General features: G+C 38.4%; 1 protein-coding gene across 2 annotated transcripts; it reads right to left on the bottom strand.

Moving 5' to 3' along the window:
* Positions 1 to 19,806: 19,806 nt before the first annotated feature.
* HNMT (histamine N-methyltransferase) lies at positions 19,807 to 60,197 on the bottom strand. 2 transcript variants are annotated; one of them, XM_065931463.1, is made up of 7 exons: positions 60,061 to 60,197; positions 59,799 to 59,945; positions 51,265 to 51,317; positions 34,914 to 35,021; positions 33,353 to 33,483; positions 28,525 to 28,618; positions 19,807 to 21,051 (listed from the first exon to the last, which is right to left on the bottom strand). In XM_065931463.1, exons 2-7 carry the CDS (start codon positions 59,933 to 59,935, stop codon positions 20,696 to 20,698), a joined length of 879 nt encoding a protein of 292 aa, XP_065787535.1. In that variant the 5' UTR covers positions 59,936 to 59,945; positions 60,061 to 60,197; the 3' UTR covers positions 19,807 to 20,695. The 2 variants fall into 2 exon arrangements, with proteins under 2 accessions (XP_065787535.1, XP_065787534.1); XM_065931462.1 differs by lacking the exon at positions 60,061 to 60,197 and having other exon boundaries at positions 59,799 to 60,015.
* Between the last annotated feature and the right edge of the window lie 11,892 nt (positions 60,198 to 72,089).

Genomic DNA, 72,089 nt, shown 5'->3' with positions numbered 1-72,089 from the left:
TGAACAGGATAGACTCAGATAGGTAGGAGATGTGGGGAGAGATTGAAGGAGTTCTCTTTGGATGACCTGTGCTTTTCTCAGCAAATGTTTTGAAGCTGAGAAGGATGAACCAAGTCATCAACTAACAAAAGAGGATGGGGGAAGAGGTATTGGAGGTTTCAAGTACACAATAGTCCACTGGTAGAGTGGGAGAGAAACGGATATGGAAATATAATTTCCAGTTAGTACTAAGGACACATTTGAGATGAGTGGTCATGAATTGAAAGTGAAGCCATTTATCGTAGTTTTATGCTTTTCTTTAATCATGTTGAGATGCACAGTTGCAGGCATGGAGTCGACAGTTGGATTTGATTAAGGGCTGTGTTTTTGCCTATAATGAAGCTGAAGGGGGTAAAGAAGCCACTGATATATGCAAAGGAGGGGGTATAATTATTGGTCACAGAACTTGGCTCAATGAGAAAGGGAGTGAATCCAAGTGAATCAGGAAAAATTAATCATTGCTATCATTGATAGATTTTAGGTCCTGAGTGGACTCAAACGTAGGTTTGGAGGGATGGTACTGGAAGGAGTGGGATGGAAAGATAGGTGGTTATCAGAGAGTGTGATGCTGGGAACATAGAATATGGAAGGGACACAGTTCAGATAATGACAAGATCTATGGTATATTCATGAGAACAGAAGGCTGAGGAATACAGAGGAGTGGATCCTGGGAAGAGAAGAACTCAGGGACTAAGAAGCTGGGGTACTAGAAGGATCGTATTGGACTAGAAGAGCATTGATATCCCCAAGAAGCAGGAGTGGTGCAAAAGAAAGTGATAAAGAACCAGGATCAAAAGTTTTCCAAAATTCAGAAGTGGCATGAGTATGAATTGGTGATCACTACAAGGAGTGGTGTGTGGAAACACCTGATCATCTCAGATTCAAGGTGATTTTGTGGAGAAGGAAGAGAAAATACAAAGGAAGGAGCAATGAGGGATAAAAAGATGCTCATTCCTCCTACAAACTCGGTGCAATAGACTGAAGAAGAGCGAACAGCTACCATCTGAAAGGGATATGGGGGAAAGAGGTACTCTCAAGAAAGAGTCAGGGATCTTCAGTTACAATAGACCGGGCATTCGATAAGTCGCAGTGGAAAAGTTTAGGAACTGGGGAGATTCCCCGGTGGCTCAGTGGTAAAGAATCCACCTGTAGTGCAGGAGACCCAGGACACGCGGGTCTGATTACTGAATTGGGAAGATACCCTGTGGGAGGAAATGGCAACCCACTCCAGTATTTTTGCCTGGGGAATCCCATGGACAGAGGAGCTGAGTGGGCTACAGTCCAAAGAGTTGCAAAGACTTGGATGCGACTGAGCACAAGCACAGTTAGAAGATATGCTCAGAAAATGATTTCATGGGATTTCACATATGGAATATAGAGAATGATGAATTCTATATGATCTGTGTAATGGTGGAGACCAGGACTTCTGGACTGGCTTTCTTTTGTTGAAACTTTGAGTTTCTTTCACTACTAATAGCTTTGTCTAATTATGGAGGGAGTAATTTTTTCTCAGGGGGCAAGACGCACAGGCCTGAGTACATATGTACTGGGCTGTGTTTAAGCAATAATCTTTCTGCACTGTGATGCACTGTGCCTAAGACATAATGTATGGAAATTGTGTGGAAAGCAGAGTTTGGCTCAGGATAGCAAGATCTCTACAGATTAAAAGAAATTTGCATGAAAGTGGGATGAAGGGCTTATTAGAGTGTAAAACAACATATCTGAAATCAAACCTGTCTTATTGTTATGGGAATACTCTTTCCACTCTCCCATCAAGGACAACATGTCAAGCCCTGGTATCAATAGATTTCAAGGGTTAGTTGAATTCTTCCATGAGTGACAGATATTTTGCAAGTTACAAAAGCAGAATTTTAACTGATTTTTTCACAAATTGGACTTAGTTCCTGTCTCTTTCAATTTCATTTCCACCTAAGGATGGGAACATGAAAAGGGCTTCTCTGGCAGCCCAGACAGTGAAGAATCTGTCTGCAGTGCAGGAGACCTGGGTTCGATCCCTAGGTCAGGTAGATCCCCTGGAGAAGGGAATGGCAACCCTCTCCAGTATTCTTGCCTGGAGAATCCCATGGACAGAGGAGCCTGGTGAGCTACAGTCCAAAGGGTTGCAAAGAGTTGGGCGCAACTGAGTAACTAACAAGGGTGGCACAAATAATTTATTTGTTCAAATTCAGACAAATAATGGATCATTTAGCTGTTTGGAGGAAAATGGCAAATTCACAAAGTCTTTCTCTACCCATCCCTCTCTGTGAGTTTGGAGGTAGGGAGAGTTTGACTTTCCCTCTCAGGGAGAATCAGCACTGATATTGATCTGCATAGTGAGAGTCAAGTAGGCAAAACAGTCCTGCAGCTTCTGTCAGCAATGTTTCCTGACCGCTGGCATCCGCTGTTTTCTCAGGGCCCTCCAGCCCCTCTCCCCAAGCAGCCCTCTCTGGGTGCATCTTCTCAGTATCTATAAAACATCTGATGAAGACCAGTGGCTATTTCTTGACCCTTGCTCACCTTGAAAGGTGAAGTGGATAGGGATGGCGGAGTGGATAGGGATCTTAGAAATGCTTTTCTGTGCCACTATGGGGCTTTTGAGAACATCCTGGAGTGTGGTGTCTTCCATTTCCCTCGCCTCCTCTTAACAGGTTGAACCATGCTGTGCCAGAAGTGAGTTTTACTTTCAATAGATGCCTATGGTTATAGAAAGATTGCTCTATGAGGACTGCAGTCTCCCCTGCTTTGACCCAGGATGAAAGACCCAGATACACTGTACTCTCAGATCTCCATATTTAAAAAGGATCTTTTGTGTTACTTTACATATTTGACATTGAGTTGGGCTTATGTGTTTCTTTTCCATCCCCCAATAACAAGCATTCTCTCAAGTCTAACATTCCTGTTTTTCTGATAACCATAGTTGTCATTCTGAATTCAAACCATCTTTAGCTGATGAAGACATGGGAATTTGTTTGAGCAGAGAGGAAATCACTATTTACTGAAGTCATATGCTTTATCCTTGGAGTAAGATATATGCTATCTTTATTCTTTGGTTCCCATGATGAGAAAACTCTGGTGATATCATTGGATCTGATACATAGTAGCTTTTTACATTCTCCTGAAATATATATTTTTTATTTGTTTATTTTTATTTTATTTTTATTTTTTTATTAAAAAATATATATTTTAATAAGATGCTTGAGTTGATAAATGAAATAATGTGCTTGGCAATTGGTGAATTTTTTGCAAGAAAGGTGCTATGGTAATGGGAATAATTGTTTTAAATTCTTGAGTATGGGAAAGAGAGAATGAGCAGATGGTTCATCATGCTTTCATTGGCTTCCAGGTTGGTTCCAAATGGCAAACTATTGCCTGGGCAAATATTTGGAATCAAAATGACCCTACTCCATTTGTTCAGAATATTTCAGTACTCTGTGTACCATGCAAGTCATGTTTACCATTATAAAAAGGACATAAAACTTGCTAGTAAAAAAAATGTGATTTATTAGAGCACTAGGATGGCATTTGAAAGAACAGAGATCTATCACCAGATGGCAAGGATGCTAACAGAGGAAAGGAAGAGCCTGAGCACATGGTGAAATTTGAAGTTAAGATGGCAGAATATTTTATCTAGGTATGGGCAAACTCTATGTGCTTCATTGTTACAGAGATCAAAAGTATTGTCAAGTGAAAAGTATGTCTTGAACCATGGATTTTGTTCTAAATAAGTCAAACAGAAGTGAAGTGAAGTGAAAGTCGCTTAGTCATGTCCGACTCTTTGTGACCCCATGGACTATACAGTCTATGGAATTCTCCAGGCCAGAATACTGGAGTGGGTAGCCATTCCCTTCTCCAGGGGATCTTCCCAACCCAGGGATCAAACCCAGGCCTCCCACATTGCAGGTGGATTCTTTACCAGCTGAGCCACAAGGGAAGCCCAAGAACACTGGAGTGGGTAGCCTATCCCTTCTCCAGCGGATCTTCCTGACCCAGGAATCGAACAGGGGTCTCCTGCATTGCAGAATGATTCTTTACCAGCTGAGCCACAAGGGAAGCCCAAGTCAAACAGAATATTGTGTAAATTTGATAGAACCAATAATGTTTGAGTAAGCAACATTTATTTAATTTCTTGCCTGTAGTTAAATATGAAATCACTGTATTTTTGGAAGAGCTCTTGAGAATAAAAAGGGCAGAATGATACAGGAATGAAAGCATCAGTCAAATTACTTGGAGAAAGAAAGAGGGAGAAAAAAAGGGAGGGAGAAAAGAAAGAAAAAGAGAGGGGAAGGAAGGGAGGGAAGAGGGAGGAAAAATAAAGCATAGTACATAATAACATAAACTAAGTTTTGGCTTGTGGGAGCTGGCTCTCTCAATGCTCAACTTTATTTCTTGAGATTAATTTAAAAAATAGCAATTGGGGAGAATAGAGTGTGGCACAGCCTGTATATAGTGTGGCATAGATACACTGTGCCACTTAATAGCTGTATGATAGTAGGCAAATCTTAACCTATTTTAGGTTCTACAGCTTGCCAAAGTATCCGTTTCTCCCTCTATAAAATGGAAATAGTAAAACCTTCATGATTTGCAGGAACACAGTGAGATACATAGATTGCTTAGCATACTACCTGTGACATGAACTTAGGATTTTTGCATCCAGTCCTTCTTAGTGAAGATGCTATGCAGAGATTGCCCGAATATCCCCTGAACTATTTGCCTTTTATTTCAAAGACATTTGGGAATAAATTCAGTAAAAGAGCCCATTTGCTCTGCTTTTTTCCACTCAATGATTGAATAAAACTGAAGGTTCAATGTGCCATTGAAAGAGACCAGAAGGACCTAACATTAGAGTTTCCCTGAAATAAAAAACAGATTTATTCCTTCTGGCTACAGTTTAGTTGCTCCTCACTCCCTCTAAGCATTTGGTACATTCTGGTAACAAGTGGGCAAGCAGAAATTAATCCATCCAACCCTAAGTTAATGGTCATTCTTGAAACAGGCATCTATTATTCTCCTCTTTTTTTTATGACTTATTCCAGAAAAGGCGTTTGTGCTAGGTGATGGGGTGGGAGCCGAGTCGCTAAACAAAAGAAGGAAAAAAAAAAAAAAAGCGATGTAATGCTTCAAGATCCTGCACAAAACTGTCCTGCCTCTGAAATTTCTTTCATTCTCTAGTAAGAGTTAATTGTGTCACATTCCCCCAAGTAGTTTCTACAGCTCAGTCTTGCATTTCTGGCTCACTTTATCTTGTGCTATATTTTTCTTAATTGTCAGTTCACCTGAGCAGTTAGTAACTGCTGCCATAGACAGACTGAGCTTCTTCACCAGCACTTTCCCATCAAACCTAACTTTTGGTCTTGTGTACAAGTGTCCAAAGTTAGCCCCTGTCAGTCATTCCCCCTGTGCAGAACCCCAAGACTTGAGTTTCTTGGTTATAGTGATCACAGCCATAGAAATGCATGCTCTTAATTTGGGACCTGGGAGATTTTTTCGGGTAACTGTAATTATCTAATTCCCCAGTTTAAAGTAAGAAAGATCAAAGTTGATGGAACCGGTTGCCCTTGTAATGCAAAAAGCCCCTTTTGGCCCTGCAGGCTTCCAACTCCTTGGCTGAGAAATACTACAGACTGGTGAATCTCGCCTCCAAGCCAAAGGCATATCTATTTACACAGTTGTAGCTATTTCTGTTTCAATATTACATTTGCTTTTCCTGTGATCCTTTCCCTTCTCAGTAATGTTTTCTCACTGCACCATGTAAATTCTTTGACTTTTCAGGTTATTTTATGAAAAGGGTAGAAATGGGAGGCTCTTGTACAGAAGGAAAAATCACTTGGCATATGTCATTACCCTGAATGCCTGACATTGAGTTTAGCTGTTACTCTCCCCAAAATTAAATAATGTCTTTTTAAAGCACAAAATTGTGACGGTTATAAACTCTGATTTTAAATACTTAGGTATCTGGGCCAGATCTAAACCTATTTTTTTTTTTTGGTGGAAAATGATTATGTCTCACAGGTCCCTTCAAAACTGTTGTACACACGCCAGCAGACTTCTGTTCTTTTTGATTGGAAAATGCAAATCATACTTAAGAATTGTTCCAAAAAGTGTCTTGAGCTGAATCCTTAGATGCAGAGTTGCAGCTCACCGCAGATTCTGATAGTTGAGTTACAACTCACTGAAAATCAGGGTTTTAAAATGGAAGCACAGACAAACCTTCAAGCCAGGGCAGCACAAATGGCGCCTTGATAATTTATAATCTACAGGCAGCTCTTGGGTTTATTATCACAATGACAAATGCACTGTCATTGTTAATAGGATATTTCCCAGCAAGGACTTCTTGTTATGCAAGCCAGGTTCGGTATGTCATGCAGCATGATAGCAATAAAGTCTACAAGAATTTGTAATGAACTTCAATTACTAATAGATTATGGTTAATGGGAAATATGTGCAGTAAAGATATGGGTTTTTATATGCGCCTTCTGGTATTCTACAAGGCAATGATTTATGCAACAATTTATGTTAACATTTCCTACTATGAAAAGGCCCCATTTGGTAGAAAGCCTCTTCATCCATAACAAATATTTAAGATAATTTTGCACATAATATAAATGAAGGTATAAAATTAGATATTAATCTATTTAATTTTAGTTTTTTTTTTTAATTGAAAATGGAGACTTTTTCTCTCCTGAGTAGCACTGTTGGTTAAAAATTCTTGCTGTAAAACAGAAGCATGAGATATATTGATGTCTTTGAGTTAAATGTAACATTTTTGCATGTTAATTTGTTTTTTAACTTCCTGCTGTAATTAGGGACCCACTTAAGATTTGATTTATTTCTGGTGTCTTGCTTATGTAAGTATTATTTTAAATTAGGAAAATCCACAAGTATACATGTTAAATTAACATGAATTTGTAATCCACATGATGATTCTACTTTCCACAGAGATTGATAGCTGTAATATGTGGAAGTGCAGATATAAATGATTTATGTTCGTGCATAAATGGGCAGGTTGGAGGCTGGCATACACACACAGACACACATACACACACATATGGTTTATATACATATATACACTTTGACAAAAATTGACAAAATTGAACAATGCTTACCACAGCTTAGCCAAGTATAGACCAAAAAAAAAAAAAAATCAATACAATTAAATTAAAAAAAATGAAACAATTCACTAAAGGATTTTGAGCTAAATGATAGTGTATTTAAATATGAAACAGAGCAGATACAATCTTGGGAAATTACTGAAAGCATTTTTGCATCTATCAAATATGTGTATGAACGTGTTAATGGCCAAGATGTTTTATAGAAAGCTTGAGTTTTAAACTTAGAAAAAAATATTTTTAATGCTCTTTCTTTTAATTCCTGAATTCATTTTTTTTTTCCCGAGACTGATATGGTATCTTACAAATGGCAGGTGTAGACTAATGAACACATGTGTACTCACTACTGTCCTTATTTGAATAACCTTTGAAACATGGCTTTTCTCCCTGATCAACAATAGTGCTAAGAATGTGGAGAGGCCTTAGTATCTCAGAGTTATGCTCTTGAACTTTGGAGCAGAGACCCAGTTCTGCTATGCCTTTGATTGTATTCAAGTCCATTTCAACTTATCAAACCTCATTGTCTCCCTCTATAAAATGAGAACAGTTTGTTTTTAAAAAATGCCTTTTTATTCTTAAAATTAAATGAAACTGCATGTCAAAAATTTTATATAGTGCCTGACACATAATCAGTGCTCACTTCATTTTGTATGTTGTTATTTGCAACATTTAGAGGATACTGGTCCAGGTGTATCAGTGAATGATGTAAGATTTCTATAATTATTACCATTGTGCTAAGTCGCTTCAGTCATGTCTTACTCCCTGCGACCCTATGAACCATAGCCTGCCAGGCTCCTCTGTTCATGGGATTCTCCAGGCGAGAATACTGGAGTGGGTTGCCATGCCCTCCTCCAGAGGATCTTCCCAACCCAGGGATCGAACCTGCGTCTCTTAAGTCTCCTGCATTGGCATGTTCTTTACTACTAGTGCCACCTAGATAGTCCAGTTTTTACAACTGGACTAATTACAATAGTCCAATTATTATTACGTATTTTTATTACCAATGTTCCATACAAACTTCCATATCTTGTAGGCTTTGAGGCTCTGATGGGCCAGACAGTCACCTGGCTGGTTCATAAAAAGACAGATTCCTGGGCCTCACACATGGTTCAGATCTAGGGTGGAACCAAGAATTTCACATGTATAATAAGCCTCCCAGGTGATTCTTCTGCCCACTGAAATTTTAAAAGTAGGGAGTGAGTATGATTGACAGAATTTATTGATGTTGCTATCTCTGTAACTTGTTGAAATGAACTAAATATCAATACTGTGATGAATAACTAAGTTATCTGCTAGGTCAATATTTGATATCATGAAGATTAAGTATCTAGAATTCAGGTAATTGATAAAATAGGTACAGTTATCTTGATATTTTGACTCTACTTGGGGGGAAAAATGATTTTTTTTTTTTTTTTTGCAAAAATAGCCTCCTAGACCTAATCTGTGTTGCATTTTTCAAAGGTTTTTTTTTTCTTATATCCTCAATATGTCTTTGGAGTGCCTTATAGATTAAAAAAGATTCTGAAAAGGATGGGAAGGACTTGGTTAAGATAGGGCATGGAGTCAGTCACTGTTATTTCAAATAAGTTAGCCTTGTATGTAGGAGGCAGAGAGTTATTTCTGTCTCATAATAGTCTGAAGGTAAGCAGTCCACTCCCTAATGTAGTAACTCTGCTCCATCAGGTCCAGGGACCCAGCTCCTGTTGCTCTGCACTTCCTAGGGCATTGCTACTCTTGTCTGCGTAGTCTGAAGGAGCTCACTATCACATCCACATTCCAGTCATCCAGAAGCAAAAAAAAAAAAACCAGCAGATGAAGATAACATGCATCTTCCTTTGTCAGCATATACCACAACGTCACTTCTCACATCCCATTGGCTTTAACTCATTCATCTGACTATATGTGACACAAAGGGAGTGTGGGAAATATAGTCTTCCTCTAAGAAGCCATGCACCTAATTTAATATTAGATATTATATTATCACAGAAGAAGGAAGAATTGCTGTTAGGAAACAATATCTGCCATATTACATTCAACTCTGTGCCAACTGGAACTGGACTGGCCTTATGATTTGCCATTTCAAGTTTTCTTGTGTTATAGATACTAAGTGAAAATATGTGTACACAAGATCAAAATAAAAAACCAGTCCTCTGCCCAAGAAGGCAGGCCACAGCCACATAGGAGCTGCTTTTGAAAATAATAAAATGTTGGATCAAAGTTGGTCAAGTCAAAAAAGTATTCTCTTTCTACCAGAGCCACCAGATAAGATCAGTCCTCAGGAGATAGAATGAAAATTCAAAGCTAGGAGGTAATTCCTATAAGGAAGCTTAAAGAGTCAGGGGAGAAAGGAATCAAGGGAGAATCGAAGAAGATCACCATTAGAGGCAGTCAAGCTATGAAGTCTAAGAAAATGATCTCTGGAGTTTTATCTGTATGGGTTGGCATTAGCTGTGATAATGTGGGGTAAGTTATATAAGCAACTTTATAAAATTTCATTATTTGAGAAATTGTGATAAAAATAATAACTATTCCATAAGCTCATTACAAGGATTAGATTAAATAATGTAACATAACACCTAACACATAATCTCTCAGTAAATATTAACTATTATTAATGTGTAATCCTCAAAATTCTTTAAGGTCTGTTTTATTTAGCAAAGACTCTTTCTCCGTGATCAACTCTTTTTCAAGCTGGAAATCTATAAACTAGAGAAACCAAAGAAAACACAGTGAATCAGCTAAGCCTGGAAGCCAATATTTACTCCACCATTCCTAGGACCCACAGATGGCAAACCCATGGGTTGCCAACCTTGTCCAGACAAATCATTCCCATGAGGTGTCTTCTGAAGCATCAAGCCCTAGCTAATTTCCTTGTGCCTTTTTCTCATTATCTTTTATAAACTGAGAAAGAAGTCCAAACTCTTCTCCCAATCACACCTAGAGAAATAAAAGAAACACCTAATAAAAATCAATAATAAACAAAACACAAAGACTGTTACACTTCTCCCATTAAAAATTATTGTGGGGTAGATGAAGTCTGCACTTGGGAAATGTGCGGAATGGTAGCAGTCTCTTGGAAAAATAAGCCAAGGTTGCCATGTGCTCGTGCTGATAATAAGTAGCATGGTACAACTGCCTCTTCTACAAAACCCTAGGATTTATGTCCAGTCCGCCTGCATCAGAGACTAGAGAATTAACTCATGAAACCCATCCATCAACACGTAGAAAAAGGAATCACAGTATCGAAATGAAATTAGCATAAAATTAGTTAGCTGTAGGACATAAATAGAGGTGCTGACATTTTCCGGCATCTTCTGTATTAAGTGTCTTTGGAGAACTCACCAAGCTTGGACTGTGGTTGATAGCCTCTGTGATTTATTTCAACATTTCCTACCATAGGCAGATTATTTGCAAAGTCCTTCAGGTATCATTAAGACAAATCAGGAAACATGGATAATTCTACAGGAGAAGAATATGATCACGGGAAGACACTGCTCATATCAAATATCCACAACATGTCATTGCAGCCTCTAGAACAGTGCATCACTCTGTTTATTAAACCATTGCTACAGAGAGTGCAGCAATCTGACATGGAGCCCTAATGAATTTTTGTCACATTTGGAAATTGTGACTCTTCTTGCCCAGGGAGCCTCTTAAATCAACCTCCCTTTTACTGCAGTTGCTTTTTCAGTGTATATCACATTGAGAAATGGATTACACAATCCATAGCTTTAACTCCCCTGCATTAGTTGATCGCACACTATGAATGCATATTGCACAGTGTATGAATCACAGGGAATCTAGGATATAGGTGACAGATTATTTAAACATGAAACAAATGGGTGACGCCTGGGACCTGAGGAATTTTGTTTTTGTTCTTTAGTTGCTAAGTTGTGTCTGATTCTTTTGCAACCCAATGGACTGTAGCCTGCCAGGCCCTTCTGTCCATTGGATTCTCCAAGCAAGAATACTGGAGTGGAGGTTAGCATTTCCTGCTCCAGGGGATCTTCCTTACCCAGGGATCAAACCCATGTCTCCTGAATTGGCAGGCAGATTCTTTACCACTGAGCCACCAGGGAAGCCCCCTGGTAGGAATAGAGAAAAAAAATCAAAAGTTGAAGCAAATGGATGAGAGAACCCAGGCATTTGGGAATGGATTAAAACTAACTTATTAGTGAAGCATAGCATTTAGAAAGAGTGCTAATTCACCATTCAAGGAAGTGATTTTTTTTTTTAATACTTCCCTTTCACCATCCTGTTTCTTCTTTTCTGCAATGAGATCCAATTCAGTTTGCAGATGGACATTTGGACAAAGGCAATATAGTCTGATGAGTCTTACTCTGTAAAATAATCTGCACCTATGATGACCAGAGCTTCCCTGGTAGCTCAGTCAGCAAAAAATCTCATTCAATGTGCGGCTTCAATCCCTGGTTTGGGAAGATCTCGTGCTGCGGTTCATGGGGTTGCAAAGAGTTGGTCATGACTGAGTGACTGAACTGAACTAAACCTGGAGAAGGAAATGGCAACCCACTCTAGTATTCTTGCCTGGGAAATCCCACGGACAGAGGAGACTGGCAGGCTGCTGTCCATGGGGTGGCAAAAGAGTCAGCATAACTTAGCAAGTAAACCACCACTACCATGATGGCAGAGGGTCATCAACTTACTTTTCCCAATATATAGATGGACAGTGTGAATACAGACTAGCTTACATTCCTTTACAAACTGATTTTGAGAGCTGGGCAATTCATTTAATTTAGCATCCCAGTTTCCTCACCTCAAAAATGTGTATATGTGTGTTAGTCACTCAGTCATGTCTGACTCTGCGACCCATGGACTGTAGCCTGCCAGACTCCTCAGTCCTTGGGATTCTACAAGCAAGAATGCTGGAGTGGGTAGCCATTCCCTTCTCCTGGGGAACTTCCCAACCCAGGTATCTAACCCAGGCTTCCTGCATTTCAGGCAGATTCTTTACTGTCTGAGCCAACAGGAAGTCTTACCTCAAAAATGGAATAATAATAATAGTAATCAGTCTTTCAAACTCATTAAGTAAGAATTAAGTGAGATTCTTCCTAAGTGATCAATGCAAAGAAATAGAGGAAAACAATAGAATGGAAAAGATTAGATCTTTTCAAGAAAATTAGATATAGGAAGGGAACATTTTATGCAGACGTGGGCACAATAAAGGACAGAAACAGTATGGACCTAACAGAAGCAGAAGATATTAAGAAGAGGTGGCAAGAATACACAGAAGAACTATACAAAAAAGATCTTAATGATCCAGATAACCATGATAGTGTGATCATTCACATAGAGCCAGACATCCTGGAATGCAAAGTCAAGTGGGCCTTAGGAAGCATCACTACAAACAAAGCTAGTGGAGGTGATGGAATTCCAGTTGAGCTATTTCAAACCGTCAAAGATGATGATGTGAAAGTGCTTCACTCAATATGCCAGCAATTTGCAAAACTCAGCAGTGGCCACAGGACTTGAAAAAGTCAGTTTTCAACCCCAAAGAAAGGCAATGCCAGAGAATGTTCAAACTACCACATAATTGCACTCATTTCACACATTAGCAAAGAAATGCTCAAAATTCTCCAAGCTAGGCTTCAACAGCACTTGAACCAAGAGCTTCCAGATGTTCAAGCTGGATTCAGAAAAGGCAGAGGAACCGGAGAACAAATTGCCGACATCCACTGGATCATAGAAAAAACAAGAGAATTCCAGAAAAACATCTACTTATGCTTCTTTGACTATGCTAAAGCCTTCAACTATGTGGATCACAACAAACTGTGGAAAATTCTGAAAGAGATAGGAATACCAGACCATCTTGCCTACCTCCTGAGGAACCTGTATGCAGGTCAAGAAGCAACAGTTAGAAACAGACATGGAACAACAGACTGGTTCCAAACTGGGAAAGGATTAGGTCAAGGCTCTATATTGTCATTTTGCTTATTTAACTTTTATGCAGAGTACTTCAGGGGAAAGTACTGGATGAAGCACAAGCTGGAATCAAGACTGCAGAGAGAAATATCAATCACCTCAGATATGCAGATGGCACCACCTTTATGGCAAAAAGCAAAGAGAAACTAAAGAGCTTCTTGGTGAAGGTGAAAGAGGTGAGTGAAAAAGCTGGCTTAAAACTCAGCATTCAAAAAACTAAGATCATGGCATCCAGTCCCATCACTTCATGGCAAATAGTTGGGGAATCAATGGAAAAAGTGACAGACTTTATTTTCTCAGGCTCCAAAATCACTGCAGATGGTGACTGTAGCCATGAAATTAAAAGACGCTTGCTCCTTGTAAGAAAAGCTATGACAAACCTAGAGAGCATGTTAAAAAGCAGAGACAATACTTTGCTGACAAAGGTCCATCTAGTAAAAGCTATGGTTTTTCCAATAGTCATGTATGGATGTGAGAGTTGCACCATAAAGAAAGCTGAGTGCCAAAGAACTGATGCTTTTGAACTTTGGTGTTGGAGAAGACTTTTGAGAGTTCCTTGGACTGCAAGGAGATCCAACCAGTCCATCCTAAAGGAAATCAGTGCTGAATATTCTTTGGAAGGACTTATGCTAAAGCTGAAGCTCCAATACTTTGGCCACCTGATGCGAAGAACTGACCCACTGGAAAAGACCCTGATGCTGGGAAAGATTGAAGGCAGGAAGAGAAGGGGATGACAAAGGATGAGATGTTTGCATGACATCACCGACTCAAGGGACGTGAGTTTGAGCAAGCTTTTGGAGTTGGTGATGGACAGGGAAGCCTGGCATGCTGCAGTCCAGTTGCAAAGAGTCGGACATGACTGAGCGACTGAACTGAAGTGAGATCTTACAAGCTCTTTAACTAGGACATTTGGTGGGCAAGAGGCAGACACCCATATGGATACCTTGGAGAAAGGTGTGGTTGTTTTCAGGCTGAACTCAGATAGGAATTGGAAATGATAAGGAGCATGACTCAAGACAGCCAATGTGCATCTCCTGTTCAAAGGCTACGGGGTCTTATCTCTGTGGGGCTGCTCTATTTCTCCCTCTCTAACTGTGGCATCCTAGTGAGGTCGCCCCATGTATGGCTACAGCAGTAGCTACTCTGGACTAGAATCGATCTCATGACTTTTCAGCTCACTTATTATAGAAAGTCACCTAGCCTTCTGACTGTAAGATGTGTCAAACTCATTCCCACATCAGGGATGCTATACTTTACATCCTTCTTCCTGAAATGCTCATCTCCAAAGTCTGCATGGCCTCTCCTTCAATTCATTTAAATCTCTGTTCAAATCTTACCTTTAAAAGAAAAAATAAGCTTTCCTTGGCCATTCCAACTAGTATTATCCCCACCGGTATGCTTTTCTGTTTATCTAGGTTTGTTTTCTTAATAGTGACTGTCATTATCTGACAAATATTTACTTTTCAGTTCACCCTCGTGCTGGAAATCAGTTCACTGACATTGGGAACTTTCTTTACTCCATCAACACCTTTGCCTAGAACAGTGTCTCATACAATTAGTATTGGTGGAATGTATATTTCATGAATGAGTGAAAGAAGAAATGCTTAATTTCCCTAGATTTGGAATTCTAAAGTTCTAACAGAATTAAAAGGATCACTTTTGTATTTTTCAAGAGAAGCTGCTGCAGTCAATTTCTGGCCAGCCTTTGAAGTGCCATCCTTGGGGCAGCTGACCACCCTTGGTCTTCTCAGGATTGAGATGGGGCTCCTTTACATAGTACAGAGCACTGGTATTTATAGCATCAGGATGGCAGATGCCCTCAGGTGGGGCTTGAGTGGCCCAGCTCTGGTGGCACTTGGGCTTTGTGAAGCACCAGCTCAGCTTCAACAGAGAGACCATCTACCTTTGGCTAGAAATGTCAAGGTCAGAGACTAGATTGATTCCTCCAGGTACTTGCTCTCTCTCTGGCCTCAGTCATAATTTTCCTTAATTTTAATGTTTAAAAATGCATTCTGCATTTTATGTTGAATTTTTATGTGCTGTTGATAATAATCATAGTCAATATTTTTGAATTCCCTATGAGCCTGCCACTTTAGGAGCATATTTATGTAACTTAACTCTTAGAATCCTCATAACTGTCCTCTGAGGTGGCTATTAGGATTATGATCTTCATTTTGAAGATGAATAAATGTAAGAATACAGAGAAAATGAATTGCCTGAGATCTCTCAGTGAGTAATTAACAGAACCAGGAGTTGAACCCAGGAAATCTGGTTCTGCCTTACCATCTAACAAGACTGTTTTATGCAATCCCCTGTGGGGCTTAGCAAGAAGTTATTTTTTTTAGAAATAACATTCTGATGGGTTAAATACATGCAAATGTGCTTTTAAAATGAAAAAATATTCTGTGTAAGCTATTTTTATTAAAGAAATATTATAAAGACATTAAATATTCTTTTGGGACTGTGCCATTTCACAGATGTAAGATCTAGTGTTTTCTATGACCTTTGCATCTGTTTTTATGGATACACACCAGAAATTTAAAGTTGTTCTTTTGTGCAGATTGGCAGAGTTCTCTTCTTTTGTTTTGTTTTTTGGGCTTTTAAAAAATACTTTATTCAAGCATAGTTGATTTACAGTGCTGTAGTAATTTCCGGTATACAGGAAAGTGGTTCAATTATATGTATTGTTTTCCTTTTTCATGGTCATTTCCATTATGGTTATGACAGGGTGTTGAATATAGTTTCCTGTGATACACAGTAGGACCTTGTTGTTTATCTATTATGTATATATATATAGTAATTTGTATCTGCTACTTCCAAACTCCCAGTCTGTCTCTCCCCCACCTCTCTCTCCCTTGGCAACCACAGGCCTGTTCTTTATGTCTGTGAGTCTGTTTCATAGATAAACTCATTTGGGTCATACTGTGGTTCCACATGTAAGTGATATCATGGTATTTGTCTTTCTCTTCCTGATTACTTCACTTGTGATCATCTCTAAGTCCATCTGTGTTGCTGCAAATATCAAATGGCATTATTGCATTCTCTTTTAGGGCTGAGTAATATTCCATTGTATGTGTAATCACATCTTCTTTATCCATTCACCTGTCAATGGACATTTAGATTGCTCCCCTGTATTGGCTATTGTAAATACTGCTTCCATAAACATTGGGGTTCATATATCTTTTCAAATTAGTTTTCTCCAGATATATGCTAGGAGTGGGATTGCTAGACCATATGGTAAGTCTATTTTTCATTTTTTAAGGAACCTCCATGCTGTATTCCATAGTGACTGCACCAATCAACATTCCCACTAACAGTAGAGGAGGGTTCCTTTTTCTCTACACCTTCTTTGGCATTTGTTATTTGTAGAGCTTTTAATGATGATCATTTTGATTGGTGTGAGGTGATACTGCATTGTATTTTTGATTTGTGTCTCTAAAAATTAGTGATGTTGAGCATCTTTTCATGTACTTGTTGAGCATCTGTTTGTCATCTTTGGAGAAATGTCTCCTTAGGTACTGGGCCAATTTTTTATTGTATTGTTCAGTTGTATGAGCTGTTTGTATATTTTGGAAATTAAACCTTTGTGGGTTGTAGAATTTGTAAATATTTTCTACTAGTCTGCAGGTTGTCCTCTCATTTTGTTTATGGTTTCTTTTGCTATACAAAGCTTATAAGTTCTATTAGGTAACTCAACATTCAAAAAACTAACATAATGGCATCTGATTCCATTACTTCATGGCAAATAGATGGAGAAACAATCAAAACAGTGATAGACTTTATTTTCTTGGGCTCCAAAATTACTGCATATGGTGACTGCAGCATGAAATTAAAAGATGCATGCTCCTTGGTGATAAACCTAGACAACGTATTAAAAAGCCAAGGCATTACTTTGCCACCAAAGGTCCGTCTAGTCAAAGCTGTGGTTTTTCCTGTAGTCATGTATGGATGTGAGAGTTGAACCATAAAGACTGAATACCAAAGAACTGATGCTTTTGAACTGTGATGTTGGAGAAGACTCTTGAGAGTCCCTTGGACTGCAAGGAGATCAAGCCAGTTGATCCTAAAGGAAATCAATAGAATATTCATTGAAAGGACTGATGCTAAAGCTGAAGTTCCAATACTTTGGCCACCTGATGTGAAGAACTGACTCATTGGAAAAGACCATGATTCTGGGAAAGATTGAAGGCAAGAGGAGAAGGGGATGGCAGAGGACAAGATGGTTGAATGGCATCACTGACTCAAGGGACATGAGTTTGAGCAAGCTCTGGGAGATGGGGAAGGATAGGGAAGCATGGCATGTTGCAGTCCATGCGTTGCAAAGAGTCGGATATGACTGAGTGACTAAACAACATTTGTTTTTTATTTTATTTATATTGCCTTGGGAGACTGACATAAGAAAACATTGGTATCTATGACTTATTTCAGAGAATGTTTTACCTATGTTCTCTTCTAAGAGTTTTATAGTGTTGTGTTTTAAATTTAAGTCTTTAAGCCATTTTTAATTTATTTTTGTGTATGGTGTGAGATAATGTTCTAGCTTCATTGATTTACATGTGACTGTCCAGTTTTACCAAAATGACTTGCTGAAGAGACTATCTTTTCTCCATTGTATATTTTTGGCAGAGTTTTCAATTAAGAAATTTGTCAATTTTTATAGTAAACAAAGTCAAGGTCCTAAAACATTCCTCTCCATTTAATATCTGCTCTTTGGATTTGGCAGTACTCTCTAACAAATACAGAAAGGTTTCAGAAACACCATAAAAAAGTTAAGGTTTATACTAATACTGAATGTAACAGACAACTTTGTTGGTTTTCTCAAGCTCTGATTATAGTAAAATTATAAACATATAGGTATAAGATAAATGCTTGAAAAAGAATTCACTGGGTGTTCTGTTACTTAGCATCTTCCATATGCATGAATGTGAAAGTCCCTTCATTGTGTCTGACACTTTGCAACCCCATGGATTATAGCTCACCAGACTCCTCTGTCCATGGGATTTTCCAGGCAAGAATACTGGAGTGGGTAGCCATTACCTTCTCCAGGGGATCTTTCCAACCGAGGGATTGAACCCGGGTCTCCTGCATTGCAGGCAGACTCTTTACCCTCTGAGGCACCAGGGAAGCCCCCATATTAAACACTGGGAGATGTACAGTGATATATAAAACAACATTCCAAATTCATGTTGTAGGCTTCTTTTTCTGAAGCCCAACAACAGCCTAGAAAATTAAATATGTGACTGTCTCAAGCCCTTTGTAATATGCAATACAACCAGAAGCCAAGAGTTCCATCCCCTTGCCCCTATTGTACCCTTGTATCTTTCCATCACTGACTGGTACTGAACTCCTGAGGATTTTCTCTTTATAAAAAGACTTGATTATTCCCATTGCATTAGATTGAAGCAGATGAAAATTTATTTTTCCTTGTATTTTATAGTAAAAACTATATGAGGAAAAAAGACTATATTTACAAACATCCATCTATATACTGCTATTGTTTTTCATCTTGAAACAGCATATTAGTTCTCTTCTTGCTTTGCACACGTGCTTTTTAGAAAGCTATCATTTGCTCTGCAGTTTTGATTTCTATCTTTTTGGTGAAGTAGTTCAAGGTCGTCATGGTCCATATCCATCAATCATGCCTGCTTCACAGATTTCCTTTGTCAGTAGTACATATCAGTATGATTAATGGTTCAGGGTTCATATTCAGGAATGTGATTGGATAACTGTCGTTTCATTTGTTGGAACTGGCAATTCAAAAAACATTGATGAAGTTGTCCAAGAATAGAGTCTGCAAGTCAATTTTACTTATTATGAACAATAAAGCTTGGTACTTTGCTGGTGTAAATAGACTCTACTCCAGTGTACTCTCTGGGCCTGAAGGAGGGGCATTAACTCTTTTAAGTGACTATACTGCAGCATTAAGTGGTGGCTCTGTGATGTGAAAGAGTGAATATCACACCATGTTGAAGGCTTCATCGCTGGAGAATTGGGGTCTATGAGCTCTTTAGTAAAACCTTACTTTTATTCTGTTTTTAACAGAGAGAATTATTTACTTACATAAGAAATGTAAGTATTTACTAATTATAAAATTATTTAATTACTTAAGAGGTATGCTTTTTTTTTTAAAAGAATGATAGATGTTTATTGTTAAATATGTTGTTGCTATTTGGTCACTAGGTTGTATCCAAATCTTTTGCAACCCCATGGACTATAGACTGCCAGGCTCTTCTCTCCATGGGAATCTCCCAGCAAGAACACTGGCGTGGGTTGCCATTCCCTCCTCCAGGGAATCTTCCTGACCCAAGGATCAAGTGTCTCCTACATTGCAGGCAGATTCTTTACCACTGAGCTGTGATATGGAGCCTATATCTAATAGGTTTACATGCAATATTCAGGCTACTACTGATCTTCAGTAATATAATTAATTAATCTTTAGACTAAATTTTCACATAAAATTAAATAATCTATTTTATACCATGAAACCACATCAAACTATCAAGGTTTTAATTTTCTCTGGGAACTGGTAACATTCAGCTACTTTAGGAATCCTTTCAAAGTTAAATTCTGATAGCACTGGATTAACCAACTAAAGGTTATCAAAAACTTTTCAAAAATTCTCTGAAATCTTACTGTTAAAGATGATTCTTGCTCTTAGAGGAGATCTTTGTCATAGAAAGGACTATGAAGTATTGAAATAGACTCAAATATTTTCTAGGAATTTAGTAAATGATAAAAGATTTATTTTAAGTAAGTGGGGTCATTTTTTGTCAACTGTGTTGATACAGATGGTCTTCTTGTGAAAAATCAGTTTGTTCTCAACTCATTCTTTATATAAACTTCAAACAGATCAAAGACTTTTATACAGCGAAATTATACAATCATTTTGATAAAATACATTAATATTTTAAAACCTTGGTTTTAGGAGGCCTTTTAAAATGTTTCAGAAATCCAGAAATTAAAAAAAACAACTAAATCTGAATGAATAAAGAAAACTTCAGTATATCTAAAAACAAAACATTACAACACCATAAACAAAGTTAAAAGAGAAACCAAAATCGAAGGAAATGACAATACATGACATTTAGTTTTGTAACATCCTAGGTGCTTACTTTTAGTAACCACTAAAGGTAAGGATAGAAACTATAGCAAAGAAATGCATACAGACAAATACTTCTTTACAAAAGGGGAAAGTCAATAAACATATGCTTTCTTAATGTCTAATGTATCAGTAGTCGTAGTAGTATTACTTATATTACTAGTATTTTAAAAATCCATGGCACATATTTTGTTAATATTCTAGAAAATTCCATCACAGTTAATAAATGGAGTCAATTTTATTGTCAGTAAGCCCCCTGAAACTTAGTTGTCTAATTTTTCAGATTATGTGATATATAGCCCACATGTCATCTCTTTACCTATAGGAGAGATAAGACCAGCAGTGTCATATATGATTCTATATGGAAGTCCAAGAATGTCTTAAAACTTTCTAGGTTTTACATATAAGAGAAGATGCTTCTGTTTATGTTATGAGATATATTTATAATTTTAATACACAAATGATCAACATTGTTCAAATTGTAGTTTTCTAATATTCTCATGATGTGTATTTATGCCTCAACAACTATGAAACTCAGACTGTTGTTGAAAAGAACCTTTCCGTCTTTCTTTATACTGAATTCAGGCTTTTGCAGATCTTTCATAATTTCTGCTTTGAGATCAGGTGGTGCTGTTGTACTAAAGTTGCAGGTTTCTGTCAAAAAATCCCAAAGTAGGTCTCCATTTTCATTGCCATCAATAAAACAGTCAGATATGTCCATGGTGGACAGAAGGTCATAGTACTCGTACTTAATCCCCAACTTATCGAGCATCTGAGTGAGGTCAGACGACGTGACATACTGGCAGAGGTCATTCCGGGGTAAGCGAGATCCATACTTTTTCCAAAGCTTTTGCCAGCTGCTGGCTCCTGTGCAACCGAAAAACATTCATGCTTTCAGTTATTCTTCTTTTCATTTACCTACTATAGAGCAGCCCATTTAAAAAGTAGGAGTGTTTGACTTTTGTAGCTCAGTTCAAGGAGTGCAAGGGGTTGGAGGGAAAGTTAAATAAATAAGTTATACATCATATAGTGCAAAGTGCTAATGAGAAACAAATCTAAGCAAGAGATAAGGGGGATCACAGAGTTGGATGGATTGCTGCTTCATATAGGATGGTCACAGACATTCTCTCTAATAATGTAACATTTGAGCAGAGACATGCCAGCAAGGCGCGTAGATATGTAGTAATCTATCGGGGGAAGGTTACTCCAGTAGAGAGAAGAGCACCTGCAAAGGACCTGTAGCAGGGACATGCTTGGCACGTTAAGAACTAGCGAGAAAGCCAGTGAGATTGCAATTGAGCCAGGGGGAGAATGGAAAGAGATGAGGTTGGGTGATGGTGAGGAGTTGACTGGGTGCTAAATCATATAGGAAAAGATGGGAAGCCATTGCAGTGCTGTCTAATAGACTGTTATGGACTCTTGGACATGTTCCAAATTTGCATTGTCCAATATGGTGGCCACTAACCACGTTATGGTTCTGGAACATGTGAACTATGGCTAGTCTGGCTAAGGAAATGAATTTTAAGTGCTATTTCATTTTAATTCATTTCACTTTCAATAGTCAACTGTGACTTACATATCAGATGACACAGCATTAGAGTGACTTGACCTGATTTACATTTTTCTTAAGGTCACTCTGGCCACACAGATGAGAACAGGGGCATAAGGACAGAAGCAGGAAGAACAGTAAGAAAGCTACTGCAAAAATCTGGGTGATTGATGATGATAAGTTGAAACAGCAGGTTGGAAATAATGAGAAATGGTTGCTTCGTGTATATATATATATATATATATGTATATGTGTGTGTATATTTGTATATATATGCTTCGTGTATATATGTACATATATATGTATATATATGCTTTGTGTATATATGTACATATATGTATATGTATATATATGCTTCATGTATATATGTACATATATATGTATATATATGCTTCGTGTATATATATGCTTCGTGTATATATGTACATATATATGTATATATATGCTTCGTGTATATATATAATATATATGTATATTTATATATACATTATATATTACATGCCTAGAGCCAATGCCATTTGCTAGTGATTTGTATATTGTTAGCAATAACAGTTTGGATCATGAAAGAAAGAAAAGAATCAGTGGTGACCTCAGTGATTTTGGCCCAAGCATCTGAAAAGAGATAACTGCCGTTATTAGAAATGGGAAGAATGAGGGAGGAACATTTTTCAATGTTTTACCAGGCATCTTGTTTTGGAAGTATAAAAGTTGAGCTATCTCTTGGATATTTAGGTTGTGATAAGAGGAAAGCAATTGTTTACATTAGTCTGGTTCAGAGGAAAGGGTCTGACTAAAAACTGAAATGGAAGAAAGCACAGCAAATACAATGGTAATTTACTCAAACCAAAGATGAGATAGCCTCTCAGGTCTGTACACTTACAAGATGCTGCCTTGGACTGCAATACCTCAGTTGAGTTTAAAAATTCTGTCCCTAGCTTTAGAAGGTATATTAGCATTGTATGATGTATTTAATTGAAAATCTGGCCCAGTGTAGCAGCTAAGAGATACAGAATCTGAGGGAAAGAGAGGTTGGATTATTCCTCTGACTCTTCATGAATGACATAAGGTTTGTTATTCAGTCTTTCAGAACCTCAGGTTTCTTATTTATACGACAGAGATAACTATACTTGTTGCCAATGCAAATATTAAATAAGATAATTGAAGTGAATCATTGCACAATGGTAAGCACATAGCAGATGTGTAATATGTACTTAGAAAATAAATGAACAATAAATGGAATTAATTTGATATTTTCACTGGCTGTAACCTTGAGACTGTGAAAAAACAAACTTGCTATTCAAAAATCTATAATAATACAAATTAAAACAAAAGAGAATTTTATGGACCTTCTAATATAAGCATGTAATACTGGGCTGTTATATATACAGTGCATGCAGTGCATTAAGAGTGGTCTCTAAACCCTGATTTTCTGAGGGTAAAGCTTGGCTTTTCCTCTTACCAGCTTTATGAACCTGTGTCTCAGTTTTATCATCTGTAAATCAAGGATGATACTAGAATATATTAATAGGATTGTTCCAAGGATTTTCATTGAGTTAATTAAGGCACTTAAAACCATGAATGGCATATAGTAAACATTGCTGAAGTGTCAGGAAATTAAGCTGGACTTGGCCAAAGCAATATAAGAATGGATCTATATTTTCTATGAGTTTCCATGATTAAGAGTTAAGATCTCAAAGGCATGAATGTTTTGGTTCCGAAAGCTCCGTTACCATGTATTGAAAGTAATCAGACTCTTGGAAAAGTATACGAACACTACCTACCCACATGGTTCTTCATGTAACTGCAGGATTTGGGGCTCATCCATGAGCTTGGCCAAAGTCTCCTGATTCAGCTCAATAGAAGAGAATAGTCAAGGCAGGAAACGGTAAATAATAAATAGCCTAGATAACTGATGTTCCACTAATACTGTAGAAGAGTGATAACTTCAGGGTAAGCTTTAGGAGAAGGTAGAATTGGAATGAAGCAGAAAAATTAAAAAATAAGAAACCTCAGTTCAGTGAAAAAAAAAAAATGAGGGTCATGAGTATGTATTAAAAAAATTTTTCATTCCAAAGACAGTGATTGTCTGCCCAAATAAGAATTTGCCTACAAATAGGACTTTATAAGAGAATAAATATTTCAGTGGTTAAGGAGAGGCTCTGTTAGCATTATCATTATTATTTTTTAAACCTGGCAGAGAGAAAAGAGCCAAGCCCTAATTGCAGAGCATTTGTTGGTGTCAGTGTTTGGTGACTCAGAGCCACTTCTAAGCTGAGCAATTAGACACTTTCTGACTGATACATTATCATAATGGCTCTCGGTGGGCACAACATATGGTGTTACTTTTGTATTCAACATGATATAAACCAGGTCCTTCCCCGCCACACACTCTATTAAAAATAACACACCATGATTTGCCTCCTTCCTTAGTCACATAAGGAGAGGTCAGGAAACAAAATGTCACTGATCTCCCTTAACCAGATAAGTTGCATTTTAATTATTAATAGCAACTCTGTCAACTAATGCCTGGCTACTACATTTGCAGAAAAACATGCCACTGACTTTGTTTTAGTGTGGGATACTCATTTTAAAAATATACCTCTTCTTATTTCTTTGCTTTTTCATCCCCAAATCAGATCTTTTGTCTCTATAATCAGAAACTTCTGTTCATTATAAATAAATGAATGTCTACTCATATGGGCTAATTCTTCAGTGGATTCTTTGGAAACAGAGGAAAGCTTCTGTTCCTTCAAGCACCATATATTCAAATAGGCTGACCAGTAAAACACTGTCATTTAATTCTGAATATAATTTCTCTTCCTTTTCCTAATTAGTTTCCTTGCCTACTCATCTGTGCTTTTGTTTGCCTCTTTTAGCATGCACTGTTTGTATGTCAATATGTGTATCTTCTTTATTGAGTCTTTTACTCCTGTTTATTAAGTCCGTCTTCAAATCTCTAGCACTCTCTATATTCCCTGATTCCATGTCTATCAGGTAGTAAATTTTAGCTAAAACATGGTCTCTTTCTCTCTCTCTCTCTTTTTTTTTTTTTTTGGATGGACATTCAGAATCAGTTGTAGTTAGGATATTGTAAAGAAGAAACAATAAATAATTATTCATTTTGACCCCTAGGTTGGGAAGATCCCCTGGAGAAGGGAATGGCTACCCATTCCAGTATTCTTGCCTGGGAAATCCCATGGACAGAGGAGCCTGGTGGGCTACAGTCCATGGAGTCACAAATAAGTCAGACACTACTTAGCTACTAACATTTTCATTTTTCAATTCAAATACATTCACTGGGTGTGTTCTAGGTGCCAAGGGTTTTGCAAAAATCTGGGTCTAGAGAGCAGAACTCCTGCTCTCCAGAAACTCTCCTTAAAAACTCCCCATTTGCCTCTGATAAGAAATTAGCACACTGCTGAAAGTGTTTACACCTCTCAATCCTCCATTGGATTGGGAGTCTATCAAAGGCAGAGGAGTAATAGTTATCTTTGCAACCTCAGAGCCTAGCAGTGAGTAACTGTTGTTGTTCAGTCATTAAGTCATGGACAACTCTTATGCGACCCCATGGACTGTAGCATGCCAGGCTCCTCTGTCCTCCACTATCTCCCGGAGTTTGCTCAAATTTATGTCTACCTAATGATGGATTAGAGGAGCTCAAGAAAAGCTGAATGAACCAAATCTGCACAATAGCTATCCTATGCAGACAACCTGAGACCAAGCTATATTTTGAATATGCTGAACACCCTTGTCACCTTAACCAAGCTATATTTTGAATATGCTGAACGCACTTGTCACCTTAACCAAGCTAGGTGCCCTGCATAATTAAGTCTAGAAACAGATCCCATATTTCATTATCTTACAATTGAATAAACTGCAAAAATGGATTTCCATATGGTACTCAAATAACTGAGTAATTCAGTTTATTCAGAGAGAGAATGCATCCGTTCAGTCACAGGTCACTGTCTAATGGAATGGACAGGCAGAAACCTTAGCTATGGAGCATATTTAAGATGACCTTTAGAGCAGCATGGTAATCCAAACATACCATTATGTGCCTTGCTGAGATACCAGCTCACTGAGCACTCATGGAAATTTAATTGAGTGACTAGTGCCAGGCTTCTCCGAGTCTGTTTGCAAGGAGCACTCGGTTGCTATATTGCCATAAGGCCATGGAGGACGATATTGCTGAAACAAAGGAAATATACAAACAAACGTCTTCACTTCTAGGTTGTTGTCATTTAGTCACTAAGCCATGTCTGACTCTTTTGCCACCCCATGATCTGTAGCCCGCCAGGCTCCTCTTGTCCATAGGATTTCCCAGGCAAGAATACTGGAGTGGGTTGCCATTTCCTTTTCCAAGCAATCTCCTCAACCCAACATTGAACCTAGGTCTCCTGCATTGGCAGGCAGATTCTTTACCACCAAGCCAGAGCCACTTCTAGGTAATACTGAACAGATTCCATTTACAAAGGGGCATGAACAACCTGAGTAAAAACAGAGGCTTGTGTGAACCATTTTGGTGTAGGTCTTCCAAGTTTTAAGGTAACAGTCAAGTTTAAGGCATGTTTTCATTGGGTAAGTATGGAGAATCGGGTTTCAAGAATTATAGTTTGGGTTGAGAAGGCAGTTTAGGATAATGGGTTTTATTAAACAGGAATGAGATCGGAAGTTGATCAGGCACCTCAGATGACCTGGGGATCACATCAGTCTACTATCCACAGGTTAGCAGACTGGTCTGGCACATAGGGAACTGTAGTGATTCTATGAAATGAACAAGTTACTAATGACAATGTGGATCAATTCTATACATGTTAATTGACAATGATATAAGACAAATCTTCTTGTGACTAAATTTGTTTTCACTGTTGGAAATTGACCATAATTTATTTTTCTAAAAGCTGACCCATATATATTTGTATCAGTTTTACTAATGCAACAAGGCAATTACTGCTCTTTTTGAAAAGGGGAACTTCAGCTACTTCCTTATACCAAGGAGCCAATACAATTTTTCTCAGAGAAATACATTATTGTTAAGATAGGTTTATAGGTGAACAGGTTTATCTAGGTCAGAGAGGAAGAGCAAAGGGGAGTTAAACTGCTCTATGTCACAAGTAAGAAGGGGTGAAGGGGAAAGTGAAGAGTTGGTATCTTAGGAAAAGCAGTGAGCTAAAAGGATTATCCGTTAACAACGTTTTCTTCTCTGTGACACCTGCCTCCCACACTGTGCAATCATGAAGAACTGTAAGTTCTGTACTGAAAAAGTTAGTAAAATATTTCTACCATTCAATGCAGAGTGAATAATTTTTGACTCAAAATACTTTTTTGATGAAAGCTAAATGGTTTTTGATTCTAGTAACTATATTCATGATGTAGCCAGCAAAATACTGTATCCATAAGAACACTGAGTCAATTCCCAGTTGCTTGTAGACTACTCGCGCTACTTTGTAAACCTCAGGCTGGTTTTTTCATATTGGTAGGTGTATATTCACAAGAGAGCTGCCTTCTGACACTCAAATACATAATTTCTGAAAATATTTAAGGATAAACTAAATATAAATAAAGTGGATCTTCATTTGATGTGAAATATATTTTAAAATCAGACATACATGACTGCTGGATGAACTGTTATTTCTGCCTGCAACACTTTCTGTATTATTGATACAGATTATCAAGAATAGACTGAGTTATCAACTCAGTGTTGATAACTAAATTTACTTTTGTATTCCTAAATGTTCAAAGTGCTTTATCCAAGTGTTCTCATTTGGAGAGAGGTTAGTGGGAAGCATCCACCTTACATAAGCCCTCCTAAATGGGAAGATAGAACTTTCCCACATAAATGAGTATTTTTAACTAACCTGAGATAAAAATAATATATCAAATGTTCTCTTGCAGAAGAGGTTGTGTATAGGAACTTTCATTTGCCAGAATCCCACATAAATTCAAAGCTAGCATTATAGGCAACAACTGTGTTTGCCATCCTTAAAGCCATTCCTCATATTTAAGAATAAATGAATTTTATGACGTGGTTTTTGATTATAGGGTCTGGTATAAATTTAGGAAGATAGAGGCTGCTATATACCTAGAGTCAACCTGAATAGCACTGTGTGAACAGTCCATAAAGACTGCTGAATGAAGTAGTGAATTAATGAATTCAACAGTGTCAGTGTTTTATTTGCTAATCTGTTTATTTAGGTTCTCTATGTGATACTTAATTGTATCACTGGAAACAAAGGATGATCAAATGCCATCTTTGGAAAATAACACAACAGCACAAAACCAAACAAGTGAATCATTAGCTATTTTTGATAGTTATTTGAGAAAACCTATAATGAACAGCATTGATAGTGGCTCTAGAAATGCAAATTAATCAAATATTTGACAGTGTCACAAATATTTCACCCTTTATTTTATTTATTATTTAAACATCACAGAAGGGAAAGAGACATTTAAGGGACAAAAAGGAGGTAAATAGAAATATTTTCTATTTTTAGTCTCCTCAAAAGAATTCCTATCAGTTATATTTGCTGTATGTTATATAAAAAATAATTTATATATGGACAACAAAGATATACTTTCTCAAGAGGAAGAGGAAGCAGATACTTATTTCCACTGGAAATCCTAAATTGAAAGTTTGAAGGACTTTCCTAATACTGTGTTAATTAATTGACTATGACCATAAGCCAGGTCAAAAATTTCATAATGAAGATGAAATATACCATCAGCCTTCAAACACATGCATCCATGAACTATTGGTTTTTGAAAATTTAAGTGGAAGGAAAATAACTTACCTGACACAAGAATAATGAGCATCTTAGCATTGGTAGCTAAGAGACTATGGAAGAATTTCAGGGTGGCTGGGATGTCTTTAACATAATACAGCATCTAGAAATGAAGGAAAAGAGAAACAAGGCACATTTCTATGTCAATGTCTTTGTTGCTCAGACTAGATACTCACTAGAAAATTTGATTTTCAAGTTGAGTGGGTTTTTACTCAACAAAATACGTAAGAAATTTAGAAGTTAAAGATGCTATATGGAGAGAGAGAATAATAATGAGAGAAAATATTTGGGGATAGGGGAAACTATGGTATTTACTCAACAAGAATCAAATAGTTTAAAATTTGCTCTTTCTGGCTTCCATAACACAGACATTTATAGCTTCAGACAGTCTCTACTCCACGTGGGGGCATTGATTCTGTGCTTTCTCTATATTTTGTGAATTGTAGTTCTTCTGGGAGAAAATGGTGCTGGCACCATAAAAACATTCCATTTCATGGAACGTTGCTTCAAAATTAAGCCCTTTGCACTAGCTTTACCATATGCTCACCAATGCTTTTTTTTTAAATCACAGAAAATGCGACAAGCTTTGATGTTGACGGATTCTCTAGGAAAATGGACCGGATAAAGTCTAAGGTTGCAGCATTATCACAAGGGGATAGGTGTCAGTCCACCTATTTTAAATAACTCTGAATGATCTCTGGTGAATTGCAGGGAGAAGCCTTTCCACCTAACATAGATAGAGCCTGGAATTATACATGGGCAACGGAAATTTTTCCCCGAGGGCTTATAGCCCTGGAATCTACCCCAGATAGACACTTACTTTTTATGTCTTATCTTCTACTCTTTCAGACAAGAATTCAATATTTTATTCAATTTTTTTTACGGGCTTCCCAGGTGGCGCAGTGGTAAATAATCCACCTGCCAATGCAGGAGATGCAAGAGACATGGGTTCAGTCCCTGGGTTGGGAAGATACCCTGGAGTAAGAAATGACAACCCTCTCCAGTATTTTTGCCTGGAAAATTCCATGGACAGAAGAGCATGGCAGGCTCTACAGGATCACAAAGAGCTGAACATGATTGAGCATGCACACACACATGATAGAATTTATTGCATAAAGCAAAAATAACCTGAGCTATGCCTCCCTCACATGAACGAATGAAATACAAGGGACATGCACATGGTCTGTGCCGTCTCAGAAGCCATATTTAGTATCATATCACTCCATGCTGTTCACACAGGGAACATATAGATGGGTACCCGGATGCAGCTGGTCCACAAGATCGCTAATAATCCTTGACATGACCTGGCTCAAAAAGAGGAGGCCAATCATAGCAGATGCTCTGAAATTTGATCTAATAGACACAGATTCTCTGCAGTTGACTATGAATATTAAGCTGAAAGATGCCATGAGAATGTTAGAGCTGTAAGGAGCAATGAAGAGACAGAGATATAACACAGAAAAGTGCAGAGTAGACCTAAAGGAAGACAGTGGTAGTGCAGAGGAAGCAGAGATAGGAAAGAAAGAACAAATGTGGAGGTTTTGAGAGAAACTGGAGAACGATCTCTGAAGCTGCACCATTTTATAACAAGTGAGGAGTGGGATTCAGAGCATATGTGAAGGGATTGGCTTTTGATAAAAGGAGGCTTTTGTTGGTTTTAAAATTAATTTGGGGAGGAGTATAGTTGCTTTACAGTGTTGTGTTCGCTTCTACTGTGCAGCAGAATCAATGAGACGTACATATACATATATGCCCTCCCTTTCAGACCGCTTTCAGTAGAGTTCCCTTTGCTGTACAGGAGGTTTGCATTAGTTAGCTTTTATCCGTAGTATCAGTAATGTATATGTGTCAGTGCCAATCTCCCAATTCATCCCAGCCACCCCTTTCTCCCTTGGGATCTGTATATTTGTTCTCTACACCTCTGTCTCTATAGCATTGCTATGAACACTGGGGTGCATGGATCTGTTTGAATTACGGTTTTCTCTGGGTACAGGCCCCGTAGTGCAATTGCTGAGTCACATGGTAGTTCTGGGCTTCCCTGGTAGGTCAGTTGGTAAAGAGTTCACGTGCAATGCAGGAAATCCTAGTTTGATTCTTAGGTTGGGAAGATCCCCTGGAGAAGGGATAGGCTACCCATTCCAGCATTCTCTGCTTCCCTGGTGGCTCAGACTGTAAAGAATCCACCTGTAATGTGGGAGACCTGAGTCCAGTCCCTGGGTTGGGAAGATCCCCTGGAGGGGGGCATGGCAGCCTACTCCAGTATTCTTGCGTGGAGAACACTGGAGTGGGTTGAGTATTCTCAATTCAATACATAGAATACTCTATGTATTCTCCCCATGGGTAAAGGAGCCTGGCTGGCTACAGTCTCTGGGGTCGCAAAGAGTCAGACATGACTAGGCGACTAAGCACAGCATGATAGTTCTATTTTTAGATTTTTTGAGGAGCCTCCATACTGTTCTCCATAGTGGCTGTATCAGTTTACATTCCCACCAACAGTACAAGAGGATTCCCGGGAGGTTTTTGTAATAAGAAGCAAGAAATGGTGGGTACAGGTGCATCTCTATAAAGGTGGTGAGTAAAAGATGATTTTCTACTTGATCATTTCTCATTTCACTATAGAGTATCAACTGGAAACCAGTGGCAAAGAAGGGGTTACAGGAGTTGTAAGGAGAAAGAAGAAGGTATGAAATAGTTACACAGTTGAGCCTTGAACAGGCAGGGATTAGGGTACCAACTTTCTGTGTAGTCAAAAATTCACATATAACATATGCATTTTCTCTGTTTTTGGAGTTCCATATCCAGTCATGCAGCATTTACTGCTGAAAAAATCGAGGGAATTCCCTGGAGGTCCAGTGGTTTGGACTCGGTGCTTCCATTATAGGAAGCCTGGATTCAATTCCTGGTTGGGCAACTAAGCTCTCACAAGCCCTATGGTGTGGTCAAAAGAAAAAAATAATTTAAAAAGAAAAAATTAGCATACAAGTGGACCCACCTAATTCAAATCTGTGTTATGCAAGGGCCAACTATATAAGAAGATAGAAAGGCAAGTCTAGTAGAGAAACATCTTAGGTTTGCTGGGCAATGTTGAAAGCACTCCCTTACAGTTAAAAGATTTGCTTACTAAGAAAGCAAAGATGTAGAATTGCCTAGATATGACAACCCTGAAGTCATTTCTTCCTGTAATTTTTAGAAGTCTGTTCCTTTCGGCTTAACCTCTAAAATATACAAACAGTTCATACAACTCAACAACAGGAAATACAACCTAATCAAAAACTGGGCAGAATATTTTAACAGGCATTTCTCCAAAGAAGACATACAGATGACCAGTAGGTACATGAAAAGATGCTTAGCATCACTAATTATTAGAGAAATGCAAATCAAAATTACAATGAGTTACCACTTCACACTAGTCAAAATGACCATCATTAAAAACTCTACAAATAACAAGTATGAAGAGGGTGTGGAGAAAAGGGAATCCCCCTAACTGTTGATACAACCACTATGGAAAACAATACTGAGGTTCCTCAGAAAACTGAAACTAGAATTACCATATGATCCAACAGTCCCATTCCTGGGAATATACCTATAAAACTATAATTCAAAAAGATACATGCACCCTACATTCACAGTAGCACTGTTTGCAACAGCCAAAACATGGAAATATCCTAAATGTCTATCAACAGACAAATGGATAAAGAAGATGTGGTACATATATACAATGGAAGGCTGCCCAGCCATAAAAAAGAATGAAATAATGCCGTTTACAGCAACATGGATGGGCCTAGAGATTATCATACTAAGTAAGTCAGAAAGACAAATACCATATAACATCACTTACATGTGGAATCTAAAATATGGCACAAATAAACCTGTCTACAAAAGAGAAACAGACTCACAGACATAGACACCAGACTTGTGGTTGTCAAGGGGGGGAGGTGGGGAGGGAGAGGGATGGACTGGGATTTGGGGGTTGGTAGATACAGGCTATTATTAATGCATTTAGAACTGATAATCAACAAGGTCCAAACATATAGCACAGAACTATATTCAATATCCTGTGATAAACCACAATGGAAAAGAATATAAAAATAAAGAGTGTCTATAGTTGTATATGGCAACCCACTCCAGTGTTCTTGCCTGGAGAATCCCAGGGATGGGGTCGCACAGAGTCGGACACGACTGAAGTGACTTAGCAGCAGCATAGGTGTATAACTGAATCACTTTGCTCTACAGCAGAGATTGACACAACATTGTAAATCAGTTATATTTCAATTTTTAAAAAGTCTACAAAAGAGTTTATTCCTTTGGGATGACTGTGCTTGTAGATTATAGAAAGCAGAAAGCATCTTGTTCATCATGGTTTTTCTAAAATATGTATATCTTCTAATGGTAGCCAGCACCCAAAGCCTATCCACCTATATGCTATTCAGATACATCAGTGACCTCTGGAAATATGTCCCAATATTATCTACTGAAGAGGCACTCCCTTTAGAAAAAATACACTATTGTATATCTAAGAAATACACTATTAGTGCTGGACCACGGAAATAAATTCTGGCAGAAAGACTGATGTCAGTAACACTTTGTTGACCCAAGGAATCATCTAGCCTGCCCCTTTGTTGCATACACACTAGCCAGGTCATGAAGAAGGCAAAATCAAGAGGATTCAGAAAAACTCTGGGATGTTGGTCCATTCTCAGTTTGGACAGATGATGTTCACTTATAAAATCAGAAATCAGATTTTCATTTTTCTTTTAAAAGTTAGAATATTAAGTACCCTGAAATATTTTTGAAGAATCTTTTTTTCTGAGAGTATATAACAATAAATATTTCTTACCTGAATCATATGAATAAAGTCCCACCTCTGAAGTTCTTTTTGCTCCATCATTCTATTTTGATATTCAGATGATGTCTCCTTATGCCAAGCAAACTTTATGTTCTCAAGGTTTGATGTCTTGGCTACAAGTTCTAAAATATGGAGAAAAGGTGGCTCACCATCAATTTTAATTGCAAATTTGGAACCCATTTCCATTTAGAATTTTAATGCAATCAATATTATATACACAACAGATATAAAGCACATTTTTCTTTTTTATGTAGCTCCAGAAGACCGGAGAGTTCATTCTAGTTTTTCCTCTAGCATTAAATGAAATTAGAGATACCTAAAGAGCCAATAAGAAATAATTATGAGAACACTGACCAGACATAGGCAATATTGTTGTTGTTTACTTGCTAAGTCACATCCGACTCTTCTGTGACACCGTGGACTGTAGCCCACTAGGCTCCTCTGTCCATGGGGTTTCCCAGGCAAGAATACTGGAGCAGGTTGCCATTACCTTCTCCAGGGGATCTTCCTGACCCAGGGATCGAACCTGCCTCTCCTGCACTGTAGGAGGATTCTTTACCACTGAGTCACCAGGGAAGCTGTGTATAGGCACATTATCTCAAGTGTTAATGGGAAATCAACTGGTGAATTTTATCAATGGAGAATTGACATAAAACAGGTGATATGATTCTATAACTTAGGAATCAGTAAACTATTGCATGGACCATATCTGACTCACTGCCTATTTTTAAATAGACTGCAAGCTAAAAATATACATTACTCTCCTTCCCGACTTCATGCTTCTGTCCTTCATATTTTGTGCCATTAAAATGTTAAATGGTTGAGCAAAATCAAAAGAAGAATAGTACTTCATGATAGGTAAAAATGATATAAAATTCAACTTTAATGTTTATAAGTAAAATTTTACTGCTACAAAGCCGCACGCATTAGTGTATGGATTGTCTCTGGGTGACTTTGGTGTTCAGTGACAGAGCTAATTAGTTGTGACAGGGATCATGTGGATGAGATGGTTAGATAGCATCACCAACTCAGTGGACATGAATTTGAGCAAACTCTGGGGGATAGTGGAGGACAGAGGAGGCTGGTGTGCTGCAGGCCATGGGATCACAGAGTTGGACACGACTTAGTGACTGAACAGGTGGCCTCAATCTAAAATACTATTTAGCCCTTTTCAAAGAAAAGTTTGCTGATTCTTGTTGTTACCAATTACACATAAGCTTTTAGGGTAAGGTTTCTGTTTAAATACCTCTGGATGAATTAATGACTGTCTCTAAAAAATAATGGTTGATGACCAGTAGATGGATGGAGAGACAGTAAAAAAAAAAAAAAAGGATTCTAGTCACTATTTATATTCTGAGGTGTTTAAGGCATGCCTGCCAAGAAAATAATTAGGTTCTTCCCTCAATAAGCTTACAAAGAATGTACCACAGTAACCATGTTGTTAGTGACTGGAGGGATGCATGTGGGAAGACAAGCCTTTCAGAAAAGGATTTGATATACAGCACCATAAGCAACTGAGTGCACACATACACACATCATGGATTACAAGTACCTTTGTACTTGGTGATTTGTTCAGCACTTGGTTCAACAACTTCATTGATGATATGAACTCCTGGGTACTGAGCTTGCACTTTGGAGAGAATTTGAAGATCAATTTCACCTAGAAGAAAAGCACATAGAACAGTTCACCTTGGCGCAGAAAGAAAAGAATAGAATAGAATGGAATAGAATAGAAAAGAAAAGAATAATTTCAAGTAGTTTACTATCTCTACGAAAGTCCAGCATAAATAAAGAAGAATACTCAGCCGTTGCCCTGACATAGTGTCTATGATGAAGAACAGCTAGGTTAAAAATGTGTTTTGAGGAGGGTTATGATTGCCATTCATTCCTTCATATTGTTGTTGCTGTTGTCCAGTCACTCAGTCATGTCCAACTCTTGGCGAACCTGTGGTTGGCAGCATGCCAGTCTTCCGTGTCCTTCACCATCTCCCAGAGCTTGATCAAACTCACATCCATTGAGTCGGTGATGGCATCCAACCATCTCATCCACTGTTGTCCCCTTCTCCTCCCGCTTCAATCTTTCCCAGCATCAGGGTATTTTCAAATGAGTCAGGCCAAAGTATTGGAATTTCAGCTTCAGCATCAGTCCTTCCAATGAATATTCAGGACTGATTTCCTGTAGGATGGACTGGTTGGATTTCTTTGCAGTCCAAGGGACTCTCAAGAGTCTTCTCCAACACCACAATTCAAAAGCATCAATTCTTTGGCACTCAGCTTTCTTTATGGTCTAACTCTCACATCCATACATGACTACTGGGGAAAAAAAAAACACATAGCTTTGATCATATGGACCTTTTCTGGCAAAGTAATGTCTCTGTTTTTTAATATACTGTCTAAGTTGGTCATAGCTTTTCTTCCAAGGAGCAAGCGTCTTTTAATTTCATGGCTGCAGTCACCATGTGCAGTGATTTTGGAGCCTGAGAAAATAAAGTCTGTCAGTGTTCCATTGTTTCTCCATCTATTTGCCATGAAGTGATGGGACCAGATGTCGTGTTCTTAGTCTTTTGAATATTGAGTTTCAAGTCAGCTTTTTCACTCTTTTTCATTTTCATCAAGAGGTTCCTTAATTCCTCTTCACTTTCTGCCATTAGGGTTGTGTCATCTGAATATCTAAGGTGATTGATATTTCTCTTCACAATCTTGATTCCAGCTTGTGCTTCATCCAGTCCTGCATTTCACATGATGTACTCTGTATATAAGTTAAATAAACAGGGTGACAATATATAGTATTGATGTACTCTTTCCCAATTTGGAATCAGTTTGTTGTTCCACTATCACTTCTAACTATTGCTTCTTGACCTGCATACAGGTTTCTCAGGAGGTAGGCAAAGTGGTCTGGTATTCCCATCTCTTTAAGAATTTTCCACAGTTTGTTGTGATCCACAGAGTCAAAGGCTTTAGTGTAGTCATTGAAGCAGAAGTGGTAAACTGTATTTAATACCTTTTATTGTATTACGCAATTGCACTCATCTCACACGCTAGTAAAGTAATGCTCAAAATTTTCTAAGCCAGGCTTCAGCAATACATGAACTGTGAACTTCCAGATGCTCAAGCTTGTTTTAGAAAAGGCAGAGGAACCAGAGATCAAATCACCAACATCTGCTGGATCATCGAAAAAAGCAAGAGAATTCCAGAAAAACATCTATTTCTGCTTTATTGACTATGCCATAGCCTTTGACTGTGTGGATCACAATAAACTGTGGAAAATTCTGAAGGAGATGGGAATATCAGACCACCTGACCTGCCTCTTGAGAAACCTGTATGCAACAGTCAGGAAGCAACAGTTAGAACTGTGACATGGAACAACAGACTGGTTCCAAATAGGAAAAGGAGTATGTCAAGGCTATATATTGTCACCCTGCTTATTTAGCTTATATGCAGAGTACATCAAGAGAAACGCTGGGCTGGAGGAAGCACAAGCTGGAATCAAGATTGCCGGGAGAAATATCAATTACCTCAGATATGCAGATCACACCACACTTATGGCAGAAAGTGAAGAGGAACTAAAAAGCCTCTTGATGAAAGTAAAAGAGGAGAGTGAGAAAATTGGCTTAAAGCTCAACATTCAGAAAACTAAGATCATGGCATCCAGTCCCATCACTTCATGGCAAGTAGATGGGGAAACAGTGAAAACAGTGGCTGACTTTATTTTTCTGGGCTCCAAAATCACTGCAGATGGTGATTGCAGTCATGAAATTAAAAGACTCTTACTCCTTGTAAGGAAAGTTATGACCAACGTAGACAGCATATTGAAAAGCAGAGACATTACTTTGTCAACAAATGTCCATCTAGTCAAGGCCATGGTTTTTCCAGTAGTCATGTATGGAAGTGAGAGTTGGACCATAAAGAAAGCTGAGCACCAAAGAATTGATGCTTTTGAACTGTGGTGTTGGAGAAGACTCTTGAGAGTCCCTTGGACTGCAAGGAGATCCAACAAGTCCATCCTAAAGGAGATCAGTCCTGGGTGTTCATTGGAAGGACTGATGCTGAAGCTGAAACTCCAATACTTTGGCCACCTGATGGGAAGAGCTGACTCATTTGAAAAGACCCTGATTCTGGGAAAGATTGAGGGTAGGAGGAGAAGGGGACAACAGAGGATGAGATGGTTAGATGGCATCACCAACTCAATGGACATGGGTTTGGGTGGACTCTGGGATGTGATGGACAGGGAGGCCTGGTGTGCTGGGGTTCATGGGGTCGCAAAGAGTCGGACACGACTCAGTGACTGAACTGACTGACTGACTGTATTACGGTAAATTCTAAGATGCCATTGATTATAGGATAGAAACAAGCCTTCTTTTATATCACTAAGTCAGAAAATAAAAAGAACCCTGTCAATTATAATTGTAAGATTTCACCAACTAGAAGATATATACCAATCTGAGATATTAAACTGTGAAAAAATATGCTAATAAATTAGGCTAGATCAGAATTATATAAAACATATCCGGTATAAAAGAAGGATAAAAAATTGTATCAGACATGTGCCCTCAAAAACATCATGTTCTTGTGGAAGAGACAGACATGGAAAGAACCCTGGCTTGGGTTGGGCCATGGAGGGAAGAAGGAAGGAGATGGTGATGGAGAGGATAAGACAAGAGGCCAGAGAAATGGAAGGCTGCATGGCAGACCACTCTTGAGTTCTGTGTTACAGGGTAAGTGGAAGTTAGCCTGGGGACTTTTGGGGAAATGGGAATTGCAGGCAGAGGACAGGAAGTAAAATAGTATATGTGGGACTGCTGGCAGTTCAGGGTTTTATAATGTGTAGGTAAGGCAGGGCCTCCAAGAAAGAGGTGATTCCAGAGAAGTAAATGGAAAGGAGGTTATGGCAAAATAGACATTTATTCATTCACTCATGTACCAGTGAATCATTGATTATTTTACTGTCTGCCAGGCACTACACTGCTGCTGCTGCTAAGTCACTTCAGTCGTGTCTGACTCTGTGCGACCCCAAAGACGGCAGCCCACCGGGCTCCCCCGTCCCTGGGATTCTCCAGGCAAGAACACTGGAGTGGGTTGCCATTTCCTTCTCCAATGCATGAAAGTGAAAAGTGAAAGGAAGTCACTGAGTTGTGCTCTTAGCGACCCCATGGACTGCAGCCTACCAGGCTCCTCTGTCCATGGGATTTTCCAGGCAAGAGTATTGGAGTGGGGTGCCATTGCCTTTTCCTACACTAGGCTCTAGCAAATGATAAGAGGAGCAAATAAATACCTGCCCTGATGAAACTTTAGCCTGTAGGTGACGATGTGAGAGAGACTGTGGTAAATTGGATAGACTTGAATTCCACACCTGTCTGATCCCCTGACTTGATATTACCACCTTCAGCCATTTGCTTTCTCTCCAAACTGTATTTTCCTCATTGGAAAAACAGAAATAATGATAGTACATAATTTATTGGGTGTGAGAATTAAATGAGGCAATGCACATAAAGCACACTGCAAAAGAGAGTTGGCACTTAATAAATGTTAGCTGTTCATTATTTTTATTGTTATCATTGAGTCCCTCTCTTTAAAAATCTCTCTTCTTTCTCTATTACTAATGCCTCCAAATGAAGTTTTGCACTTTTATTCTCTTAGTTATGATGTTGACCTTCACTAAAATACTTATGTGCTGGCAAGACTAGCATATGAAAATGACACTAGTCTTTAACATTTTGGCATAAATGGCATTAACAGAACCTTTCCAAGGTTAGATATGGCAGGTGAAAAAAAACATAGGTCATAAGACTGGGCAGGCTGGAAGGAGGAGATGAGGCAGATAAATCAGGAACAAAAGATGCCTGACTAGGAAAAGAGAGAGGTCTAATGGTATAATGAATGTACCAGGTAGTGGTGATGGGAGTGGGTGGGGATTAGGGTAGGGAGGAAGTAGGGGAAGGAAGCTGAAGTGGAGAATGAAGACATCTATGTGACAGTTTTCTCCAAAGCTGGCCCAATTAACCTGAAACCTTTTAATTCTTCCTTAAGTTCCACTCTCAGAGGTTTCGATTATATGTCCCTCCTCAAATATAGGAATGATGTGTTTAAAATATGGCCCATATGAAAGCAAGATATAATCACAAAAAATATCTTGTTGTAGAATTAAGTAAAACAAGCAAAGGCTTGATTCCAATGAGTTTGTTAAAGGGTATCAAGGACTCAAATGCTAGTTTGAGCAACTGAGCAACTTTGATCATCAATCACTGAAAAGCATGTGAAGGGTTAACAGACTATAGTACCATGAAAGTGAAAGTGAAAGTCACTCAGCCTGTATCTGACTCTTTGTGACCCCATGGACTATACTATACAGGCCATGGAATTCTCCAGACCAGAATACTGGAGTGGGTAGCCTTTCCTTTCTCCAGGGGATCTTCCCAACCCAGGGATTGAACCCAGGTCTCCCTCATTGCAGGCAGATTCTTTACCAGCTGAGTCACAAGGGAAACCCAAGAATACTGGAGTGGGTAGCCTATCCCTTTTCCAGCAGATCTTCCCAACAAGAATTAAACCAGGGTCTCCTGCATTGCAGGCGGATTATTTTACCAACTGAGCTATCACGTAAGTACCATAAGCCAGCAGTAAGAGATTCAAACAATGGCAAAAAAAAAAAAAAAAAGAAAGAAGATCATTTGTTCTTTCTCAACTGAATCCTTCTGAGTAGGGGCCATAACAGTATGAATGTGTTCCAATATTAGATATTAAGCACCCTATAAATGCTTTTAAAGAGCACACAACAAGCTGGACTTGCCTGGTGGTCCAATGGTTATAAATATGTTTTCCAGTGCAGGGGACATGGATTTGATCCCTGGTTCAAGAACTAAGATTCCACATGTCCTGGGGCAACTGAGCCCTCACGCTGTAACTACAGAAACTTATGTACTCCGGAGCCCAAGTTCCGCAACAAGAGAAGCCACCACAATGAAAAGCCCATGCATCGCAACTAGAGAGAAGCCTCCACAACAATGCGGTGGTTAGAGAAAGACCATGTACCACGATGAAGACCCAGTGCAGCAAAAATAAATAAATTAATTTTTGAGAAAGAGCACGCAAGCCAAATTAACATGCTGAAAGAATGGGGGAAGGTAACTAGAAGTGACTCAATGAAATAATTCAGAAATTCTTAGCAAATTCAGGGGTAAACAGAAATGTAGAAGCCAGCAGCCTGCTGCTTTTATTGTGTATAACAAAGCCTTCTGGGAATCTTAACTGTCAGGTCCAGGAAACCATATTTAAGGGGAATAAAGCAATACTTGTTCATTTTATGGTCAATCTCTGCTCTAATATGATCTCTTATTGCTTAATGATGATTCTGACAATTGTAGACTACTTGTTGTTGACATCCTAAGCTTTTAGGCCAACAGCTGTTTCAGTTTACTAAAACCTTGCAGTGTGTTTCTAGTTTTAGAACAAAATCTGCAAAGTTTCCTGTGACAAATGGAAAATTATAGTGATTAAGCAACTTTATTCCCATATACAATCTTCCTTTCTTTTTTATTTCTTTCTCCCCCACCCTCACCTCCTTTTGCGTCTACCAAAGCAAATCATTGATTTTGGAGTCTTGGCATTTTATGATGATGTAACTGATTTTCTCAGTTTATCAATAAGTGAAGCTTGAGCAAAGTTAGGAAATCCTAACATGTGTTGGCATGAATCAAAAATTGCTTTCTATTAGCCTGGTTTGTGGATTTATTTATTTATTTTTCCTCTTCTGTTCACTCCTGTGTTACTTTCTATCAAACAGAATATGCTGATTTTTTGATTCGGAAAGTTAAATGAAAACTAAAGTTTTTAAATTGCCTTCTCACAAATCTCTTTCCTTTGTATTTCCTTGTCCATCAAATCAGTCACAACTTTAGAATGACTTTCCTTGTCTCCTTTCTGACCTACGTTGAGTGTTTCACTTAATTTTACAATCAGATATTTTTGTGATTATATCTTGCTTTCATATAGGCCATATTTTAAACACATCATGCCTCTATTTGAAGAAGGATATATAATTGAAACCTCTGACAGTGGAACTTAAAGAAAAAGTTCAAAAATACTGAGGCAGAAATTGTTAGACAGGATAGGACTCTGAGACCTCAGTTCCCTTTTTTTAAGTTCAATTTTTTTCTTCTCAAGTAAGCATCTCACTTCTTTAACCTAAAGCTAAACTCTTTGTTCCAGTTTCTAGGCATTCAGAAGAATGCTTCCCTGGTCTGGAGGATCATAATACATTCAGACCCAGGACAAGACAATCATTAACTGCTGTTCAGTTTATCAAGGAAAAAAAAAACTCCAGGTAGACCACTAATTCTTAAACATACGTCTGGTCCCGAAATGATGGTCTGGAGTCTTAAGAACGGGTCGTGGGATGGCGACACAATGTCTGGGGAAACTGAGAAACTGGGAACCAAAAGAAAGTCATAAAAATGACAAACTAGATATTGCGACATTTAAACTGGTCAGAAATTACAAGCATCTGGCCCTGAACCAACCAAAAACAAACAGATCAATTCTAATAAAGATACAAACTACTGTTATCTGCACCTTTTGGGGTGCTTCACCCCTTCTCAGTGTCTGTGCTTAGAGTTTTGTATCTCTATCCTTTAAAATAAACTTTGCCTGTATGTTTGCAAGTTTTTAGAATTCATTCTTCAGCTCCAGTTCCAAGAACAGAACTTGGTTTTCCATTTCAATAGGGAAAGGGTGGAGTCCATACTGTTCAGACAACTTTTCTTCATTTCCTGAATTTCAAGAATATATTTAATGAGATAGCAGAGGAATGTTCCAAGGTCATTGGATTAAAAAGGAAAAAAAAGGAAAAGTTAGAGGTTATAAAGAGACAAAATTGGACTCAAATTTAGTATTCAATGGAAATATGCAAATTTGTTAATATCTCTGCCCTTTACATATCTCTAAATTAGGAATAATATGGTCTATGCTGCAGGGTCATTGTAAATGTTAAAGGCATTATATGGATATAATTTACCACAGTTCATGATATATAGTAATAATTCAATACATTTGAAGCTACCATACATTAATTCAACAAATACTTTTAAGCACCTAATAAATGCTAGGTTCTAATCACTGGAGATACAGCAATGAATAAAATAGACCAAAACATTCAACCTTTACGGATGGTGGTAAGTCCTAAAACCAAGGGAAAAAAGAGCAAGGGGAAGCCATGATGGGAGGGTTCGTGATTTTCAGTTGGGTGGTCATGTAAGCTTCCTGGGAAAGGTGACATTTAAGAGAAGTCTGAGGAGGCCGGGAAAGAAGGAAATGAAGATGTGCCTTTATAAATGGGCAGCTCCATAATAAAAAGACAGTTTGAAAGAGCACTCATCATGTATTCGTGATGGCTTGTCTTTCTGACTGAGCTACATTAAACGAAGCACAAAGCCCAGCTGGAGAACCCTGAGGCTATGCCCCAAATAAAATATTCCTCCACGTCAAGAAAATGGAGGATTAAAGGCTAGTCATGGTATCTCCAGCCATTTGATTTCCATCTACTCTAGCTTCATTTCTCATATCAAAATATATATGAGTTCTTTAGATTATCAGCAGGCAAAAATTTATTCTATTACACGTTGGATTAAGATTACAATCTTCCTTTTTCCCTCTACCAGAATATCAAGCACACACACACACACACAAATTGTCTCTAGAGAGAAAAATTGCCCAGATAACTCTGCGCTTAGTGATGAAAAATAATTTCAGCAATGAGTTTGCAACCAGAGCAAAATCTGACTTGATTTTGAGCTGCAGTGCAAAAATAAAAGATTATTGATGAGATCCCTTTTCTTGTCTTTTCTTTTCCCTCTCCCATTCTCTCTCTCTCTCTCTCTCTCACTGCTTTTCTCCACCCACCTCTACACTGGGAGCCTCAGTATGGAGGCAGTTCTGTTGGTATGGAAAGATGAGAGTAGAATATTAAAATATCTGGAGAGTCTCAGGAAGGGGCTTATAAATATAAATTCTGAGCAGAAAAGGGCATTGCCATTTGCTTTCGTGTCTTCTGGCTGTTGGCCCAGGAAGAATACCGCCTGAATGCTTTGCAACGTAGAAGTTAAGCCTTACTACCAAAATGTTCTCTGAGACACAAACTTAAAGAAAATCTCCCAAAGGGTTCTGAACATTGAGGTGTAGTGATATTCAACAAATAACTCAAAAAAAGACTAAATTTTGCCTTACTTTTCAATTTACACTTTTTAAATACAAAAATATTTGCTGCTCTATACTTACAATATTGTGATGTTTAAAAGGTATATAGTTAGTTACACTTAGTTTTAAACTTTTTGCTATTATGAGGCATCTGACAATGAACCATGAATTATTGTGCAAAAATCTCTTCACATATTCATACCAAGAACCAGAATTAATGGTTAAAATGAGAAACTTGATCTTTGGTGATATTAAAACAAAACCCCAAACACCAGGTCTCAGATGCCAGCTCTTGCAAAGGATACAGGCTGAAGAACTATAGCAGATTCTCAGAAGACCCCTGGGCAGGCAAGACCAGTCCAATTGCTGGGTACCTTAGAGGTCGGGGGCTGAGATACATAGAATGGGGAGGATGTACAGACTCTCCAAGGAGGGACTGAAGAGCAGCAGGGGCCTTGTTGGGACCACAGGGATTGGCTGTTTACGAAGTATGTCAGTATTGTAACAACTAGCGTCACAAGCTCCTTGTGCATTAGATGAATATTAGAACTGTTCTACTGTTCTTGATACATAATGCCATGCTACTTTCAGGAAAATCTCATTTCATTTCCTACTCTTAGCTTTTTTGTACATGAAAGCTGTCATGCCACTAGTAACCTCATTATGGCATATTTGCTGTTTAAATCTTGTCAACTTGTTGTCAGTAAAAATTTTCTTCAAAATAGCTTTCTTATATTTTGTAGTTAGTAGCTTGCTAATTGGAGAAGGCAATGGCACCCCACTCCAGTACTCTTGCCTGGAAAATCCCATGTACGGAGGAGCCTGGTAGGCTGCAGTCCATGGGGTCGCACAGAGTTGGACACGACTGAAGTGACTCAGCAGCAGCAGCTTACTAATCCAATATTTTCTCCCATTTCTATCAGTTTACTGTTGTTAATAGAGACAAAGCCTCTGAAGAGCCTGGGTTTTGACTCCCAATCTCTAGGACCGCTCCGCCACCCCAACCTCCTTGCAGCATATCTGATTAGGATGGAAATGAGGATGGAAATTGACAACCTATACCAGGGTTATATGACTGTGTGTATTAAATCACAAAGTTTTATTCAATAGTGTATGTCAAGTAGAAGCACATTCACCCACTAAGAGAATGCGTCCTAAACTGGCATGAGAACGGGGAAGATACAAATCTGTCCCTCAGCAAAATTACCGAGAGCCACATGCCATGAACTTTCTAAGTACATTGTAAATAGCCAACCTGTAAATGAACATTTAAATGCTGGCAGAAAGAAATGCAGATCTACCATATTGCTTTCTTCCTGTTTTACCTGTATCAGGCCATTAGTCCATTCTTATTGTGCATTCTTATTAATTGTAAGGCTGCACAACTGAGTTTATTTGCTTTTCTAAGTATACAGTTATTTCATCTGCAGATAATGATACTTTTGTCTTCACTCTGCTCATTAATCCCTGTTTTCCTGCTTCAGGCCTTATTGAATTAGCCAAAACAATCTTGTTTACTTTGGTTTTAATGACAGTGGTGCCAATATTGTAGTATTATGCTCATGCCTCTCAATTCTGTAGCATACCTGTATTTAACAATACTTCACTCAAAGTTTTAAATACCATACAATGAGGTAAACTATTTTGGTAAATTTACATGTGGAGGAGAGTTTATTTTAAAATGGCATAGTTATGAATACCTTTAAGAATACTTTACATCTGAGGCCCCAAATTATCTGAAGTAGACAGCCCTAAATCCTCCAGGTTAGTGATTAACTAGAGCCCAGGTCCATATCCTTCTGGTTGTGAAGGAAGTGGTGTGCATAAGTGAAATAGTTCTTACTCAGGTCAAGTTATAAAGCTGTTCAAATCCAGACTAAAAATAATCTGCATGTCTAGAAGTTCTATTTGAATTTCACTTCTTTAGTATAAACAAAGGTGGTGCCACACCACTCTTTCTAGATGGTTACTCATAAGATCATGAGTTTACTGGACTGAAAGCACCTTTAATAGCCCAATATCCAAGATGTCAATGCCTGAGTCCCTTGAATAGCATATGTGAAAAGTATTTCTCCAGCCTCAGCTAATACTCCTAACATGACAGGTAGCTCTTTGTAGCCAAAGATACATGCTTTCAGAAGTGAAAGCACCTATCTTGATCATTTATAAACTCTAATACTGAACAACATAAAAAAACTTTCTCTTTCAACTACTGGCTCTTTAGGGCCAAATAGTCTGTGGTTTGCTTAAAAACAAATGTATTCAAATTCTTCTTTTTTTTTTTAGGCAAAAAAATCCTCCACTTCCTTGTATTTGCTCAATCACTCCTTAGTCCCTGATGTACACTGTGGGCTTTCCTGAGGCCACTGGAAACATTAACCTTCGCTTCCTGCCAGCTTCTGCTTCTAAACTGGATATACCAACGTTTCCAGTTCTTGCCTTAATTACATTCATTTCTACTTCTATTCACCTAGCTTAGAAAATTAAACTTCAGGGTCACCTTAACATGTCATTGACAAAAGAAAACAAGATTGAAAATCTGATAAAATTAGATTTCCAAAAAGCTGGCCCTTACTAAATACTCAGTCTCTCTTTTGCCAAGTCAATAATTAACTTTTATATCTGTTTAGTATAGTTTGTCAGACTGTTGTTTTTTTCAGTTAAGAGACCTAGGTTTTATTCTTTCTTGATTGTTCTCAGGTTTTTCGTTTGTAGAATGAGGGTTTGATGATCTCTAAATTCTCTTCTATATTTTAATCTCTGTCTTTATGTTGATGTTTATATGTGATAGAACAAGAAAACCACCTAACCCCTCTAAACATGTCAGCATAATTATTATCAGAAAAATTATATAAGAGGGTCCATACCACTTGTATTTATATGTGAGTTGCTTCAGTGGATTGAACAATTTTGTATAAATATATACACTATTATATAAGGTATGACAGCTGATTTGGTACATGGTTAGTTAAGTCGCTCAGTCATGTCTGATTCTTTGCGACCCCATAGACTGTAGCCCACCAGGTTCTTCTGTCCATGGGATTCTCCAGGCAAACATGCTGGAATGGGTTGCCATTTCCTTCTCCATTTGGTACATAATAGGCTGATAAAAAGAAGTAGAAAGCTGGATACATGAGATTTTTTAAGTTACAGTCCTGTTTAAACCTTATAAAATTTTCTGGCATTTGAACATAAGAATTGAACAATGCAACAGATAAAATGATTCTCCTTTTAGCAGAGCCCAGAGCAAGAAGAACACATTGCCCATTACTGCTTTCTGGAACATTTTTCCAGGCATAAGTGTGTGCACTGCAAATTAACAGCACTCTCCCTTACCAAAAAGAATATGGGTTTCTTTTTCTCTATGTACCATCAAACATAAAGACAGTACTCATTAAAAGTTGAATAATAAAGAAGCTCCATTGGGTAGTTTAATTTTAGGAAGCATCAATGTTGACAATGGACTAAAAAGCATATTCTGTAAGGTTTAGAATACAATGTGGTTGCTCTCAATATCTAAAAACAGTTGCTGAAATCAGCATGATACAAATGCTCTGATACCTCAAATAAAGCATTCCCATTGCTCACATTATTTCATTAAAGCATACAAACTGACGCGCATATACAACTTTACACTTCCCTATTTTGCCTCAGGGCTTCTCTCATAGCTCAATTAGTAAGAATATGCCTGCAATGCGGGAGATCCAGGTTCTATTCCTGGGTCGGGAAGATCCCCTGGAGCAAAAAATGGCAACCCACTCCAGTATTCTTGCCTGGAGAATTCCATGGACAGAGGAGCCTGGCAGGCTACAGTCCATGGGGTCGCCAGAGTTGGGCACGACTTAGTGACGAAACCACCACCCCCACCATTTGGCCTCTGTAAAAACTACATGGTCTGTATTTCTGTATGTGATTTTTTTCCTCCTGGTTTCCTCTTTTTCTTTCTTTGAATACCCATAGTATATATTTCAAACATTCTCCTAACATTAAACATGTAATCTATGAATAATAATGCAGCTTATCAATTGTATTTTATTGATGTGGTAGATCAGTTATGGGCAACATTGGAAAATTTTCCATCAATTTCCTTTCTTTTGAACTGCACAGAGCCTTAATAATTGGTTGGTTTCTGAACTGAATTGCCAAATACCTTTTTTCAAAATCCTTATATTCTCCCTCAGACTATGAAATCCCTCTCAACCCAAATACCAATAGAGTTATTGGTGAAGAACCTGCTTGCCAATGCAGAAGATGTAAGAGATGTGAGTTTAATCCCTGGGTCAGGAAGATACCCTGCAGAAGGGCATGGCAACCCAATCCAGTATTCTTGGCTGGACAATCCTATGGACAGAGGAGCCTGGTAGGCTACAGTCCATAGGGTCACAAAGAATCAGACACAACTGAAGCAACTTAGCAACAACAACAACAAATAGAAGAGACAGAAGACAAAAAGGGTGCATAGCACCCCTACTCATGGTTCTGAGAAGAAAATCAAATAGGTCCCCAAAGAGCATGAATATTAAGTGATATAAATGCAGGAATCTGATTTAGGGAAGTTTTTTAGTGTGTTTCTTTTGGTAGATTTTTTTTTTTTCATTGTGATGGTAAGAAGTGGTAGCACCATTATGAATGCAGAGAGAATATTTGCATTAAATATATGCAGAATATGATCTAGAGGTGCCTAGGCATCCAAGAAGAAAACATCTAGGAAGTGAAACCAGAGAGGCTAATAAGCTAAGATTGGAGCAGAACCCTGTAAGATGCATTGTGGGAGCAGAACACAAGGTATAAGACAGGGCCGATGACCTTTGCTGGGGATTGGAGTCCAGCAGTGGATTTTTAAGGATACATAAGTCACTGCTGCTGCTAAGTCACGTCAGTCGTGTCCGACTCTGTGCGACCCCATAGACGGCAGCCCACCAGGCTCCACTGTCCCTGAGATTCTCCAGGGAAGAACACTGGAGTGGGTTGCCATTTCCTTCTCCAATGCATGAAAGTGAAAAGTGAAAAGTGAAAGTGAAGTCGTTCAGTCATATCTGACTCTTTGCGACACCAAGGACTGCAGCCCACCAGGCTCCTCCGTCCATGGGATTTTCCAGGCAAGAGTGCTGGAGTGGGTGCCATTGCCTTCTCCGACATAAGCCACAGGGTAACGCAAAGTCTCAGGAACACTGTAGATCGTGAACCATGCAGGGAGACCATTTCTCTAAGGCAAGGACAGAACGTTCCTCACTGTATAATAAAGTGTGTTTCTTCTGTGCACCCAGTACTTGCATTTAGTCAATGACAAACTATTAGATAAGTATCTCCCAGTTGGTATATAAACACTCAGACTAACTGAGTGGGGTGTCCTTTCCCTTCAAACACCTTTCTGCTCTTTCACACCAAGGGCTCTTAGACCTAGGGATTTTAAGTGTATCACTTTTGATTTCATATCTTACTTGAGCAGTGAGGGCTAAGTATTTACAGCTTGAATTTCTCTTGCAGTTCTTATGTTTTTGATCAGTCTCTTATGAAGAGTGACCTTAAAGGGCACCCATATTCCCCCCAGGGCAGAGCTTGTTATTAATGCAATGTTAAGGTTCAGTCAGAAGAACACCAAGCATTCCTCTCTCTGTTTTGAAAAGTTCTCTATATTAGCCCCTATTTGCACCTTTATGTAAGGAATCACTGTGTGGGGCAAATGTTCCTTTCTCTAGATAGCTTATAAGCATCTGGATAAATTTACATTAGAAATTCAATTAACGTTATATTAAAAGGTCAATTAACTTGGCCATGGTAGAGACTGTTTTTAATTACTTTTCCTTGTAGGGCTTCTCTTCTTGTCCAACCGCAAGTGACACTATCAAATGATAGTCTCATTGCCTGTGGTTGCCGTAAATTCATATGCAAAACACACTGGAAATGACTGTCTTGGTTAAATGAATTAATAGGACACTCTTTGAGCAATTCATCACTCTTATAATCCTTAGGACATAAAATATCACAAGCAATAATAGAGTATTTTAGCTTAAACACAATGTATTAGATCATTCATGACAGTATCTTTCATTACCTGTCCTTGTTGGTTTCTGTTTTCTTGCTGAAAGATGATAATAAAGTAAAATTCCTCTGACAGTCAGTCCTTATTACATTACATCACAGCATATTTTATGAAAAATGAGCAGAAGATGACATAAAAAAATATCCTATCCCATTAGAGGGCTCTTGGTTATCTTTGTGTTAAGATGTGTTGTGTTGCCACAACTGAACTCATTCATGTAGGATTAGAGCAATTACACTTAAGAGACTCAAGAAATCACTATTTAACCCCATGTGACAAGTGGTAATGTAGTGTTCACTTGTCACCAAGTGGTAACCTTTACTAGCCATCACTCCATGATTGTTTCAAAAGAAAACAATAATAAGGATATCAACACATAAATAATATATATGACTCTATATTATTATATATTAATATATTATATAACATTATAAATGATATGACTATTATATTATATTAATATATATCATTATATATACTATATATTATACACATTATCATTATATTAACTCAGACTTTCAGACAACTCGCAACTTTAAATCGAACACTACTCAGGAGTTTGATATGTGGCAAAGTCTGGAGATAAATTTTCTTCTTTTATTTTGTAGAAAGGACCTATCTGCACATTATAAAAGCAGTTTATAAACTTATCTGTATAAATCTCACTACAATCTGTGAGACATACTTCGTTGCCCCCACTTTACTTATGGGCAAACTGAAGCTTATGTTTCATCCAAGTTCACACAGTTCACTAGTAGCAGAGTTAGAAACTACACGCTCATTAATCTGCCTGTCCAGACTTCCCATTTCCCCTTGGGTAAAAGTACTGGTTCTAAGTAGTGAGACCATGAACTGCTTATGAAAGCTAGTTGGGGAGTGTGCTGAATGCTTAGAGGGCAGCTGTGGACGTGAGTCAGAGGAAAGGAATGGTTTAGGCCACGGCAACTCAAGGAGTGGGGCCACAAGAGGGTAAATTAGCTGTGTCATTAAGCATATTTTTTTTCCATAGTGATGTTTTCTCAATGAATGAAGCTGTGCATTGATTTACATTCCAGGGCACGCCTATCTCCTCAGGCACCAGCAATAGTCCACAAACCACAAACCAGTCTATGAATCTTGTTTAAGTGGCACAAGTTTAAGGAATGTCTTTTGAAATTTTCCTTTACTATGAACAGTTAAATAATTTGGTTCAATGCCATCCTCAAAATTATTCTATGTTTTCCCATGCTCTTTATATGTTTAAGAAAATAAAATCATACTTATCCCTATAACAGATAATAATGAAATCTGATGTCCTAGACCCCATAAACATATGGGGACATTAATCTTAGTTGAAGTGATATGGCTGTTACTAGTTTTAATAAACTAACCTCTTCCAAAAGAGAAGGAAAATGGCTTTCTAAAGAATGAACAAAATTGCCATCAAACAGCATGATGTCTGGTGGTTTAGTTGCTGAGTCATGTCCGAATCTCACTAACCCATGGACTATAACCTGCTACCTGGGCAAGAATACTGGAGTGGGTTGCCATTTACTTCTTCAGGGGATCTTCCCAACCCAGGAATCGAACTCAGGTCTCCTGCATTTGCAGGCAGATTCTTTACCAACTAAGCTATGAGGGAAGCTCATGATGTCTGGAGTGAAATCCAAATTTTAAAATGCATTGTTCATACCTGCACCACCGCCAATGCTTAGAATCTTAATTTCAGATTTTGTGTCTCCAATCCTGAAAAAAAAAATAGGCAGTTTAAGAAAAACGTGCCAGGAAGTTTATAAAATCTGATTATCAAATCTAGTTGAAGAGAACAGATGAAAAGTACAGTGAACAAAAATTAGGCCAATATGAAAGGTGTCGATCATTTCAGTGGTTATATTGCTGTCTTTATAAATCTTTGGAAGTGAAGATCCCACTCATTAACAGTCTTAAACTGGGAGACTTTTAAAAATAGCACCATAAACATCTCAGAGGTAGGAAATAGCATTTGTTTAAAGACTATTTGGAGAATAAAAGCAGAAAAAGTGACTTTTGAGTCTGGTCATTATAATAAGCCATTCATTGTAAATGGGCTTCCCTGGTGGCTCAGATGATAAAAAATCCACCTGCAATGCAAGAGACCTGGGTTCAATCCCTGGGTTGGGAAGATCTCCTGGAGAAGGGAATGGCTACCCACTCCAATATTCTTGCCTGGAGAACTCTATGGATAGAGGAGCCTGGTGGTCTACAGTCCATGGAGTTGCAAAGAGTCAGACATGACTGAGTGACACGCACTTCTTTCATTGTAGATGGCAGAAAGGCTAAGGTGATTCATACTATCTTTATGATAGTTGCCTTCTTTCCTTCCTCTTGCTAACTTCCTTTCAATAAACAAATGTTAATTAAACATTTATTATGTGCCTGTCCTAGGCACTGATATATAAAAATGAATAAGATACTACTTTTCTCTCAAGTTGAATTGTGAGATAATAAAAGCCAAGTATATGACTCTGTATAGGAATAGAGAGGAACTGATGGGTTGGGATGCAATAGTAGGACTTTCTTTAGACTGATGTAAAAAATTAAAAAAAAAAAAAAAGGGTCAGAAAAAAGTAGGAGATGCACAGTGACTGCCACGTTTCCAATCTGGATAACCAGGTGAAGTGTGGTATCGCAAAAGAAGCTGGAGGATGTAATTTTATGACAAGTTTATGTTTTGTCAGTTTTTTGTGTGTTTTGTGTTTTTAGGGTTTTGATAAACCTGAATTCAGCAGATATTTGAATATGCAATATTGAAGCTAGGTAGAAGAGAGATGGGATCTATGATGTACTCTGGAGAATTATCATAGAGTAATGGTCAAAACTAAGAGAATAGGTTCTATCACCCAAGAATAAAAGAGAAGAGTAGTGGGATCGTGACAGAGTAGCAGGCTTTAAAAGTAATGGGATAATGGGAGAACAAACAAGGACACAGAGGGAAACAGCAGAGCTCAGAGAGGTGATCAGAGAATTAGAGAGGGAAAAAAGCCAATGATAGTGTCAGAGGCATAAGAGTGTGCAACTAAGCAATAAAAAAGACAACTCTGTTGAATTTGGCAGTATGACTATCTGATGACAGCAGCTTTAAAGGAGGTTGAGAGCTGCAGTCAGATGGCAGTGGGATTAAGAGTGAAATTGATAAAGAGAAAGAAGACACAGAGATTTTTGAAAAAGGATGAAAGAGTGAAAAGGAAAAAGAGGAGACTGGAGGGGAAACATTAACTGAAAGCATGGTGTTTGTTTGTGTTTTAGGATGCTAAACAAGCTTGGTTTTTGGCTGAAGTGAGGAGGCTGCCCAGAGAGAGAGGAAGAACACAGATTCAACCAGGGTTCTTAAAAATACTAGAAAGCAGACAGTCAAGGACATCTGTGAATGAGTTGCCTTCCTCAGTTCTAACTATCCTCCAACTCATGATCATAAGTCTTAGTATACCCATTCCTGTCTGTGCACTTGATTAATTCTTGAAGATGCTTCTATCTGCGGAAAGAATAGTGAGGTTACAGAGCAGAGCACCTAGGCACATAGGTTGAAATCGTAATATGTTACCTTGAATGAATTATTCTCTGTACCTTTATTACTAAGAAATAGGATAATAATACCTGCTACCATTTAGGGTTATAATTATAGTATCTGCTTTTTGAAAGAGTTGTGAGGATTAAGTGACATAATTTATGTGACTCCTTTAGAAATTATCTGCACATGACAAGCACCCAACTTATTCTAAGCTCAGCTAAGTAATTTATATGAATCATTTTTCTAAATTTTTATTATTGAAATACAGTTGATTTACAATGTTGTGTTAATTACTGTTATAGGGCAAAGTGATTCAATTATACATTGATATATACATTCTTTTTTATATTCTTTTCCATTATTGTTTGTCACAGAATATCAGACATAGTGCTCTGTGCTATATGACCTTGTTGTTTATGAATTCTATATATAAAAGCTTACATCTGCTAACCCCAACCTTCTGCTCCCTCCCTCCCAAAATCCCTTCCTTCTTGGCAGCCAGCAGTCTGTTCTCTATGGCCATGATTCTGTTTCTGTTCCATAGATAGATTCACTTGTGCCATTTTTTAAATTCCACATGTAAGAGATCTCATATGGTATTTGTTTTTCTCTTTTTGATTCACTTCGCTTCATATAATCTCTAGATGTATCCATGTTACTACAAATGGCATTATATTGTTCATTTTTATGACCGAGTAGTATTTCATTGTGGATATACACCACATCTTCTTTAGTCATTCATCTTTGATGGACGTTTGGTTGTTTCCATGTCCTGGCTATTGTGACTAGTGCTTCTCTGAACATAGACGTGCATGTATCATTTCAAATTACAGTTTTGTCTGGATATATGCACAGGAATGGGATTGCTGGAATCATATAGTGATTCTATTTCTAGCTTTCTGAGGAACCTCCATACTATTTTCTATAGTGGGGGCACAAGCTTACATTCCTACCAACAGTGTAGCAGGATTCTCTTTTCTCCACATCTTCTCCAGCAACTGTTATTTGTTGACTTTTTAGTGATGATCATTCTGATCAGTGTGAGGTGGTACCTTATTTTGGTTTTGATTTGTATTTCTCTAAGAATTAGTAATGTTGGGCATCTTAACATGTGCCTATTGGCTATCTCTTGTGGGGTCACTGCTCCTTTCTCCTGAGTCCTGGTGCGCACAAGGTTCCGTTTGTACCCTTGCAGAGTCTGTTTCCCCAGTCCTGTGTAAGTTCTGGAGGCTCTATGATGGGTTAATGGCGACCTCCTCCAAGAGGGCTTATGCCATACCCACACCCAGAGCCCCAGCCCTGACAGCAGTCCTCTGCTGACCCATACCTCCTCAGAAGACACCCAAACAAAGTTCTGTCTCAGTCTCTGTGGGGAAATCTCTATGCAGGTCAAGAAGCAACAGTACGAACTGGACATGGAACAACAGACTGTTTCCAAATCAGGAAAGGAGTGAGTCAAAGCTGTATACTGTCACCCTGCTTATTTAACTTATATGCAGAGTACATCATGAGAAATGCTGGACTGGATGAAGCACAAACTGGATGATCCACAAGCTGGATCAAGATTGCTGGGAGAAATATCAATAACCTCAGATATGGAGATGACATCACCCTTATGGCAGAAAGCAAAGAACCAAAGAGCTTCTTGATGGAAGTAAAAGAGGAGAGTGAAAAAGTTGTCTTAAAACTCAGCATTTAGAAAACTAAAGTCATGGCATCTGGTCCCATCACTTAATGTCAAATAGATGGGGAAACAGTGACAGACTTTATATTTTTGGGCTCCAAAATCACTGCAGATGGTGACTGCAGCCATGAAATTAAAAGACACTGACAAACCTAGACAGCTTATTAAAAAGCAGAGACATTACTTTGCCAACAAAGGTCCATCTAGTCAAAGCTATGGTTTTTCCAGCAGTCATGTATGGATGTGAGAGTTGGACTGTAAAGACAGCTGAGCACTGAAGAATTGATGCTTTTGAACTGTGGTGTTGGAGAACTCTTGAGAGTCCCTTGGACAGCAAGGAGATCCAACCAGTCAATCTTAAAGGAAATCAATCCTGGATATTCATTGGAAGGACTGATGCTGAAGCTGAAACTCCAACACTTTGGCCACCTCATGCGAAGAGCTGACTCATTTGAAAAGACCCTGATGCTGGGAAAAATTGAGGGCGGGAGGAGAAGGGGACGACAGAGGATGAGATGGTTGGATGGCATCACTGACTAGATGGACATGGGTTTGAGTAAACTTCAGGAGTTGGTGATGGACAGGGAGGCCTGGCGTGCTGCAGTGCATGGGGTTGCAAAGAGTCAGAAATGATTAAGCAGTCAAACTGAACTGAACTGAAGTGACTGGCCATCTCTAGTAACTCAGAGAGTTAAGAATCTGCCTGCAGTGTGGGAGACTGGGTTCAATCCCTGGGTTTGGAGGATCTCCTGGAAAAGGAAATGGCAACCAACTCCAGTTTTCTTGCCTGGAGAATCCCATGGACAGAGGAGCCTGGTGGGCTACAGTCCATGGGGGTGCAGAGTCAGACACAACTGAGCAACTAACATTTTCACTTTCATACTTTTCATTGGCCATCAGTAATGAATTAACTCTTTGAATTCTTACAACACCACTGTAAGTTAGATACTATTATTATTACATTTCATATAGTATGATGATACCTAAGAATTATTGAAAACTTGCTATTTTCCAAGTAAGGATCTAAGTGCATTATATGTGACAACAATAATAAGCTACTATTTATAGCTATATACTATAGCCCACCCCACTCTGATCTCTACCTCCAGACAGGTGATTGAATAATTCCTCCCTGAGGAAATAACCCATCTCACTGATAAGCTTATCTATATTGGTATCAGAGAATCCTCCATCAAGAGCTAAGTCCACATCTAATTACTACAACGAGTCGGCTGCTCAACAGACTGTTTCAGTACATACACAAAGAGGATCTGAACCAATTTTTAGTGTCTCATTATTTAACTGGATGGACAAACAAGGCTTATCAGGTAGTTGGGGAGCTTCCCTAATATGGTGGTGGTGGTGGTTTAGTCACTAAGTCGTGGCCAACTCATTACAACCCCATGGACTATAGCCTGCCAGACTCCTCTGTCCATGGGGTTTCCCAAGCAAGAATACTGGAGTGAGTTGCCATTTCCTTCTCCATGGGATCTTCCCAATGGAGGGATTGAAACAGGGTCTCCTACTTTGCAGGTGGTCTCAAGCATTGCAGACTGATCCTTTACTGAGTGAGCTACCAGGAAAGCAGTGACAGAGAGACCAAAAGAAACAGAAAAGGCGAATCCAGGAGAAACACACAGAAAGCAGAGGAAAATTTTATAATAGATAAAAGAAGGTAGACTATCTGTGAAAGATGACTAGGATGCTATAAAAAAGGAATATTCTTGGAATTTAAAAACACAATACCAAACAATAGAGGGCTGAAAGATAAAATTTGGAGAAACTGGAAATATAAGAAAATTAGAGAATTGATTTAGGAGGTCCTCTGTTTGATGAATAAAAGTTCCAGAAAGACAAAAAAAGAGGGGAGGAATGATTAAATAATACCAAAGCTTCCCTGAACTGAAGGATCTGAATCTTAATTGAAATGTCCCAGGGACTACTCACAAAAATGGGTGAAAAATACCCATACTATAAATTATTATCTTAAAATTTCAGAATACTAGATTTAAGAGAAGATCCTTACAAAGAACCAGAAATAAACCACAGTAGCAAAAGGTCACAGGCTAAAGATGAAGAATTTGAATGGCATTAGGTTTCTCAGTAGTAACTAGAGGCTATCGTGCTGGTTTAGTCACTAAGTCGTGTCCAATTCTTGCAATCCCATGGACTGTGGCCTGCCAGGCTCCTTTGTCCATGGGATTCTCCAGGCTAGAATACTGGAGTGGATTGCCATTTCTTTCTCCAGAGGATCTTCCCAACCCAGGAATTGAACCTGGGTCTCTTGCATTGCAGGCAGATTCTTCACCAACTAAGCTATGAGGGAAGCCCTCTAGTGGTTATAAGACCATGGAAAAATATTTTTAAATTTCTGGTATAAATTCATTTTCAGTGCAGAGTTTTATACCCTAACTATCTAACTCTAACAAAGGTGAGCAGAGAGAAGGCATTTTTAAACATACAAAGTCTCAAAAAATTTACTTCCTGTGCACTCATTCTTAGAAAACCCTTAAAGGATTAACAGGGAGAAAAAAGATTAAAGAAACCAAGAAAAACACAGCATGGAATTCGGAATCAGAGAATTTAGTACTGGAGAGAGGAGAAGAGAATTTCTATAAGGTGAAATAAATTCCCTCATCAGGTCAAAACCAAATCAAGCCAAACTGGAAAAAAAAAAGAACAGAGAAGTCCAGAAACAATGTTCCCATGAGGAAAAATTAACAGATTACTTGATCTGTTGGAATATATTGAGAGATTAATATTTCTGTTTGAGGTATAAATAGTGATAGGTACATAGAAAACTAAGGATATAAACTAAAATCAATAGATAACTCTAGGAAAAAACAAAAAGTTATGCATGAAATGGAATGTAATGATAGTATAAATGCATTGTTCAGTTATGAATAATATGTACAGACAAAATGATATGATATAAACTAATAAAAATTTAACATATGTAAGGTATATATGCATGTATAAACACACACATATATATACATGCTATATATGTACATATAGTGGGGAGAGAGATGTGCATGTTTATTTAGCACTTTTAATACATCAAAATTAAGAAAGAGAATAACATGTTACTTAGAATTAGGAAAGAAAATTCCATAAGAAATAACTAAATGATTTCAGAATGTTGAAAGTCATTGTCTCTAGAGAGCATGAATCAGGAATGGGAGTGGTAAGGGCAGGAAACCACTATTTTTGTTGTTGTTGTTACTGTAAACTTTTCAGAATCATTTGACTTTTTAAAATATAAGCACATCTTGCTTTAATAAAAATGAAAAATTAAGCAGACATGTTGCATGTTGATAACTGATAAACAACTTTAGGTAGTAGTTTTGAAAGTCCTTTAGCTAAATCTCATTTCACATCACCTTCAGAAAAAAATTACTTTAAAGAAATATGATTCAGATGACTTCTAATTGGATATTACCACTATAAGGCAAACTTAGTTACGCCTTTGAAAATATTCAGTAGTTCACAGATTTCACATTCAGTATTCCAATTAGATTGTATACACTTGAAGACAGGACAGGGGGTCATCATTCATTATGTTCTGTGCATCCATCATATGTCTTCAAACCAAACTGATGGCTGAAGTAAACTATGGATCTGCATAACCACAGACTAGAACATGGATGCTTAGTACTGCGAAAGAACTCAGAAATCAACTCATTACCTTTAATTTGGAAATGAGCAAAAAGACCCAAAGAAACTATAATTTGTTTTTGGATAAAAAACAGTTTATATTCTATCTGCTTTGATTTTTGCTTTGTTTTCCTATTGTGTGTGTGCTCAGTCACTCAATCAGGTCCAACATTTTACAACTCCGTGGACTGTAGCCCACCAGGCTCCTCTGTCCATGAAATTTTTTCACAATACTGGAGTTGGTAGCCATTCCTCTTCCAGGGGATCTTCCCCACACAGGGATCGAACCTGTGTCTTCTGCATCTCCTGCATTGGCAGGTGGACTTTTTACCACTGCCCACCTGGGAAGTCCTATTATCCTATTATTTATTAATATATAACAATCAGTTTTTTTTTTTAATTGAAAACTGAACCATGGCAAATAAAAGATAGAAAAGGAAACAAAAATTCCATATATTATACATCCAGTGATGCCTTCTCTAGTCAGGCAGATTTAACTGCGCTGGTGAAAGAATTTCAGGCCTATAGCAGAAAAATCCAACAAAAAGACTAAAATGTTAGGTTTTTTTGCTGTTGCAAATTGGATCCACAGTCATTTCCCCCAGTTTTCCATCATTATTTCCTGAAGCAGCGTCAGGTTACAGCAATCCCCCCCTAGATAGGTGATTTGATTATCTTTACCATGTGGAATCTGTTATTCTCATAATGCTTATCAGCTCTGGCACAAATTGAACACATTAATCACCAAAAAAAAAAAAAAAAAGCAGTCTGCCAGAAGGATAAGAACTAGTGAGTTTCACTGATAACGGAAAAATGCTTTGGTAGGGCCACATTGTTAATATTAACTTGAAAGTAAAAAGACAATTTTTCTTTTGGAGAGTGGTAACTATGATAATGGATAAGGAAACTGAATTTAAATGGGTGTTAGAAGAATTGAGAGGCATCCACTCAATCTCCAAGGGTAAACAGTATTTGGTAATTATTTGATTCTAATGCAAAGAACACCAGACTCTGGGATTTTTTGAAACATAAAATTTGGAGGAGGGCCAAAAAAATCTCATCTCAAAGATTTGGATCTTATCTTTTCCCAAAGGAACATGAATTTGTGCCTTCAAAGGGTTAACGCTTATCTCCGAGCAGCTTGAAACCCGCACAAATCAGAGCTTTTGAATGTTTCTAGTGATCGCTCACCGAATCGCGGCGGAGGGGCGCAGAGCCGCAGTTCCTCTTATCCCGCAGCCCAGCCTGCCGCCCGGGCATGACCCATCTATCACTGCACAGAGCGCGCCCAGGCTTGTCCCTTGCACAAAAGACGGCCTGTATTTTCTGTTGCTGTTACCTTGCTAGTATGCCCGGCAGCTTCTTGTCCATGAATTCTTGCATACACTGGTGCTCCGTGGAATTGCTGAGAAACCTCCGGAAAGACTCAACGTATCTGCTGTGGTCAGTAAACAGGCTCCTCATGGAAGATGCCATTTTTGGTTTTCTGAAAGACAGGGAGGGAAGGGACGTTTAACTTCCTTCCTTTCCCTTCCTAGTTCCTTCTTTCTCTCCTCACCCCCACCGGGCTCTAGCCAAAAAAAACAAACCCCACAACAGGCCTGCTTTGAATTGAAAGTGCTGGCGAGGCCGGGTGTGCAAACGCGGATACTAAGTCAGTATTTGTACAAGACTTTGTCCCTGAGGCTTCACCCAGGCACTAAGTTATCTTAGAAGAAAAGGAGGTGGGAACGCAGAGCAGTAAATCCACTGCTGAACCTTGCTTTAAAACTCAAGTTCAGAGTGTTGTAAAAGCAGACAACATTCAAGTCACTTCCTGTTTTGGCAGCAGCCGCCTTGGGTAAGCTCCCAGTGGGGAAGTGGCCACCAAAGCGGTAACAAGGACAAAAGATACAGGCCAGTTCAAGGCTTTAACCGGAGATCGACAGCTGCTGAATCTTTGAAAAAAGATTGTCATCTGCCTCCAGGCTTTCCTAGGAGAGGTCCCTGCCTTCACATCCCAGCACACTTAAACTTTAAACTCTGCTGCATTTCTTCAGGTGCTGGTTAGTTGCTGTGATTCAGGAACGGAACTTTTGGGTTGGCCATAAAGGTCATTCAGGTTTTTCCATAAAATGTTATACCAAAACCCGAAGTGAACCAACCTCAAATTAACTGAAAGGTCTGAGAAGCCTGTTTAGGGGATGAAGGTGGAGGAGGGGATGAGGAGTGTGAGAACCCAGTTGCAGGAAAAGAATGTAGGACCCTGGAGCCCTTCATTCCATTGGAAGCCTTCCCTAAGTACTTCTGAACAAGGGACCCTAGACTTTTAGGGTTGGATGAGTCTTTGGAGGCCATGTTGTGTCCCCTGTCAAAAGACTCAAAAGTGTTTGAGCCTTTTACCTAGGAAATGGTCTTTAAGAAGGCCACCCCTATACCAACATGGGATGTTAATAATAATACAGTCCAAATCATGGAGAATTATGAGAATTAAATTAATTCATATACGTGTCTTAGAAATGCGTCTGTCTAAACCATTCTCCTTTTCTGATTCTGTTCCAAAGCTGCCCTCTAAGCATTCAGCACACTCCTCAACCCTCTTTTATAACCACCTCATGGTCTCACTACTTAGAGCCAGAGCTTTTATCCAAGGGGAATGGAAAGTCTGGAATGAACTGTGGGAACTTTACTGAAATACAAGCTTCAGTTTACTTATCAGTAAATTGGGAATGAGTTATGTTTCATAGGTTGTAGTGAGATTTATATAGATAATATTTATAAGGTCCTTTTAGCATGTTATTACTGCTTAAGGGGCAGACTGGTCCTTTCTGCAATGATAAAACAACAAAAAAGCAGGTATTTTATTTATGGACACTGAAAATTGAGTTTAATATTTATTTTCCCTTGTCACCAAATATTACTTTTCCTCAGATGTTTTTCTGATCATTTAACCATGCAAATTCTTAGCTCGTGGGCTGCACAAAATCAGGTGCTGGCCTGAATTTGACCCTTGGGCTCTGGCTGTACTTGTGTGCTGGTGCTCAGTAACTCACATGTCTGACTCTTTGTGACACCGTGAACTATACCCACCAGGCTCCTCTGTCCATGGAATTTTCCAGGCAAAAATATAGGAGTATTAGACAACCCAAGAGTGGGTTATCATTTCCTCCTCCAGGGGCTCTTCCCACCCAGGGAATGAACCCCTGTCTCCTGCGTCTCCTGCACCAGTAAGCAGACCCATAATCTAGCTCCCAGGCCTCCCTCCGTACGTGTAACTGCTTAACTCCCATCTCTATGCAGCCAGCCTCACCCTCTTCATACTGACTCCCCCAAGCTTTAATTCATCTATTACCATTTTCCACTCTTCTATTTAGACCTCAATCCAGATCATTCATTCACGTAATTCATCTACTGAACAAACATTTAATAAGGGTTTACTGTGTGCTATTCTGCTGAGAAAAATTAACCTTAATCTTGATCTTTCTACTGAAAACTACCTTTAACTAAAACTTCACTTGAGGCCATCACCGTCTAACTTACTGTCACATCTTCCCCAACAATCTGCTTTACAGATGTGACTTGCTAAGGATTTCCTCTCCATTCTCATTGCTTCCATGATGTTTGAGATTTCCCCCCACCTTTTTTTTTTTTTTTTTTTTTTTAACCTATTGTGCTATTTTTCTTACTGGTTTTCCTGCGCTGGGAGTCACACAGATCCTAGGCACGTTTATTGTCACTGCCAAATTCAGTTTTTGAAAGCACAGCTTTGATAAAGTCACTCCTCTCCCCCCAGATATCTACTGTCTGTCTCCTCACTGATCCCCAAGTCCAGGACTCATTCTGTGACCCACCCCCACCTCCAAATCATTGAGATTTATGTTTCAGTTTTCTTGAGACTCGCCCTTGGATCCCTGCAAACTGGGTTGCTTATCTGAGTATGTCTCTGTCTTTGCCTGCTTGGACCTCTCTTCATAATAGATCCTCCCTGTATACAAAGTGCTGCTTCTTCTGTTGCCCCACCCACTAAAAATTCTCCCATTCTTCTTAAGTTACTACTTTCACGAAGCCTTCCATATTTCCCTCAAAAGGGTTAGCACTCAGGTACTTCATTTCTGAGCCTCTTGTAACTTTGATAGCATTTGTCTTTGTGTCACGGTTTATTAATGTATTTGCCTCATTTCCCTGGCTGGTTCCCATGTGATTGCTAGTTCAGAGAGATAGAAACTCTGTCACAACTACTCTCTCTGACATGTGCTGCTCACAGTAGGCTTTCAGTTATTTTAAATGATTAAAAATGTGCTTGATCATTTTCACTCTGAAGATGCTTTCCATAATCAGAGGTTCTTCAACCTTTTTCTTGTTGGACAACACTAACTGTTATTAACACTATCAGAGTTCCATTTATTGACTGTTAATGTGCCAGGAGCTATGTGGATCTTTTCAAATTCAGTATAGGATTTTTACTTTGTAGTCCTTCTGTGAATGTTCCTACATGACAGATAAGAAGACAGATTCTGGGGGATTGGGTCCTTTGCTGAGTGTATCCAGGGTGTGGTAGGCTAAGCATGCAACTCCAGTCTGTCAAATCCTAAGACTAGTGCTCTCACAAGTCTTTATATTCAGTCAAAATCTGCACACACTGCCCCCCTATAATTTCTACATAACATTCTTGTCTCTGGTTGTTTAAACAGAATGATTCGAATTCCTTGTCCGCATAATTAACCCTTAAAAACTTTAAATTGACTTAAGGAATAGCCCTACTCCCAAAGATGTCTCTTCCGTAGTAATTCCTAGTCCATTTGGACTGGTCTAACAAAAATACTGCAGAATGAGTGACTTAAACAACAGCATTTATTCTCATAATTCATTTAAAAAAATATTTATTTTTGGCTATGTTGAGTCTTACTTGGTACCTGGGATGTTTCGTTGCAGCTCATAGTTTTCTCTCTGTTGTAGCTCTTGGGCTCAGTAGTTGTGGTTCGAGGGCTTAGTTGCCCCACAGCATGTGGAATCTTAATTCCCCAACCAGGGATGGAACCTGTGTCCCCTGCTTTGCAAGGCAGATTCATAGCCACTAGACTGCCAAGGAGGCCCCTATTTCTCAAGAAATAGGGACTGGAAAGTCCAAGATTAAGACCTAGCAGATAGATATAAGGTGAGGACTCATTTCCTAGTTCTTAGACAGCCATCCTCTTGCTACATCTTTACCCATAAGAAGGAATAAGCAAGCTGTCTGAAAGTTCTCTCCGAGCATGAATCCCATTTGTGAGGGCTCCACCCTCATGACCTACTCACCTTCCAAAGAACCCCCCACATCCAAGTACAATCATATTAAGGATTAAGAGTTCAGTGTATGGTTTTGGGTGGGGAAGGTACACAAATATTGAGTCCATAACACTTCCTAATTATTTTCTTTATAATATATTGCATTTTGTAAAATATATAGCTTTCTATAATGCATTACACTGGTCTTCTCCTTTGGACATACTCTAGTTTCTCAGAGTTTCTTTAAAAAATGATGTTTGGAGATAAACTATCTCAAAGACTACCTGACCAGTGCAGAATATTACTGTCCAGGCTTAGACTAGACTTGTGTTTTTCAACAATGTATGCCTAACTTAATTTCTTCCAGCTGCTCTACAGATGGGAAAAAAAAAGGCACTATGACAAATAATCTAGAAAGTACTATATTTTAATAGCTCCCTCTGGATACTAATAAGTGTATATTAAAGGTTTCTGAAAACTTTGTCACATACCCTGTTGAAATGCACATACATTGTGTCTGTGGCATTTCTCTGCTTAGGCATTTAGCCCCTCCAAGAAAAAAAGAGGAAACCGTGTTGCTTTCAGCATGACTTGCACTTGACTAAATGCTGGTTTTAGCAATCACAACTTCCTTTTAAAATTGCATTTAGAATATCCATTTCATAATCCATAGCTCATCTGGCATGTCATGGAGATTAAAACATCTAGTTGCTGGTTGGAATTACTAAGTTTTGAGAATCCTCTTTTCCCCTCTTTTTTTGAAAATTTGGGCAAGCAGTTTAGCACATCTGTCATTTGCCATGACTTCTCAAAGATTAGTGGCCATAACATTGCTATGCTATGCTGTTAGAAATTAGCATTGCTGTTAGAAAGTATTTCAGTACATTGGGATCTGATTCTTCAAGGCCTTGAAAGATTGTTAAATTTAGAATTCTTAGATATTCTCTAACCTACTTTGGGCTTCTGTCCCCTATTACCTACCACTTCTTGGACTGTTACTGTGTCAAAGTGCCTTCCATGCATTATCTCACTTAATACTCCTAATCCTCTGGGGATGAAACTATTGATATCATCAAGCAAGACTCAGAGCAAATAAGTTGTATGAGATCATATAACTCATGAAAGAAGAGTCTGGATCCAACTTTGTGTTGTTGAACTCCATATATCATTTTTTTTTTTAATTACATCATATTACTTCTCACTGTTTTTTTACCTTTCTAATATGAAGATTATGTTCCATGTTAGAGACAGTTCAACAAACAAAACGTGAGTAATTTTATATTGTTCCAGTTATCTCTCAATATGATACTCTCTGTGCTAGATCAAAAAACAAAGCATTTCCCTTATTTATTCTTATCGCTCTGTATGTTCTATACCAAAAAAACAGAAAAATGAACAAAAGAGAAGAATAAACATTAACAAAATTCTAATTTTGGTATTTTTATTGTACATAGAATTCTTTGGTTCTCCATTCACCCTGATATATATATAGTCTTCTGAACACTGTTGTTATTGGACTGCTTCCTATCCTATCCTCAGTAATATGCTGCATAGCCTAGCATATATGTATATGGCAATGGTAATATTGCTAGATTATCATAATCAAATAGTTAGAAGAGTTCCATTTTGTTTTCTCTTGACAAGAAAGGAGAAGGAAGATGTTTTATACAGATTGATTGACTCACTTGATGTGTTTGTTTCTTTGAAGTTTAGCAAGTAGGTTGCCAACAGTGGTCTTGAAGGGAGGTTTGAAACCATTAAATCATAGTACATAGAAATTTAGACTTCAATTAGACTGGCATTTTCAGGCAAAAATAATGGGTATCAGGAATCTTAGTTTCAACAGGACATTTGGCTAAATTTCTCATGAGTGTAGAAACAAGCCAAAAAGCAAGAGACTCAATGCTATACAAGCTTAACCACCTTACTAACTAAATAACACTGAATAAATGATGTAAGCTCCCTCCCCCACTTTCCGTGTTATATGTAAATACGGAGAAAGAAAGTGAACTAGATGACCTTTAATATTCCTTGAATATTATTTATTCAAGGAATTAATTATTAATTATTAATTATTGTGGGCACATGAAACTAAAATTAGATAGATTCATAGCTAGTAGAGCCATTGTATCAAAATACTGTCAATAATTGATAACCTAAAGATAGTCTCTGGATAGGCAGCCCTTGACTTTATATGTCATTGTGAAACAGGTGAGCACAAAATCTGACTCCTTGTTAGATCTGTTTCTTTTACTTTAACCTTTGCTTTTAATTACTTGTTGCTCAGCTGGTTAAGAATCTACCTGCAATGCTGGAGACCTGGGTTCGATCCCTGGGTTGGGAAGATTTCCTGGAGAAGGGAAAGGGTACCCACTCCAGTATTCTGGCCTGGAGAATTCCGTGGACTGCATAGTCTATGGGGTCTCAAAGAGTTGGACACTGAGAGACTTTCACTTTCACTTTCCATTACTTTTGTTGCTATAATCAGTAAAAAGATGCTGTCGATAGAAATAAGCCTACATGATGACCTTGGGGAACCCTGCTCCTCTACCTAAATGTTAAAGGCCCTTCAGCTCACAGGGAGACTTTCTGGTCTTGCCCATCTGTGAAAGGCTACAGGAAAGAAAAAATTAACACCCCCCCACCCCCCCAGGCTTTCACTTTACTTTCTTACCTCCTCTTCTCTGCTCTATAAAAGAAACTAGCATCCAGACCCTGATAAAATGACACTCTAGGACCCTAGTCTGCCATCTTCTCAGAAGCTTGACTTTCTGAAAAAAGCCATTATTCCTTGCCTCAACACCTCCCAGTTATTGCCTGAACTTGGACTAGGTAACAACTGGCCATATTTTATGAATGCAAATTGCTTAAGCTCACACAAGCGATGATATGTCATATGTCTTGTTTTTAATGGCACGGTTGTTTCAATCACACTTTATTAACATTGCTTTGTTTTAATTAAATTATAACAGAAAAAGAAATGGTCCAAAATACCCAGAGATGAAACAAACCAAACAAAATAAAGCAGAAGAAATATTTGGGGAATTATTACTTAACAGGAAGAGGGTGGTATGTGCAGACAAATAATGTTAAAATCTGTAGATGTGATGTATGTAAAGAGTGATGTTCTAGAGACATAAAGCTTGTACAAAATGCTTAAGGTGATAATGAGACAAGACAAAGATCTAATAACTTAGTTCCTACTTAATAAACCAACAGTTTAAAAAGTCACAGAAAAAGTCTAGATCTCCTTGCAAAGACAGAGGTTGGTAAGTATTTAGAACCTGGTAAATTATCAGGGACAGGATAATTGTCAAAAAAAGAAAGAAAGAAAGACATAAAATAGTACAATTAATCCAAGATGCTTTGCCAGAGTCTGTAATACAGATCATCTCAGTTACTGACTCAGTGACCCTAAGCTTTAGGTCTCATGTTGAATTAGGGATCTAGTGAAGGTTAAGGGTTCATGTAAGAGAAATTTTTATAAAAAGAGCAGTCATGGTAAGCAAACTTCTCTGTCATTTGATTCAGGGGCACGTGAATATGCTGGGCTAAAACTTCCCTCCCCCGGGACCTTGGCTGTGAATGATTCAGAGACTTGCTCAAAGGGTCCCAAAATTACTTTTATTAAAAAATCAAACTCATAATTTACAGGCAGTGAAATACTTAAATCTCAAGTGTACATGTTCAGGAAATCTTATGGATGTATACATCCTAGAAGATTGAAAGTGAAAGTGATATTTCCTCAGTCGTGTTGGATTCTTTGCGACCCCATGAACTATACAGTCCATGGAATTCTCCAGGCCAGAAATACTGGAGTGGGTAGCCTTTCCCTTCTCCAGGGAATCTTCCCAACCCAGGGATCGAACCCAGGTCTCTAACTACTGCCTGTAATCAGTAATACTGCCTATCCCCCCACTCTAGATAACCACCATTCTGACTTTTATCCCCATAGATTAGTTTTTTCTGTTCTTGAACTTCATTTGAAAGCTCCACACAAAATGTATTCTTTTATGTCTGGAATCTTTGGCCCATCATCATATTTTTTAAATTCTCCCATATTTTTCTGGGGGATGGGACTTCATCTGTTCATTCTTTTTTAATGCTAGACATTATAGTGTATAAATATTTCATAATTTTTAAATGTTTTTTCTCATAATACATATATAGTCTATTCTGGCTTGGGGCAATTATGAATAAAGCTGATAGAAACACTCTTGTACATGTCTTTTGATGGAGATAGGCACGTATTTTTGTTACCATGACTAAAATGTCATAGGGTAAGCAGATGTTTAGTTGTAGGAGGCATTGCAACAAGGTTTTGCAAATGTGCACAGTCACTGGCAAAATATGAGGATGTTAGTTTCTCCACATCCTCATCCTGGTATTCTCATCTCCACATCCTGGTATTACCAGTCACTATTGCCTTAACCCTCTGGGAATATATCATAGTAGTATCACATAGTGGTTTAATTTGCATTTCCCTCAGAGTAATGATTCTGGGTGTTTTCAAATACTTGTGAGCCATAAGAGTTGGATATAGTCTTTAATGAAGGGCTTGTTAAAGTCTTTTGTCCATTTTAAAAAACTGTGTTATTTGCCCCTTTTCTTATTGATTTATGCAATATTTGTTTTTATGTTCCAGGCATCTTATCATATGTTTATAAATGTGTATATATACATGAACTGTCTTCTCCCAGTCTGTGGTATGCTGTTCATTTTTTGATGATGTCTTTTGAAGAATAGCAATTCATCAACTTATCTTTTTAGTTCCTGACTTAATCTGAAAATACATGTGCTTAACAGAACCAAGTCAACTAAAACTAGCCACGTGCCTTTTATTCCTTTAGCCATTGGAGTGGTGGAGTTTATTGTTGGAGTTTCAGGAATCTCAAGAGCTGATTGATATCACGTTTGTTGCTTAAAATCAGCCGTATTGGGAATATTTACACTATGAAAATTGGCAAACAAACGAAATCAATACTTTTTCTCCTGGAGGGTGCGTTGTGAAACCATTAGCAGCACACCTGCTTTTAGCCCTGTGATATGGACAGCCTTTTGGTAAACTGGCTGATTTGGCTAATGCAGCAGAGATCTGCCTTGCCAGTCTGCAGCATAAACTTCCTGAAGAGTTTGACCAATCAGACTCTGGAAAAAGTAGTACCATCTTCAGGCATATCTTAATTAATTGGTTGTATGCTTACCATGATCTAGAGGCTGATCTTAGTATGTTACCAAATATAAGTCCATGTGCCCGATGCACAGTGAGGTCAAATAAACTGAAACGTCAGAGTTTGGAGCAAAGCCAAGTGAGGAAACTGGTGGCTCAGGCTCCCCAAGCCCCAGATTCCCTGAAGTGTTTCTACAAAGCCTTTTCAAAGGCCAGGTGAGGGAGGGGGTCCCAGGGTATGTGACCAGCTTGCGCACAACTCTCTGATTGGTTGATGAGGTAATAAGGTGGTGTCATAGGTTTAGCATTATTGGTCTCTAGGTGGGTGCCAGTAGATCTGGGAGCTGTGTGTTTATGATCATCAAGTAGTTGATTTCTTCCTTTCAGTTTTTAGCATCTGAAAAACTCAGTAACTATGCGTGAAATACTATTATCTGGGTATTTCAGAGAGGAACTAGGACAGAGGATATAGGGGAGGGGTCTGCCCTGGGCAGGTCTTGTAGGATCCTGCTGTTACAAGCATAGCTCCAGGTCCACTTATAAACAGTAAGATGTTAGTTAGGTTATTTATGTTCCCTGAGCCTTATTTTCTTCTCTGTGAAATAGAAATAATATCTACCTCACTGTATTTTTGTGAGAATGAGATGTAAAAGTAAAATGTAAAAGTGCTTGATGCAGTGTCTAACACAAAGTACAGTCTCTGGTGTGAGACAGGCTTCTCCAACCTTCATGGCCTTCATTTATAGGATGAAGACAGTCATGAGATTCAAGTCCAAATAACAGAATCCATGTCAAAAGATCCAGTGAAGTGAAGTGAAGTGAAAGTCGCTCAGTTGTGTCCAACTCTTTTGTGACCCCATGGATTGTAACCCGCTAGGTTCCTCTGTCCGTGGGATTCTCTAGGCAAGAATACTGGAGTGGGTTGCCATTACATTCTCCAGGGGATCTTCCCAACCCAGGGATCAAACCCCCATCTCCTGCATTGCAGGCAGATTCTTTACCATCTGAGCCACCAGGTAAGAGGAAATTTTTAATATTGGGAGCTGATTGTATAGGTACTAGGAGAGCTGAAATGGCCAACTGAGATCCTGAGATACCCCATCAGGAGCTCCCACCACCTGTAGGGTTGGAGGGATGAAGGGAGAACATGTGTACCAAAGCCCTGGAGCCCAGCCTGTATAGTAAAAGCCAGAACAATGGAGGGGACACAGGTGCTCTTGAAGATGCTGCCTGAAGCTGAATCAAATGGGCAGAAATGTTCAGCATCTCTCCTCTTCCTACCTTCTCATCTTTGTCACTTTCCTTCTTTACTAAAACTAACTGAAAACCAGTTGGTAGGAAACCTTAGGTGATGTAACTTGCAGGACTCAGCCCCACTCAGTATTGCACAGAGCAGGGGAAAAACCAGAATTAAATCTGACAGCAAACAGGCAATAATAACTAGCACAAGTGCCTACTAGATCAATTTATTGTGAGTTAAAAAATTTTAAAAACAGTATAAAGCAAAACACCTAAAACATGTTAAATATTCAATGAAAATCAAGTATACATCAAGAAAATATTTTTTAAAATGCTCAATGAATGCCAGATAATCACAGCAAAATCTTGAAAATAAAAGCCATTTTCATTGTATTATGTATTATTGTAACTGTTATGGCATTATTACATATGTTACATATTATATGATACATTATAGTTCTTATGATAGCTTACAGGGTCAAAAGAAGACTGGTAATTATAAAATTTTAAAACTAAGGAGCTGAGATGTGATTATTAATTCCCTCCAGTCTTAATGAAGATTGTCCTTGTTTTAGGAGGAGAATATTTGGTTGGTATTTCTTGGGAATCCAGCAGGGCTCAGTAAGTTCATCAGAAAGAGCCATCAGTGGGCTGGGACCCCTGGTACTGCTCTGTTCTCTGAGCTTTTCAGAGCCAGCCAGGTTCCAGACAAAAAAGAAAAGAATCCCTTTCTTCTCGGGCACCCAGAGTTAGGAAGTAGAGCAGCATGTGACTGCTGGTTCTACTTACAACTCTGCTTACTAACGGCATGGGTGACTCTGACTCATTTGGGCTTGAGTTTTGTCAAATATAAAGCACTAGATCCCATCATCCACTTCTGGTTATCAAATTCTAAGATCACTTGGATTTAAACATGTCATTCAGAGATGTGGCTAAGATTTCTGGTGGGAAAACAGGGTGCCACTTCTCAGAAATTTAGCCCTCTGCATGCCTCCTCCTCTGACTCTTTGGTGCTCCTCCTTCACTAAATTCAAGCTATTTTCCATTTTTAAGCATAAATGATACCATCATAATGCACTAATTATTTGGAAAACATAAGGAGATTATAGTAATTACCCATATGCTCTCAGGCAGTAGAAAATAATTAAGATCTGTTTATCAAGATGGCTGCTTAAAAGCAAAAACCATCAAAGTCTATTTTTATTATTTCTTATATAGGCCTCTAAGAGTTGTTGTTACCTACAGGACCTGAGGAAATAGCTCTTTTCCCAGAAAGTTTTGTAATCAGACTTTATACACAGAGTTTCAGCCAGTTTCAGTAGCTAGAAGACAGCCTCCCATAAACACAAATGCTGTTACATTTCCGAGTTACCGGTTCTGAAGGCATTTTGTGCAGTGAAGTGAAATTTGCAATCTGTAAACACATGATTTACGGAAGAGGCATCGTATATACAAAGTACATAAGAAACCTCTCTATTCTGTTAGTCCAAAGAAATACTTCCAACTAGGACAGTTCTAGCAGCAGCAAAATGTAGACTGGATCAAAGATGGTTAAAGTATGTGGTATTAATTTAGTTCCTTTGGACATTTGCTTTAGAGAATTCTGAATACATGTGTGGGCTATATTGCCTCTGAAACATCATACCACTTCCCCCCACCCTACGCCCCTAGAAAATAATCACAGAGTGATATTTACCTTCTGCAAATGCCTGCTCTGTTCATAGTCTGCCTTTAATTTTTTGGATGCCAAAGGAAACACTGGTTGGAATTCCAAAGTTGATTAAAACTTTTGACAGTATTTGGCCTTTCTCTAGCCAGATAAACTGAAAAATTCACCTGTTTTTCATATTACTGCTAGAATCATTTTCTTAAGTCTCATTTTATCAGCTTTTTATCTCCAGTCAGGAAAAGAAATGAATGCATATTGGAATTTCATTTGTGTAGGGAATTCATTTTGTTTAATTTGGTTTTAAAATA

The sequence above is a fragment of the Muntiacus reevesi genome, chromosome 3, assembly GCF_963930625.1.
Source record: "Muntiacus reevesi chromosome 3, mMunRee1.1, whole genome shotgun sequence".
Classification (NCBI taxonomy): domain Eukaryota; kingdom Metazoa; phylum Chordata; class Mammalia; order Artiodactyla; family Cervidae; genus Muntiacus; species Muntiacus reevesi.
The sequence above is the reverse complement of the archived record's forward strand: the minus strand, read 5'-3'. Positions and strand labels throughout refer to the sequence as shown.

Coding starts and splice junctions, on each gene's coding strand:
- HNMT (XM_065931463.1), bottom strand. CDS start 59,935: ATGGCATCTTCCATGAGGAGCCTGTTTACTGACCACAGCAGATACGTT. Junction 35,022..51,264: donor AAGCATTGGCGGTGGTGCAG/GTATGAACAATG, acceptor CTTTTCTTCTAG/GTGAAATTGATCTTCAAATT. Junction 28,619..33,352: donor ACTTTATTCATATGATTCAG/GTAAGAAATATT, acceptor CTTCATTTCTAG/ATGCTGTATTATGTTAAAGA.